A 72,089-nucleotide genomic window follows, 5' to 3' on the forward strand; every position below is an offset into this window, starting at 1 on the left:
GGAGGCCAAGTCATTGGGTGTATTTAAGGCAGAGATTGATAGGTATCTGAGTAGCTAGAGCATGAAGGGTTATGGTGAGAAGGCAGGGGAGTGGGACTAAATGGGAGATTGGATCAGCTCATGATAAAATGGCAGAGCAGACTCGATGGGCCGAATGGCTGACTTCTGCTCCTTTGTCTTATGGTCTTATGGTCTTATAATTGCCTGTTTTCTCTCTCTCTCCTTTCTTAAAAAGTGGGATAACATTAGCTACCCTCCAATCCGCAGGAACTGATCCTGAAGCTATAGAACATTGGAAAATGATTACCAATGCGTCCACAATTTCTAAAGCCACCTCCTTAAGTACCCTGGGATACAGACCATCAGACCCTGGGGATTTATCAACCTTCAGTCCCATCAGTTTACCCAACACCATTTTGTGCCTGATGCGAATTTCCATCAGTTCCTCTGTTACCCTAGGTCCTCTGGCCACTATTACATCTGGGAGATTGTTTGTGTTTTCCCTAGTGAAGACAGATCCAAAGTACCTGTTCAGCTCGTCTGCCATTTCCTTGTTCCCCATAATAATTTCACCCGTTTCTGTCTTCAAGGGCCCAACTTAGCTCTTAACTAATTTTTTCCTCTTCACATACCTAAAGAAGCTTTTACTATCCTCCTTTATATTCTTGGCTAGCTTACCTTCGTACCTCATCTTCCCCCCCCCCACCCCGCCCGTATTGCCTTTTTCGTTATCTTCTGTTGCTCCTTAAAGTCTCCCAATCCTCTGGCTTCCCGCTCATCCTTGCTATGTTATACCTCCTCTCTTTTATTCTTATACTGTCCTTGACTTCCCTTGTCATCCATGGTCGCCCCTTACTCCCTTAGAACCTTTCTTCTTCTTTGGAATGAACTGATCCTGCACCTTCTGTATTATTCCCAGAAATACCTGCCATTGTTATTCCACTGTCATCCCTGCTAGGGTCTCTTTCCAGTCAACTTTTGCTAGCTCCTCCCTCATATGTCCATAGTCCCCTTTGATCAACTGTAATACTGACACTGGTGGGGTGAGCGACCTATCAGTGCACAGCAGCAGCACTCAGGTCAGTGACATGGAGGCCAGCTCTTGAGGATCAGCAGAGAAGGGTCAAGTCAGGTAGAGTAAAAGTGATAGGAGACACAATAAGGGACAAACAGGAGAGTCTGTGGCTGCGCTGCAAAAAAGATGACAGAATGCTGTGTAACCTCCCAGGTGTTAGGATCAAGGATGTCCCAGAGCAGCTGTGCAATACTCTCAAGAAGGAGGGTGAGGAGCTAGGAGTGCACATTGGCAACAATGATATAAGTATCATATTAGATGTTGTAAAACAATGAATATATGTCAGGTCAAAAGACCACTTAACTTTTCTGAACTCATAACACGTGGAGACTGTATGTCTGCTAGTGAGCAATGCTCGTTGGTTAATAAACACTGTTAACGGCTGTACGTTTGTTGATGGGAGCTGGATTCTTTCTTCATCTCAGGGTTAGGGTTATGGGGAACATACCTTTGCTCATTGCGGCCATAAATTTCTACTTTAACTTCATCTGTCCGCAGGACTTGTTTCCAAAATGCATCAGGCTTGTTTAGATGTTCCTTTGCAAACATCTGACGCTGAATTTTGGCCGCAATGAGCAAAGGTACGTTTAGAGAAAAAAGAGCGCAGAATTTCATGAAAAGAACACCTCTCCAACTGTTAAGCATGGGGATGGATTGATCATGTCTTGGGCTTATATTGCAGCCAGTGGCACGGGGAACATTTCACTGGTAGAGGGAAGAATGAATTCAATTAAACACCAGCAAATTCTGGAAGCAAACATCACACCATCTGTAAAAAAGCTGACAATGAAAAGAGGATGGCTTCTACAACAGGATAATGATCCTAAACACACCTCAAAATCCACAATGGACTACCTCAAGAGGCGCAAGCTGAAGGTTTATCCATGGCCCTCATAGTCCCCTTACCTAAACATCATCGAGAATCTGTGGATAGACCTCAAAAGAGCAGTGCATGCAAGATGGCCCAAGAATTTCACAGAACTAGAAGCCTTTTGCAAGGAAGAATGGATGAAAATCCCCCAAACAAGAATTGAAAGACTCTTAGCTGGCTACAAAAAGTGTTTACAAGCTGTGATATTTGCCAAAGGGAGTGTTACTAAGTACTGACCATTCAGGGTGCCCAAACTTTTGCTTCGGGCCCTTTTCCTTTTTGTTATTTTGAAACTGTAAAAGATGAAAATAAAAAAGTCATCTTGCTTAAACTATTAAAGAAATGTGTCATCTTTAACTTTATGCCTTTTGGAAATCAGTTCTTCTTTTACTGCTTAGCTATTCACAGTAACAGAAATTTTGACCAGGGGTGCCCGAACTTTTGTATGCCACTGTATTTGTCTGTGGCAGCAGAGGAACAAATTGCAGCGTGATGTGAAAAATATATTTTAATTAAAATGATAACAGATCAAAACATGAACCTTCACTCTTGTGATGTGAGAGAGGAAGTTGGATTCATGATTCTGAATAAACTCATGCAGAAAATTCTCATCTTCGGTCTTTAATCTCACACCTGGATATTACTTTCTTCAGTGCCCTTGAAATACAGAGAAATCAGATTTTGTAATTATGTCCAATGTAGGCCAACTAGGTGCCTAAGTGTTTTAATTACCTTTTAAGCAGAGACAAATTGTATTTTGAACATCACTTGAGATTTTGCCTTTTCTTACATTTCCCACAGTTAATTTACACTTCATCATTTCTGAGCTGTGAAACCAGAGCTGATACCAATAATACTCCCACTGGCTGTCTTTATCCCTCTAACCTTTCTTTTAAACAGAGTAAAATTTATTTTCTGGTAGCTTATTCAGTGCAATAATATTTGTCAGATTACACTCTGGAAAATCCAGCTGACATTTATGCTGTGCTATTTCATGATGAAGAGCCATTTGTAAAAAAGGCAAATAATTAGCATCATGAAAAATTTGCACAAAATGGAACAGCTTTCTCACATGTTCATACATTTAGTAAAAGAAAGTAAACTCAAGGATATAAAGAAAATGAGAATCTATTATCAATTGCCTGTGTCCCTTTCACCCAATATTTATTTACTAATGAAGAAAATAGAACTAGAATGTATATTAAGGTCCTTCTATTAAACTGGTCTTTGGTATCTGCAAGATTTACTGAAATGCATAAGAATTTCCTTTGGATATGGTACTGAATGAACGAGTAGACCAGATCCTGTAGTTCATATTGGTCTCCTTCAGTTTCCTCTGTTTTCTTTCTTGTTGTTGATTAGCAGGTTGGGGGTTGGGGTTTGATGTTGCTGTTTTCCAGATAAACGATACGTAAGCTTTTGTGCGAGGAAGGGGCTGGGGATTTGAAGGTTGGTGTTCTTGTTGGTGTTTTTCTCCGTGTGGGTGATTTGTTGTTTTTGTGTGTGCAAAACAGGAGGTTGGGGGTTTGATGTTATTGTTGCTTTTTTTCCGTATGGGTGACATGTTAGTTTTTTTTGTGAAGGAGAGGGTTGAGGGTTTGGGGTTTGTGAGTTTTTGTTTCATTTTCTTTTATATGTGTGCGTGGGAGGGATAGTTTGATGTCTTTTCTTTCAATAACGTCCATGGTTTTTCTGTTTTGTGGCTATCTGCAGAAGACAAATCTCAGAGTTGTATTCTGCATACATACTTTGATTAAAAAATGAACCTTTGAACCATTGCACGAGGAAATCTGCAGGTGCTGGAATTTCAAGCAACACATACAAAATGCTGGTGAACGCAGCAGGCCAGGCAGTGTCTATAGGAAGAGGTACAGTCGACGTTTCGCGCCGAGACCATTCGTCAGGACTAACTGAAAGAAAAGATAGTAAGAGATTTGAAAGTGGGAGGAGGATGGGGAGATTCGAAATGATAGGAAGAGACAGGAGGGGGAGGGATGGTGCTAAGAGCTGGAAAGTTGATTGGCAAAAGGGATATGAGAGGATCATGGGACGGGAGGCCTAGGGAGAAAGAAAGGGGGAGGGGGAAGCCCAGAGGATGGGCAAGGAGTACAGTGAGAGGGACAGAGAGAGAAAAAGGAGAGAAAAAAAATTAATAATAAATAAATAAATAAATAATGGGTTGGGTACAAAGGGGAGGTCTTTTACTAGCTCTTCCTTCAGTTAGTCCTGACGAAGGGTCTCGGCCCGAAACGTCGACTGTACCTCTGCCTATAGATGCTGCCTGGCCTGCTTTGAACCATTTGTTAGGGAGTAATTTGCAGAGGCTGGCATCTCTATGTTCCTCTGATGTGAAATTGACTAACTGGATTCTTTATTGCACTTCATTTGTTCAGTTAAATACTCTGCACCTCCATTACCATATGAAAAAAAAACAACGTTTATGCCTGTGACCTAGGTACAGTTGAATGATCGGCCTAAGTTCAGAGAAAGGGCTGTAAGGTGAAAACAGTAATGGCCTCTCTTTCCACAGATGGTGCCTGACCTGTTGAATTTTCCCAGCAATTTATATTTTTATTTCAGAGTTCTAGCGTCTGCAGTGTGTTTTTGATTTTCATTTATGATAGATTAGATAGATCAGAAACATGTAACACTTTACAGTGTTGTGATTGATTATAAATGACATTCCACATCTTTGATAGATTGTTTAATGGTACATTGATCACATGAAACTCAAGCACGGTAACGGGCAGGGTTAATCAGACCTAACTATTCCTGCTGATATGGAAATAAACGAACAAGCACAACAAAGAGGTTTATACCTGATTTATTATCATAAAATAGAAAGCACAAATAAACGACACAAAGTACTACATAGCAAGTCGTAAAGATTTCTGCAAGTCACAAAGATTTCTGGGCTCACCACTTGATTGTTTCTGTCTGTCAGCAGAACAGCGAATTTGGACTCGTGAAACCCACCCCTAAATTCTAGGCATGGATCACATCCAAGTCCCGGTTGAAGTCCAAAGAAAACTTTAAAAGCAGCCCCATAAATCCAAAAGCTTTATAGGCACAGAATAACCATAAGATAGACAAACTCTTAGATCTCGTCCATCAACACAGTCTGGTTTCTTTCATTTGAACAACACATGCCCATTAACACAGTCTCATAAATCAGTTTGGACATTTTAAGGATCACTCTTTGCTATCTCATTCCTTAATTTCCCAGTGTCCAGATACATAACATTCCTTGGGCTTACAAAGTACATTAATGTTTACACATAAGCAATAAACCTGAGTTAAGAAAGAATCTAGCTATCAATCCCACTTGACAGACGTTCCATAGACCCCACATGCTAAGATTTCTGCAAGAGTTAAGTCTATCGTTCGGCCTGACAGAAATTACTCTACAAATTCCATATGCTACAAGCACGTCACAGAAGTCTTAGGGTTTGTCACTTCTACAGTACTCTTCCAGATCGCTTGCAATTTAAAATAAGGTTGACCAAAATAATTATAACTTTGTCCACTAAACTGAAAGTCTGATTGTGAGGAAACATGTTAAAATAAAATGCACTATCCAAAAATAGGAGATAGAAGATATCCAATTAAAGACCAAATCACTTAAAGTGAGAAAAGTGGAAGCTGGAATAGTGGATAGTCTAGGTGCCATTACTTTCAAAAGTATAATATGCCCTTAATTAGAATGATTCTCATTCTCAACATCACTTGGATACCAGACCTTTTTAAAATGTTTTCTGCAGTTAAGACTTACTGATGCTAGAAAAACAGCTTCTAACATCTCGTTTCATCAATTCTTCTCACCCCATTGGCCTAGACCTTTGCCACAGTGTTTGCTAATCTACCTAAACATCCCTGCATTGGATCAGTGCCAGCCGAGGTTCACTGAATCGCATTCATGCTTCTACTTTTATGTCTGGCTCCAAACATTTAAGCAAGAAATTTAGGTTGCTAATTCAGTATAGTGCTGAGGGAGAGCTGTTCCTAGTTACAGTATCAAGGTGCAGCCACCAGTACCTTCTCAGGTAGATGTACAGCCTGTGGTCACTATATTAGGTACACCGGCTCGCTGATGCAAATAACCATTCAGCCAATCATGAGGCAGCAACTCAATGCATAAAAGCATGCAGCATGGCCAAGAGGTTCAGTTGTTGTTCAGACCAAACGTCAGAATAAGGAAGAGGACTTTGACCGTGGAATGATTGTTGGTGCCAGGTGGGGTGGTTTGAGTATCTCAAAAACTGCTGACCTCCTGGCACTTTCACACTCAAGTGTCTCTAGAGTTTACAGCAGGATGATGCGAGAAACAAAAGACCATCCAGTGAGGAGCAGATCTGTGGACAAACATGCTTTGTTAATAAGAGAGGTCAAAAGAAAATGGCCAGACTAGTTTAAACTGACAGGAAGGCGACAGTAACTCAAATAATTATGCGTTACAACAGTGGTGTGCAGAAGAGCATCACTGAACGCACAAAATGCCAAATCTTGTGGTGAATGGGCTACAGCCTCAGAAGACCATGCACAGGGACATAGATGCCTCTTTATTAGGTATAGAAGGTACCTAATAAATTGTCTACTTAGTTTATATGGCGATACCACTATTCACAGAAAAGGATCCTTGTCACTATTTATTATTCAATTAACTCTGGAACAGATTATGTGGTCATTTATTTCATTGTGCCTGCTATCTACAAGTTGTCTGCCCTGCATCATAAATTACAGCGCATTTCAAAAGAACTTTATGTCAGTCAGGCTTATTAGGATACCTTGATACTGTGGAAGACTTCTTTACAAATACAAATGCCACTCTAATTTGTGTGCTGCACAACTTTGTTTGTCAAATCTACAAATGTTAACACGACCTAAGAAAACATTGAGAGATGTAATGCATAAAAAAAGTGATTCAACCATGGCTAAGCTGCAGAAGATCGTGAACACGGCGCAGCACATCACACAAACCAATCTTCCGTCCGTGGACTCACTTTACACCGCACGCTGTCGGAGCAGTGCTGCCAGGATAATCAAGGCCATGACCCAGCCAGCCAACAGACTTTTCGTCCCTCTTCCCTCCGGGAGAAGGTTCAGGACCTTGAAGACTCGTGCAGCCAGATTTGGGAACAGCTTCTTTCCAACTGTGATAAGACTGCTGAACAGATCCTGACCCGGATCTGGGCCATACTCTCCAAATATCCGGACCTGCCTCTCGGTTTTTTTGCACTACCTTACTTCCCATTTTTCTATTTTCTATTTATGATTTATAGTTTAAGTTTTCAATATTTACTAATTTAACTATTTTTAATATTTAATATCTGTAATCCAGGGAGTGTGAAGCGCAGAATCAGATATCGCTGTGATGATTGTCCGTTCTAGTACCAATTGTTTGGCGACAATAAAGTATAAAGTAGTAAAGTAATACTGTGCTATAGTAGAAGAAAATCAACTTACTAGTATTATGTTGCTAGAAATAGGAGTGAGCATGAGGATTGGCTGAGTTTTAGAAAGCAGCACAAAATTACAACAGATAGAGATTATGAGACTGTTACCAAAATGTAAGAGCTTCTATAATAACAGAAAAAGAAATATAATATCAAAAAAATTACTCCTTTAGAGAGAGTGACAGGACAAACTTTGCAGAAATGATAATAAATATAGTTAAAATGATGGTGTGCAGGTGTGAGGTCTAATGATAGGGAGGACCGGAAACTTATTCATATCACTGAAAGCATGAGAAAAAAAAATATAACAAGGCATTTCCCCTGCACTAGAGTTTATCCCCAGGGTGCCTGCTCCTAAGGCTGCAGAGAAACTGGCTACATCAAAGTCAAAGTCAAAGGTCACAAGGACGAGTATGCACAGCCCCAAGGAAAAACTTATTTGCAGCAGCTTCACAGGAACATGGCACTGAAGACACAACATTCACCAGAAAGGCATAGAATAAACATAAATTATACAAAATTATACCAGAAAGAACACAAAGTCCATTGTAGTGTGAAGTGGTCAAGGTTGTTGTACTATTGCTTTACAGAGCTGGTAAATAGGATTGATGTAGTGACAATTTTCAAAATATTCCTGTATTTTGGAAATGTTCCAGCAGATTGAAAGACAATAACTAGAAAACCATATTTAAAGAAGCAAGGGGAAAAGAACTGTAGTGGGAAAAAAAGCCCAGTTAACCCTTTGTTGACTTTGGCAAGTACTTCAATCCATTATTAAGAATAAGACAATGTATCTCTCGGAAAATCATTACAAAATTGGTAGAATTAGCATATTTTAATGAAAATAAATTCATGTTTGACAAGTATGGCAGTGCCTTTTATGTAACTAGTTGAGTGTATAATGGATGCTGTAAACCTAGATTTTCAAAACGCATTCATTATTACCTTGCCTAAAGTTTTTACATAAAATAAAGAGTTTCAGGCTTGGAGTAACAACATTATTGTGGATAGATTGTTTTAAGAAAGTAAGAGAAAATGGTTCATTTTCAGCTTGGCATACTATTAGTAATGTGGTGGCGCAGGGATTATTACTGGAACTTGAAATGTTCACAATTTTAAATGACATATTAAAAGATAAAATAATTTGCATTCTAGTTTGCTGATGATTCAAGGATAGAAGTAAATGTGAAGGGTACAGAATGAATCTGTGAAAGGATGTAATCAAATTATGCAAGTGATCGAGGTAGTAACAAATGGAAATTATGTGGGGAAATGTAAGGTTGAGGAATTTTCATACGAATTGAAAAATAGATTTCCTTTTTCAATGATACAAAGATTTGAGATTGGAAGTCCATTTATTATCAAAGTATGAATGCAACATACAACCCTGAAATTCATTTTCCCCACAGACAGCCGTGAAACAAAGAAGCATGTAACCAACCTGTTCAAAGAAAAACATCAACCCCCAACTCCCATGCACAAAAAATATTGCACAAATGGCAACTAATAAACTGGCAAAGACACCGAATATAAAGCACAAAAATCAAAAGGCATATTTCAGTACAGCTCAGTGCTCATTATCTGCAGCGCTCCCCCCACCCCTCCAGGCACCCTCCTCCAGCCTCCGCACTCACTTAGATGATTTCAATCTTCCCCTGTATTTTAATCGGCGAGGTCAGTGAGAGATGGAGTTGATCATGAGCTTGTGCCCTGTCTCCTAGCCTCCTGGCCTCCGTGCTTGCAGCCTCATGGGACACTCTCAGAGTCAGCAAATCACCAGATCACCCGATCGGCCTGAAAGCACATGGCCGGAATGTAGATAACAGGCTCCAACAATAGCAGAACCACAGCTGAAATAAAAAGAAGTTGTAAAAGAAGTGAAAGGAGTTAATTAAAAAGTAAATAAGATATTGCAGGTATTGGACATTTAAAATATATGCAAGAAATGCTAAAAATACTTGACAGGTCAGGCAGCATTCATGGAGAGAAGTAAATAAAGTTAATATTTCAGGTTAGTGACTTATCAGCAGACCACTGACCTGAAGCATTAACTCTGTTTCTCCGTTCACAGATGCTACCGGACCTGCTGATCATACCTAGTTCATAGAATTTTGTGTGCTTTAGTGCCTTGTGTTTTTATTGTGCTGACAGAAAGTAAACTTGTAGATATTGGGAAGATGTTGGCCTTTCTTGTCAGGGTTTAAGCTGCAAGAGTGAAGAAGTCTTGCTGAGACCTTGTTTGGAACATTGTTTGCTTATTTACTCTGAAATCAGTGCAGCATAGATTCAGAGAATGCATTCCCAGAAAAAGAGATTGAATAAAAGTGACACATACTCACTGGAGTTTAGAAGAGTGAGCAGCATTCTTATTGAGATCTGCAAGGTTCGGCAGAGGAGCGGAGGAGTAAATTCAGGAGGGATTTTCTTTTTTTACAAAATTAGAAAGAAGATGTAAAGTGTTCTGATGAAGGGTTGTACATTTAACACTGGGAGTGAGGAAAAAAATTCCTTAATTCAGCAAGTTATAAATGTTTAGAACCCTTGACTTCAGTGAGTTGTTGATGCTCAGTTATTCAAGGTTGACATCAACATCAATAGGTTTTCAAGACATTATATGAAAAATAGATGGTAAATAGGAGAGGCACACAATCAGCTATGCTGCTGAGAGGGAGAGCAAGCTTATACATATTCTGCCACCTTCCCCCCCTCCTCCCCCAACATTCTTATATTCATTCATCTTTCAGACTGACACATCTATTTTCATCAGGAAACATTCATTTCTATATTTAACCTTTACTTCTAAATTGAGAAGGGCTAGAATTTCCCAAATCATTATTTTACCTTTGCAGCTCCTTCCCATCTACGAGCATGACCATCCCATTGTGTCCCTGTCTCTCAATCATGCAACCACTTTGCCAAAATTCTGGGTCTCCAATTAAACTTGGAAAAAAAAAGCCCTTTTTTTCCCCCAAACTAGGGTTCAGTGAAAAAATTAAAATTTAAATCATTAAACATTTCTAACGTTTCAAGCTGCTGTTTTTATTTTGCTGCTGAATATTTTCTGCTATTAAATCATTTTTACTTCTTATATTATAAAAGAATGCTTGGATAATTGGCTTTCCACCTTGGAAATGCATATAATGTGCACTGAAAAAACAATGAATAAATCATGATTGGACACTCATGATCCTACTACCTTATTCAAAGAACTGATTGTTCTCATCATGTGGAGTGACAGTTATTAAACACGGACAAAAATAGAGCACTTATTGCTTTATTTGAGAAGAGTGAAAACTATGATCTATTATCTGTAACCCTCCCATCCAAAATCTTGAGTTAATAACAAGCTTGTTGGAATGAACACATGATCAATTTTCTCTTATTCATTATAATTACAGGCACCGTAGCTTCCTGAGCTATCTGATGTTAGAGGTTATAACAGTGATTTGACTTGGCACTTGTGCTTATGAAATTTTCTGTCAGTTTAATGATAGACTAGTAGTTCACTTTATTTTAATTCATTAATGTGTTCAGTTTTTTTCCATTTGGTGAGTAATTTTGCTGAGATTTTAAATAGTGAAGTAGGAAAGGAATTATTACCCCAGCAGAAGTCTTGTGTTGTTCCATAAACAACCTGAATAGCACTTTTTCCTTGCAGCTGAATATTTGGTCTTATTACAGGATCAGCAGTCACAATAATGCAAGGATTATAGAAATGCAGGGTAAAAATCATTCACACATCAGGTCAGCATATTTCTTTACACCACACTACATTTTTTTTTACTTATTGCTGGTTTCATGAAAATGTTTGAGTAAAATTGCCTTCTAGCATTCTGTTATCACATTTTCACACAAAGGAATAAAAAATCCAAAGATACGGCAATGTGCCGATACATCCTATTTTGAATTGTAAAGTCACTGACCTTCTTGTGATAGCTTTAGTACTAGAGGCAGTTTGAAAAAAAAATGACCTGCTACAAAGTCATTGAACTGACAGCCACAGAAGTCTTGAAATTAAAAGTATTTTACATTTGTATCAAAGAGCCAGGACAAAACTAAATGGGAATCAAGAAGAAATTGATCCTCAGGCTTGCACAAAGGGTGATATTTGCAGTTGTGGAAGGTCAGTCATCTCAGGCTGAGGACGGTGCTGCAGGAATTTCTCACAGCAGTGCTCTCAGCTCAGCAATCTGCAAATGCATCATATTATGATGTCTACTGGTGACTGTACAATGTACCCTACCACTCACCACTCCTCTGAAAATAAAGCAGTGTACGCGTGAGCGTGTCAACAGCTACGCAATTTCTTAGATTCCGGCTGATAAATGACACAAAATATTCACACCACACAAGTGTCGGGCAATGATTATCTCCAATAGGAGATCGTGACCACACAACCTTGGCATTCAAAGGCATCACTATTGCCAAGGAACTATCATCAATATCATTGCCATTGTCTTGAAACCGAGCTGAACCAGCCACCTCAGTACTGTGTCCATAAAAAAAAGGTTAGAGGCCACTCTTGTGAGTGACTCACCTCCTTGCACCTCAAAGACTCTGGACTAGAGACATGGCATTCATAAGCTTTAAGAAATAGCTCAAACAAAATTAAGAAAGCTTGATGCCACAGGGACAAAACAGTTCACTTGATTGGTATCCCGTCAGCTGCCTACACACTCTTTGCTCCACTATGCAGGTTGCATGATCTACAAAGTGAAATGCAGTTACTCATTTAGGCCAATGTAACAACACCTTACAGACCTACAGTCTTTATCACCATGGACAAGGGAACGGGTGCCCTGGGTACCCCTCTAATGCTGTCTTCAAAATATATTGTCAGTCCTTCCTTGTCGCAGGTTGTTAATCCTGTTCAACAGTTGTATCTTCACCAGAAGGACGGCAAAAGTTCAAGGAGATAGCTCAATAGTACCTCCATCGAGGCAACTAAGGGCCAAAGCATTGGTTTTGGCTGCACCATCCCACAAATAAGATTTGACCAAACATGGCATTAATGCACCCCAGTAAAACTGGAATCAATAAGCATCATAGGAAAAACACTCCAGTAATTGTAGTACAACATACACAAAATGCTGGAGGAACTCTGCCTGTCTATAGAAACATAGAAACATAGAAAATAGGTGCAGGAGTAGGCCATTCGGCCCTTCGAGCCTGCACCGCCATTTATTATGATCATGGCTGATCATCCAACTCAGAACCCCGCCCCAGCCTTCCCTCCATACCCCCTGATCCCCGTAGCCACAAGGGCCATATCTAACTCCCTCTTAAATATAGCCAACGTACTGGCCTCAACTGCTTCCTGTGGCAGAGAATTCCACAGATTCACCACTCTCTGAGTGAAGAAGTTTTTCCTAATCTCGGTCCTAAAAGGCTTCTCCTTTATCCTCAAACTGTGACCCCTTGTTCTGGACTTCCCCAACATCGGGAACAATCTTCCTGCATCTAGCCTGTCCAATCCCTTTAGGATTTTATACATTTCAATCAGATCCCCCCTCAATCTTCTAAATTCCAATGAGTACAAGCCCAGTTCATCCAGTCTTTCTTCATATGAAAGTCCTGCCATCCCAGGAATCAATCTGGTGAACCTTCTTTGTACTCCCTCTATGGCAAGGATGTCTTTCCTCAGATTAGGGGACCAAAACTGCACAAAATACTCCAGGTGTGGTCTCACCAAGGCCTTGTACAACTGCAGTAGTACCTCCCTGCTCCTGTACTCAAATCCTCTTGCTATAAATGCCAGCATACCATTCGCCTTTTTCACCGCCTGCTGTACCTGCATGCCCACTTTCAATGACTGGTGTATAATGACACCCAGGTCTCGTTGCACCTCCCCTTTTCCTAATCGGCCACCATTCAGATAATAATCTGTTTTCCTATTTTTGCTACCAAAGTGGATAACTTCACATTTATCCACATTAAATTGCATCTGCATGAATTTGCCCACTCACCCAACCTATCCAAGTCACTCTGCATCCTCTTAGCATCCTCCTCACAGCTAACACTGCCATCCAGCTTCGTGTCATCCGCAAACTTGGAGATGCTGCATTTAATTCCCTCATCCAAGTCATTAATATATATTGTAAACAACTGGGGTCACAGCACTGAGCCTTGCGGTACCCCACTAGTCACCGCCTGCCATTCTGAAAAGGTCCCGTTTATTCCCACTCTTTGCTTCCTGTCTGCTAACCAATTCTCCATCCACATCAATACCTTACCCCCAATACCATGTGCTTTAAGTTTGCACACTAATCTCCTGTGTGGGACCTTGTCAAAAGCTTTTTGAAAATCCAAGTATACCACATCCACTAGTTCCCCCCATCCACTCTACTAGTTACATCCTCAAAAAATTCAATGAGATTCGTCAGACATGATTTTCCCTTCACAAATCCATGTTGACTTTGCCCGATAATTTCACCGCTTTCCAAATGTGCTGTTATCACATCTTTGATAACTGATTCCTCTATGGAGAGGAATAAACAGTCAACAGGACGGGGGGTAGGAGACAGAATAAGAAGGTGGGGGAGGGGAAGGAGTATAAATTGGCAGGTGAAACCAAGTGAGGGGGAAGATGGCTGAATGGGGAGGGGGTTAAGAAGTAAGGAGCTGGGAGATGATAAGTTAAAGAGGTAAAGGGCTGAAGATGAAGGAATCTATTAGTACAGTATAGTGGACCATGGGAAAAGGTCTTCCACAGAAATTACAAGAAGGTAACAAAATCAATATTCAAGTCATCAGTTTGGAGGCCACCCTGATGGAATTTGAGGTGTTGTTCCTTCAACCCAAGTGTGGCCTCATCACAGCAGTAGGGGAGGCCGTGGACTGAAGTGGCAGGATAGGAATGGGAAATTGAATTAGAATGGGTGGCTACCAGGAAATACCACAGGGTAAAGGTGCTCGACGAAGCAAGCAATTGTAACTATAGGTGTACTTTGCACTGGGGGTCAAAGTTACAGATTTATAAAGTTGTACAGCACAGAAACAGGCATTTTGGCCCACCTATCTGCCCTAATCCCATTTATCAGCACTTAGTCCATAGTCTTCTATGTGTCGATATTTGAAGCTGCATGATTTAGGGTTAACCTCTAAATCAACAAGCTGTTGTGAAACACTTAACAAGCAGATGCAATAAGCTGGTGTAGGCAGGTTCCTGGAATGCACTCTCATCTGGGGTCTGGTTGAGAATGGGACCATTGGGATTGTGCAGATTCTCTGGATTGTCTCATTTATGCTGACAACCCTGATGGCCTTTGGTGGAAATCACCCATGTCTTCACCTGTGTCCACACAATTTTAAGGCAGCTAGGGAAAGAAACTGTATAGGAGTCAAGATTTAAGGACCAGTAGGAAGTGTTGCAAGAGTGATCTCAGAGTGAATGTGGTATATTTGTATATAAATATGTAGATGAGTCACATCCACATACAATGTAATAACAATTATATGCGGGGCCTGTTGGTTATATACTTAGTCTTCACGTGGAGGAAGAACAACAAAGGTTGGCTTGACAGATTCCCGGAATAACAGGCTTCATGTAGGATGAGAAATTGTGTAATTGCATCTCTGTTCACTGGAGTGTACAAGAATGGAAGGAGATCTCAGGGAACCTTATAAATTTCTAACAGGACTTGGCAGACCAGATGCAGGAAGGTTCATCCAGATAGTTAGAGTCCTGTAGCAAAGGTCACACCTTCATGATACAGAGTACACCATTAAGAAACAAGATTAGGAAGGATGTCTTCACTCGGAGGATGGTGCAGTGGTGAGGAAGGAGGCCTGAAGGACTGAAGGGTCTATTCCTGCTCCAATTTTCCACAGCTCAGTTACAAAAATCACCTCTGGTAATAACAATCAGGGAAGCACAGCGACAATCTGTAATTACCCACAGGTACCTTTATTGCCTCAATGGAAGAACAGGTGAAGTTACACAACCAAATACCTGTGTGCACATGTAATAAGTTTCTTTGACCTTCCATGAACAGTCAGAGAATAGAAAAGATAATATCAGTTAAAAAGAAGTTTCTGCGGTTGGTCACGGTTTCCTCATAGGCCCATTTTGAATCTCCACGTCCATGGGGCACCTCACGTCTGTGATAGTTGGTCTCTGGAGAGTTATTGCTATCTTGTATCTGAAAACCTCTGCTTTTATATCCATTCCTCACAAGTTGAAACGTTACATTCCAGTGTTATTGGCTGTAGGTCATGTGTCTGACCTTTAACACATTTTTATTGGCTCAGCTCTAAGCCAGCATCCATTTATTGCCCTCTTCCCACTAAATGACAATCTGTCATCTATGGCTCTTCGTTCTCAATCAGCAATCAGCTTGAATCACCCCATCATTCACAAATCTGCATGTTATATCCAACCAAACAACACCTCACAAATACAAACGTTTGTAACTTCCTATTTGAAAAGGAAAATGATCCTTAGTCCAGCAGATTACCTGAGGCATCATTGTGTGCACTTTAAAACACTGATCAAGCCAAGCAACCAGCTCACAAAATGGAGGATGTAAAACAGTTCCACAAAATGGCAGCCTCCATTCCCAAGCACATGGCAAGAACAAAGACAATTGGTCTGTCTGATTCCACTGTCCTTGATTCACTTAAATTCACTGATTTGTAGACTGTAGTCCTTTCTGGCCAACAGCTCGAAGTAGTATAATAACATAAGGTATTTGTTTCTGGTCTTCAATAACATGCTACACATGTTCTAAAGATGGTTCTAAAGATGCCAACATCTCCTAGAGTTTACTTACTACACCCTCATTATTTCTGCAATAGATCACCTACCAAAACACCACAACCAGCAGTAAAGTTAGCAAAGACTGCAGAATGTTTGATTTTATGACTAAAAATGAACAATATTTCAGTGACTTGTCATGCATTTGGGCTGGAGAAAAAAGAAATACTTTGAAGGAGCTCTTGGAAACATCAGCCAATGATTGACAGTACAGAAGACCAAAAGTAAATGTCAGCCGTTACAAAAGAGAAGCGGGTGAAAAGAAAAACTATTGGAATCTCAAAACTCTACAGTTAGTGAAGAGAAAAGAGCAAGGACATCAATGTTTCCACAAGTATTAGTAAACCATGAATCAGTAAACCTGCATGTAATGTTGAGGCCTTGCTGGTTAATAGTATTGTAAGAAATGGACTCACACCAACAAGAAGAGAAACCCCAGGAGAGTTAAACACAGTAAGATTGAACACAATGCCAAGCAGACTTGAATGTAACAGTATCACTTTTTAGACAGGAAAATGGATAAATGGAGGCTAATATGTGTGGGTGAATGCACCAGCAGAGTATTTTGCCATAAAAGAGTGTAGGAAAGTGATTCTATTGACAGTGGTTGGTTCTAACAGTTATTACATGTCTACCGATCTGGTAGTCTCACAGAGCCAAAGAAGCTTCATTGACTGGGTAGCTACAGAAATTTGAGGATTATTCAACCCATAGTCAGTTAAAACAGCGGTTACAGTAGTTCCAAGTTTGGCACGAGAAATCAAAGGGCAAGAAGAAGAGTCTGTGAATAGATTGCTGCATTAAATGATTATCCAGACATTGCAACTTTGATGAATTCATAAACCATGCACTGCAGGGTGGATTTGTGGCTTAAATGATGAGTAGATTCAGTGCAAATTGTTAAGCACACATCTTCTCTTTGATCTGGCTTACAAAATTGCATTCTTAATAGAATGGTATCAAAATATGCCAATTAATTTCGTCCATCACTAGGCACAATATGACATACTTATAGTCAGCAGACAATTGCAGATATTCTATTCCCAAAACAAAGTCTGCTTCACGTCTATATACAGTAAGTGGTGTCCATCCTGCTATAAATGCAATGACCATTCACTACTAGTCTAATCCTTTAAGGAGGCTTAGTGTTATATATGTCAGAAGAATGGACATGTATTTATGGCATTGTAAAAACAAACACAAACTAATCAAAGCAACCCTATCAATCTTGTACCACTTGTGCATATCAATCTAATCTCTTCAAAAAGGGAAACCTTGTCAAACAACCTAATTCAGGGATAGAGGGAAGGAGTCTGTGTAACATTGCAGTCTCACTGAGGGAGTTGAAAACAGCAGGAAGCAATAGGATATCAAGGTAAAGATGAAGAATGAATCCGCAAAGATGAATACAGATATGGCAGTGGATTGCTCTATTCTGGGTAAAGACAACTGCCAAAAGAAAATTCAACCTTCCACTTTTGATGAATTGATTTTCTACCCCAGTAGGAATGGCAAAAACACAAAAATGTCATTCTCATTACATGAGCAATAGTTTATGCTGCGGAACATCTTATCCATTGTCAATTGCAAAATTTTTATTGATAACTCACCATTGCTCTAAAAAATAACAAGGGTGCCAGGAAGGAGCTCAAGAATGAAATTAGGAGAGCTAGAAGGGGCCATGAAAAGGCCTTGGTGAACAGGATTAAAGAAACCCCCAAGGCATTCCACAAGTATGTGAACAGCAAGAGGATGAGTTGTGTGAGAATAGGACCCATCAGGTGCGATAGTAGAAAGGAGGTAGCAGAGACACTTAATGAATACTTTGCTTCAATTTTCACCAAGGAAAAGGACCTTGGCAATTGTGGGGATGACTTACAGTGGACTGAAATACTGAGTGTATAGAGATTAAGAAAGAGGATAAACTGGATCTTGACGAGATATACCCCAGGCAACTGTGGGAAGCGAGGGAGATTGCTGAGCCTCTGGCAATGATCTTTGCGTTATCAATAGGGTCACGAGAAGTACCAGAGGATTGGAAGGTTGGAAATGTTGTTTCCTTGTTCAAGAAAAGGAGTAGAGTTAACCCAAAAAATTATAGACCAGTGAGCCTTACTTCAATGGTGGACAAGTTGTTGGGGAAGATCCTGAGAGGCAGGATTTATGGACATTTGGAACGGCATAATCTGATTAAGGATAGTCAGCATAGCTTTGTCAAGGGCAGGTCGTGCCTTACAAGCCTAATTGAATTCTTTGAGGATGTAACAAGACACGTAGATGAAGGAAGAACAGTGGATGTCGTGTATATGGATTTCAGTAAGGCATTTGATAAGGTTCCCCATGCAAGGTTTATTCAGAAATTAATGAGGCATGGGATCCAAGAAGGCCTTGCTTTGTGGATCCAGAATTGGCTTGCCCACAGAAGGCAAAGGGTGGTTGTGGATGCAACACACATCAAAGTTGCTGGTGAATGCAGCAGGCCAGGCAGCGTCTCTAGGAAGAGGTACAGTCGACGTTTCCGGCCGAGACCCTTCGTCAGGACTAACTAAAGGAAGAGCGAGTAAGAGATTTGAAAGCGGGAGGGGGAGGGGGAGATCCAAAACGATAGGAGAAGTCAGGAGGGGGAGGGATGGAGCCAAGAGCTGGACAGTTGATTGGCAAAAGGGATATGAGAGGATCATGGGATAGGAGGCCCAGGGAGAAGGAAAAGGGGGAGGGGGGGGAAAAACCCAGAGGATGGGCAAGGGGTATCCTGATGAAGGGTCTCCGCCTGAAATGTCAACTGTACCTCTTCCTGGAGATGCTGCCTGGCCTGCTGCTTCACCAGCAACTTTGATGTGTGTTGCTTGAATTTCCAGCATCTGCAGAATTCCTCGTGTTTGGGTGGTTGTGGATGGTTCATATTCTGCATGGAGGATGGGGACCAGCGATGTTCCACAGGGATCTGTTCTGGGACCCCTGTTCTTCACGATTTTTATAAGTGAGCTAGATGAGGAAGTAGATGGGTGGGTTAGTAAGTTTGCTGATGACACAGAAGTTGGGGGTGTTGTGGATAATCTAGAAGATTGTCAGAGGTTACAGCGGGATATCGATAGGATGCAGAACTGGGGTAAGAAGTGGCAGAACCCAGATAAATGTGAACAACAGGAATTCTGCAGATGCTGGAAATTCAAGCAACACACATCAAAGTTGCTGGTGAACGCAGCAGGCCAAGCAGCATCTGTAGGAAGAGGTACAGTCGACGTTTCAGGCCGAGACCCTTCGTCAGGACTAACTGAAGGAATAGTGAGTAAGGGATTTGAAAGTTGGAGGGGGAGGGGGAGATCCAAAATGATAGGAGAAGACAGGAGGGGGAGGGATAGAGCCAAGAGCTGGACAGGTGATAGGCAAAAGGGGATATGAGAGGATCATGGGACAGGAGGTCCGGGAAGAAAGACAAAGGGGGGGGACCCAGAGGATGGGCAAGAGGTATATTCAGAGGGACAGAGGGAGAAAAAGGAGAGTGAGAGAAAGAATGTGTGCATAAAAATAAGTAACAGATGGGGTACGAGGGGGAGGTGGGGCCTAGCGGAAGTTAGAGAAGTTGATGTTCATGCCATCAGGTTGGAGGCTACCCAGATGGAATATAAGGTGTTGTTCCTCCAACCTGAGTGTGGCTTCACCTTTACAGTAGAGGAGGCCGTGGATAGACATGTCAGAATGGGAATGGGATGTGGAATTAAAATGTGCGGCCACTGGGAGATCCTGCTTTCTCTGGCGGACAGAGCGTAGATGTTCAGCAAAGCGGTCTCCCAGTCTGCGTCAGGTCTCGCCAATATATAAAAGGCCACATCGGGAGCACCGGACGCAGTATATCACCCCAGTCGACTCACAGGTGAAGTGTTGCCTCACCTGGAAGGACTGTTTGTTTATCCACTGATGTCTACTATAAGCCTACTGACTCTCACAGCTATCTGGACTATTCCTCTTCTCACCCTGTCTCTTGCAAAAACGCCATCCCCTTCTCGCAATTCCTCCGTCTCCGCCACATCTGCTCTCAGGATGAGGCTTTTCATTCTAGGACGAGGGAGATGTCTTCCTTTTTTAAAGAAAGGGGCTCCCCTTCCTCCACTATCAACTCTGCTCTTAAACGCATCTCCCCCATTTCACGTACATCTGCTCTCACTCCATCCTCCCGCCATCCCACTAGGAATAGGGTTCCCCTGGTCCTCACCTACCACCCCACCAGCCTCCGGGTCCAACATATTATTCTCCGTAACTTCCGCCACCTCCAACGGGATCCCACCACTAAGCACATCTTTCCCTCCCCACCCCCTGCATTCCGCAGGGATCGCTCCCTACACAACTCCCTTGTCCATTCGTCCCCCCCCATCCCTCCCCACTGATCTCCCTCCTGGCACTTATCTGTGTAAGCGGAACAAGTGCTACACATGCCCTTACACTTTCTCCCTTACCACCAATCAGGGCCCCAAACAGTCCTTCCAGGTGAGGCAACACTTCACCTGTGAGTCGACTGGGGTGATATACTGCGTCCGGTGCTCCCGATGTGGCCTTTTATATATTGGCGAGACCCGACGCAGACTGGGAGACCGCTTTGCTGAACATCTACGCTCTGTCCACCAGAGAAAGCAGGATCTCCCAGTGGCCATACTTTTTAATTCCACATCCCATTCCCATTCTGACATGTCCATCCACGGCCTCCTCTACTGTAAAGATGAACCCACACTCAGGTTGGACGAACAACACCTTATATTCCGTCCGGGTAGCCTCCAACTTGATGGCATGAACATCGACCTCTCTAACTTCTGCTAAGGCCCCACCTCCCCCTCATACCCCATCTGTTACTTATTTTTATGCACACATTCTTTCTCTCACTCTCCTTTTTCTCCCTCTGTCCCTCTGAATATACCTCTTGCCCATCCTCTGGGTCCCCCCCACCTTGTCTTTCTTCCCGGACCTCCTGTCCCATGATCCTCTCTTATCCCCTTTTGCCTATCACCTGTCCAGCTCTTGGCTCCATCCCTCCCCCTCCTGTCTTCTCCTACCATTTTGGATCTCCCCCTCCCCCTCCAACTTTCAAATCCCTTACTCACTCTTCCTTCAGTTAGTCCTGACGAAGGGTCTCGGCCTGAAACGTCGACTGCACCTCTTCCTAGAGATGCTGCCTGGCCTGCTGCGTTCACCAGCAACTTTGATGTGTGTTGCCAGATAAATGTGAAGTGGTTCCTTTCAGTAGGTCAACTTTGAAGACCGAATATAATATTAATGGTAAGACGCTTGGTAGTGGAAGGATCAGTGAAATCTTGGGATCTGTGTCCATGGGACACTCAAAGCTGCTGCATCAGTTGACAGTGTTGTTAAGGTGTATGATGTGATGGCCTTCATCAAACATGGGATTGAGCTCAAGAGCCACGAGGTAATGTTAAGCTCAGTTAGACCCCACTTGGTATACAGTGTTCAGTTCTGGTTGCCTCATTACAGAAAGGATGTGGTTGCTATAGAAAGAGTGCAGAGGAGATTTACAAGGGTGTTGCCTGGATTGGAGAGCGTGCCTTATGAACTCGGCCTTTTCTCCTTGGAGCAACGGAGGATGAGAGGTGACCTGATAGAAGTGTGTAAGATGATGAGAGGCATAGATCGTGTGGATAGCCAGAGGCTTTTTGCCAGGGCTGAAATGGCTAAAACGAGGGGGCATAGCTTTAAGGTGCTTGGAAGTAGGTACAGAGGGGATGTCCGTGGTAAGTTTTTCACACAGAGTGGTGGGTGCATGGAATACACTGCCAGTGATAATGGTAGAGGCAGATACAATAGGATCTTTTAAGAGCCTTTTAGATAGGTACATACAGCTGAGAGAAATGCAGTAGGGAAATTCTAGGCGGCTTCCAGAGTAGGTTACACAGTTGGCACAACATTGTGGGCCAAATGGCCTGTAATGTGCTGTAGATTCCTATGTTCTATGTTCTAATTCTTCTGACGATTTAGAATAAGGATTACTATATTGTGTATTTTTACAGATAAAATGTTGACTCTTAGTTGAGTGTGTGCACACTGAGAGTTCAATATACAGTGGCATGCAAAAGTTTGGGCACCCCTGGTCAAAATTTCTGTTACTGTGAATAGCTAAGCAGGTAAAAGATGAACTGATTTCCAAAAGGCATAAAGTTAAAGATGACACATTTCTTTAATATTTTAAGCTAGAAAAAATTTTTTATTTCCATCTTTTACAATATCAAAATAACAAAAAAAGGAAAAGGGCCTGAAGCAAAAGTTTGGGCACCCAGCATGGCAGTACTCAGTAACACCCCCTTTGGCAAGTATCACAGCTTGTAAATGCTTTTTGTAGGCAGCTAAGAGTCTTTCAATTCTTGTTTGGGGGATTTTCACCCATTTTCCTTGCAAAAGGCTTCTAGTTCTGTGAGATTCTTGGGCCGTCTTGCATGCACTGCTCTTTTGAGGTCTATTCACAGATTTTCAATGATGTTTAGGTCGGGGGACTGTGAGGGCCATGGCAAAACCTTCAGCTTGCACCTCTTGAGGTAGACCATTGTAGATTTTGAGGTGTGTTCTATTCAAAAGGTCCAAAGGAACATCTAAACAAGCCTGATGCATTTTGGAAACAAGTCCTGTGGACTGATGAAGTTAAAATAGAACTTTCTGGTCGCAATGAGCAAAAGTATGTTTGGAGAAAAAAGGGTGCAGAATTTCATGAAAAGAACACCTCTCCAACTGTTAAGCACGAGGGTGGATTGATTATGCTTTGGGCTTGTGTCGCACCCAGTGGCACGGGGAACATTTCACTGGTCGAGGGAAGAATGAATTCAATTAAATACCAGCAAATTCTGGAAGCAAACATCACACCATCTGTAAAAAAGCCGAAGATGAAAAGAGGATGGCTTCTACAATAGGATAATGATCCTAAACACACTTCAAAATCTACAATGGACTACTTCAAGAGGCATAAGCTGAAGGTTTTGCCATGGCTGTCATAGTCCCCTGACCTAAACATCATCGAGAATCTGTGGATAGACCTCAGAAGAGCAGTCCATGCAAGACGGCCCAAGAATCTCACATAACTAGAAGTCTTTTGCAAGGAAGAATGGATGAAAATTCTCCAAACAAGAACAGAAAGACTTTTAGCTGCCTACAAAAAAGCGTTTACAAGCTGTGATACTTGCCAAAGGGGGTGTTACTAAGTACTGCCATGCAGGGTGCCCAAACTTTTGCTTCAGACCCTTTTCATTTTTTGCTATTTTGAAACTGTAAAAGATGGAAATAAAGAAGTTTTCTTGCTTAGAATATTAAAGAAATGTGTCATCTTTAACTTTATGCCTTTTGGAAATCAGTTCACCTTTTACTCGCTTAGCTATTCACAGTAACAGAAATTTTGACCAGGGGTGCCGCTTTGAAGGGGTTTCCTAGATTTGTCAAGCTTAACCATGAATCATTGCTTCAAAAGTACTATTTAGAGTCACATTTCACCATAGTGTTCATTTCAAGAGAGCTATTAATGTGTCACAGGCTTTGAACATGCTGAGTTTGCTACAGGTTAGCCTGAAAGAGAAAGCGGAGTGACAGCAATCAGAATGAAAGCAAAATAGTGACTCACATCCTAACATCTGACTAGAAAGAAGCAAAGGGACAAAATGCTCAGGCACCTTGAGAAGGTGAGAGTTCTACAAATGCTGAACAAGTCCAGCTTGCTGATGAGGTGGTGTAAGTTTGCAATCCGATATCATAATTTGTTTTCATCAGAGGCAGAATTACGAATGTTTATGTAGACCCAAATGACTGCAGCAAAACACTTTCCAGACATACTGTGGAGATGTATGAGATAACAGATTCATTCCAGAAGTACATGGAGAACCAACCACTGAAGAGATAATGAAAATCAACTGTGACTGAGTCAGAATGTCACAGGGTCTTTGGAACAAGAAATAGTACCAACACCAGAGACACAAAACACGGTGAAGAAGGCTCAGGCATCAGAGAATAACTGTTGGTAGATTGAATTTTAATTGCTGAATATATGTAAAACAGTCTGATATACTTGTCTGTAAATATATAACCAGCTCAGCTGTGGGTATGTCAAAATGGCAAAATCATATGTGGTAGGTTTTAGCGATTTAAATTGTTAACGTGTTCTGAAGGTCCCAGATCTCATTTAATGTCACTTTACGATAATTGTGCACAGAGCACTTCTCTTTACACGAAAGTGTTCAAGATCAGTAAATGCATTTGTTAATCATGTCCCTGCCCAGGGCACCATCAGATTTATTCACCACAGCACCGGGAATAATACACTTACCAATAATCATTACCCATTGGGACATCCGATGTGGTCAGAGAGAGTACAGAAGCAGACCCTTTCTACTGATTCCACACTGACCATTAAGCATTGATCATTACACTGACCGTTTACGTTAATAGAGTTATAGAAAAGTACAGCACAGAAACAGGCTCTTTGGCCCATCTAGTCTGACTCAAACCATTAATTCTGCATGATTTTTTAAATTACCCCCACAAGATGCAGAGTGCCCTTCTGGCCACACCCTCCACAACTGGCTTATCACCTTGGATACCGTTAGGGGACTTGGGGGGTGGTCTTGGTTGACCTAGCAGAGGATAGTCACAGTGATCGGGGCTCTGGCACCGAGTCTGGCTCTGTGACTCAGAAGGGAAGAGGGAGAAGAGGTATGCTGTGGTAATAGGGGTTTCATTAGTTACGGGAGCAGATAGGAGGTTCTGTAGGTGACAGCGAGATTCCCAGATGTTATGTTGCCTCCCGGGTGCCGGGGCCTGAGACAGCTCAGATCGAATCCTCTGTGTTCTTAAGTGGGAGGATGAACAGCCAGAGGTTGTGATCCATATAGGTACCAAGGACATGGGGAGGATGAGTGACAAGGTCCCACACAGAAGATTAGGGAGTTAGGTGCTAAGTTCAAGGGCAGGATCTCCAGGGCTGTGATCTCAGAATTGCTACTTGTGCCACATGCTAGTGAGGTGAGCAATAGGAAGATTATACAGTTTAATATATGGCTAAGGAGTTGGTATAGGAGGGAGGGCATGAGATTTTTGGAATACTGGGATCTCTTCCAGGGAAGGTGGGACCTGTACGAAAGGGATAGTTTTCACCTGAACTGGAGGGGGACTAACATCCTAGTGGGAAAGTTTGTTAATGCTGCGCAGTGGGGTTTAAACTAGAGCTGCATGGGGGATGGATACCAGAGTGCCAGAACAGTTAGTGGAGAGGTTGTGGAGGTAGATGTTGGTCAGACCTCAGACAAAGTTAGTAATCAGAAGGTTGAGCATAGTACAGCTACTGTCGCGAGCTGCATACACTTCTGTTACAACATTCTCCCAACCATGCCAGCTTCTGCTCTAACACTCCGGAGTGTGGATAGCTAGCACAGCCCCTCTAAGGGTTCAGGATGGTCCCGCTAATTGGCAATCAGGTTTTGGATGCCAAGAATTGAGTATTTAAAGAGCACCTAAACCGAGGTCCAGCATTTGTTTTGTGCTCAGTTCTCAATCCAGTTCGATACCGTGTCTCGATTCTTGCTTTGGATCCTGCAGCATTTGGGTCCAAGCCAGCCTCGCTAAGGACTCTCGTCATAGTACAATTGAACCCACAAGAGACCCAGCGGGATATCAGAGCCTCTTACGCGCTGTGGCCAGGCGCAGCAAGAGGATTTCAAGACAGAACTGCAGATACATGACCTCAAGGCCACCGTGTACCAGCTATCAGAAAGAGAATGCCAGAATCGCTCGGGTGAGACTGTCAGTCTCTCTGCGGAGCCAGTACATCTGCCGACCCCAGACAGATTCGACAGTGACCCGGGCTCTTACCATGGCTTCCTCACTCAGTGCTCATTGGTGTTCAAACTCCCCTTGGTGTGCAGAAACGTGGTCTTCATGGTCTCTTTCCTGACAGGACAGGGAGAGCCCTCACCTGGGCCACCACACATTGGGAGCGAAGGTCAGAGATTTGCGCTTATCCAGAGGAATTCATTACCACCATAAGAAAGGTAGTTTATCATCCTGCTGGCACGCATAGAGCCTCGTACATTCTGCTGAAGCTACATCAGGGAAGTCGGTCAGTGGCCAACTGTGCTATTGAGTTCCGAACTTTGGCACAACAGAATGCTTGGAACAGCGAAGCCGTCCCACTCTGTACCACCACAGACTCCAGGATGAGCTAAAGAATGCCCTTGCCTTGGGAGAGCCAACAGGGGGCTTAGAGATCGTCATCGACCAGTCTATCCACCTTGACAATCGTCTGGTAGGGCATAAGAGGGACTACATTATGAGGCCGAAGATGGCTAGCCCGAGCCTGGACTCAATTCATTGCAATTCCACACCTCCCGATCTCGGACCATGGCCAGCCCATCCCATCTCCTGCTCAGGACTCTTTCGAACCCATGCAGATCGGTTACACGAGGCTCGCCACCGGTGAGAGGTCCCAGCGCTGGAAGCAAGGCTGCTGCTATTACCGCTGGGAAGCAGGTCACCTGCGACAGAACGCCCGAAGCTGCAGCCGCCTGGAGAACTGCTCAGATCATCCAGAAGTGGGAGGATTGGGGCAGAGGCAGCCGCTGCCCCCAGGCCCATAGATTCCGGTTTCTTGCTGAGGGCAGAGTTCACCTGGGGTTAAGAACTTGAGGCAGGTGAAGGCTTCTAGGAACTCCGGGGCAGCGGGTAATCTTCTGGACTCAGAACCACCCGATGGCTTGACATACCACTGCGAGAGTTGAGGCAGTCCGTGCCACAACTGTCTTCGATGGCTGCCCACTAGATTCCGGCAGATCCAACAACAGACTGAGGACTTGCAGATGAGGATTGGGGATTATGTGGAAGACACCAGTTTCTACATCATTGACTCTCCATTCATGCCCCTGATCCTCGAGTGCACTTGGCTATCCCTGCATCACCCACCCATGGACTAGAGGGAGGGAGAATCATTGCTTGGTCCAGTTATTGTAAAGGGGTACATTTGCGGTGTGTTGATCTGACCACCAAACTCTTCTAAGACCAACAACCAGCAAGGAGACAGACTTCAGTGCGAGGTAACCCAAAGCTTAAGGGATTCAGCTGCCCGGTTCCGACTAAAGGGAAGACTCTTAAATGCAGCCCCTTGTAGCCTGTTCCCAGGGGCGCAAGGACTGTCTGTAACACCTTATTGCTGTGCCCTGAGGATATGATGGAGTCTGGTGAACCTAGGGAGGAGACTCAGAAGTCGGTTGAACCACCCCTGCCACCCAGGAAGACTCAGGAGACGTCCTTGAAGGAGGGTTCAGGACAACTTGCAACACCCAGGCTGCTTGAAATTCCTTCCATATACAAGGACTTGGAAGAGGCCTTCAGCAAGGGAAAGGCCTCAAATCTTCCATCACACCAACCCCATAATGGTGTTATATATCTTCTGTCTGCTACTTGTCCTCTGAATGGTTGGTTATATGCACTCTCAGGTCCAGAGAGAAGTGCAAAGGAGAAATATATAAAGAAAGCTCTTGCTATGGGATTCATTCTGCCCTCCAACTGACCAGCTTGCGCAAACTTCTTATTCATATAAAAGCAGAATGGGAGCCTACGGCTATGTACTGATAATAGAAGATTAAACCTCATATCCCCTTCCATTCATGAATGCTGCCTTTGATATTCTCCAAGGGACAAGAGTATTCACTAAGCTAGCCCTACAGAGTGTGTACAATCTTGTCCATATAAGGGAAGGCAATGATTCAATACACCGACAGGGCTCTACGAGTACTTAACTATGCCATTTGACTTTGAGAATGCTCCAGCGGTTTGTCAGCTCTTTACAAACAACATGCTCCAGGACACTCTCCATAAGAATGCCTTCATCTACCTGGATGATATCGTAATCTTCTCAAAGTCTATAAAGGAGCACATCGTTCACATCAAGGACACTTTAAAGAGGCTTCTAGTCCATGGACTTCATGTCAAGTTGGAGAAGTCTGAATTTCATGTGATGATTGGTTCATTTTTGGGGTTCATCACTCTCAGGAAGGACCCTACGAAGACACAGGCAGTCAGAGATTGACCACAGCCATCCAGCATCAAATAAGTCCAAAGGTTCTTAGGGTTTACAAACATCTACCAGAAGTTCGTCAGGAACTTCAGCTCAGTGGCAGCTCTGCGGATGGCCCGTACTAAGAAATTCACAGGCTTTTTTGTCTGGATCACTGAAGCAGAGGCTGCTTTTGCAGAGCTTAAACAGCGGTTCACATCAGCTCCCATCTTGGTTTCTCCGAACCCAGAGCTTCCCTTCATTGTGGAGGAGGAGACCTCAGACACTGGAGTGGTGCAGTGTTGTCTCAATGAACACTTTCAGACAGGAAACTGTACCCATGTGCATTCTTCCCCAGGTGGCTATCCCCAGCAGAGAGGAACTATGACATCAGGAATCAGGAGCTTATTGTGGTTAAGTTAGCTTTTGGGAAATGGTGTCACTGGGTAGAGGGGGGGCCTATAACCCTTTTATTGTTTGGACTGACCATAAGAACCTGGTTTACATTCAGGAGGCCAGGCAGTCTTTGTTTCTTAACCACTCTAATTTCATCCTGAACTATCGACAGGGGTCAAAGAACCCTTGAATCCAGTCGCCCTGTCCTGTCAGTTTGACAAACCGGAATGAGAGGAGCAGCCTACCACCATTTTGCCCCAAGCCAAGGTGTTGGGGAAATCGACGGTCTTGTTCGCAAGAACCAAGTGCAAAGGGACATCCCTGAGAACGGTCCTCCGGGTCGGCTGTTTGTCCCAAGTTCTGTTCTGTCCCACGTATTCCAACGGGGACATTCTTCGAGAATGACTGCTTACCCAGGGATTGACAGGACCCTCAAGCTTATCAAGAGAAGGTGTTTGTGGCCCAGAATGACAAAAGAAGTTCAGCAGTATGTGCAGGCATGCGAGGTGTGCGCCCCGAACAAGTGGCCCCATACCTCAAGGGCTCCTCCTCCCCTAACTGTTCCGGAAAAAACACGGACACCTGTCTCCAAGGACTTTGTCACGGGTCTTCCGCCATCCAAGGAGTCAATCAGTTTTTGAAAGCCTGCAAGTTCATTGCCTTGGAGAAGCTACCATATGTGTTGGAGACTGCTGAAACTGTCCTGGACCGGGTCTTCAGGGTTCGTGGACTCCTGGTCAACATTGTCTCAGATCGTGGTCTACAATTCACATCACATTTCTGGAAGGTGTTCTGTAAGCTGATAGGGGCAATAGCAAGTCTTTCTTCTGGGTTTTACCCACAGTCCAACGGCCAGACAGCATGGACCAACCAGGATTTTGAACATACCCTAAGATGCCTGGCCTCAGAAAGACCTGATGAGTGGTGTGACCATTTGGTTGCTCACAACACCTTACAGCAACAGCACACCGGATGTCACTGTTTGAGTGCCAGTTTGGTTATTCTCCACCTCTCTTTCAGGAACAGGAGGCCAATGTTGGGTCCCTGTGGCCGAAGAGCTCATTCAATGCTGCAAGGAGAAATGAATGAGGGAGAGATTTTGTTGGCCACTACCCAGAAGGCAGAAACCAAGGCGAACTGAAAGAAAAGACAGAGACCCTCTTTGCAGCCTGGGTAACAGGTCTGGCTGTCCACTCATGATTTGCCTCTCTAAGTGGAGTCTAGAAAGTTGTCGCCCAACTTCACTAGACCCATCCCAGTGGCTTATACCTGCAGCTTCCCAGGACCGTAAAGATTAATCCCACCTACCACATCTCTAAAATAAAACCTGTCTGCACCAACCCCTTGGCCCCACCACTATCTGCCCTGCTGCCACCCAGGATTATTGAGAGGGAACAGGTCTTCACGGTGGAAAGGCTTTTGGACTCACATACTGTTTGGTGTGTTTGGCGATACCTCACGGACTGGGAAGGACTCAAACTAAAGGAGAGGTGCTAGGTGCCTGAAAGAGCCATCTTGGATCCGGCACTCATCCTCGGCACTCATCTTCAAACAGCCAGAGCCATCAGGAGTCAGCCGTAGGGGAGGGGTTCCTGTTATGACACGCACACCAACCATGCTAGCCTCCGGGATTTAAACGCTCTAACTCTCCAGAGTATGGATAGCTGGCACGGCCTCTTTAAGGGTTGAGGACGATCCCACTAATTGACAATTATGTTTTGGGTGTCAAGAATTGAGAATTTAAAGAGCACCTGAACTGAGGTTTGGTGCTCAATCTTTAACCCTACTAATGATATCGTCCAACATTTGTTTTGTGCTCAGTTCTTGATCTGTTTCGATACCATGTCTCGATCCTTCGGTTGCTCCAGCATTTGGGTCCAAATCATCCTGCCACAATTTCAATGCAAGAAGTATCATAGGAAAGGTGGATGGTAGTGCAAAAGATGAGATAGCTGGTTTACAAGTAGAGACAATGTGTAGTGAGGAAAGGCTGTTGATAGGGCAAAATTACAGTCAGCAGGATGAGCAGCAACATAAAAGGTAGACAAAGTCAAAAAAGGAGAGTACAGGACTATTATATTTGAATGCATATAGTATACGGAATAAAGTAGATAAACTTGTAGCACAGTTACAGATTGGCAGGTATGATGTTCTAGCCATCACTGAATCATGGTTGAAAGAAGATTATAGCTGGGAGATTAATGGCCAAAGATATACATTGTATTGAAAGGACCAGCAGTGAGGCAGAGGGGGTGACTTTGCTCTGTTGGTAAAAATAAAATCAGCTCTTTAGAAAGAGGTGACATAGGGTTGGAAGGTGTTGAATCATTCTGGATAGAGCGATGAACCGGCAAGGGTAAGAAGACTCTCATGGGAGACGTATACAGACCCCGAAACAGTAGTAAGAATATGGTATACAAATTACAATGGGAGACAGAAAAGTATGCCAAAATGGCAATGTTACAATAGTCAAGGGAGATTTCAATATGCAGGTAGATTGGAAAAATTAGGTTGGTGCTGGATTCCAGGAGGGGAAGTTTCTAAAATGCCTATGAGATGGCTTTATAAGAGCAGCTCATGGTTGAGTCCACTAGAGGATCAGCTATAGTGGATTGAGTGCTGTGTAATAAACCAGAATTGATTAGAGAGCTTAAGGTAAAAGAACCCTTAGGAGCAAGTGATCATAATATGATCGAATTCACCCTGAAATTTGAGAAGGAACTAAAGTCAGATGTATCAGTATTACAGTGGAGTAAAGGGAATTACAGAGGCATGAGAGAGGAGTTGGCCAGAATTCATTGGAAAAGAACACTGGCAGGGCTGACAGCAAAGCAGCAGTGGCAGGAATTTTGGGAAGCAATTCGGTAGGCACAGGTTATATACATCCTAAGGCAAGATGACACAACGTGGTTAACAAGAGAAGTCAAAGCCAACATAAAAGCCAAAGAGGGGCCATATAATAGTGTTAAAAAAATTGTGGAAAGTTAGAGGATTGAGAAGTTGTTAAAAACCAACAGAAGACAAGAAAAATTATTAAAGTAAATATGAAAGTAAGCTAGTCAATAATATTAAAGAAGATGCCAGAAGTCCCTTGAGATACAGTACATAAAATGTAAAAGAAGGACGAGAGTGGGTATCAGACCACTGGAGAACAATGCTGAAGACGCAGTAATAGAGGACAAGGGAACGGTAGACAAACTGAATAAGTACATTGCATCAGTCTCCACTGAGGAAGACACCAGCAGTTTAGTGTAAGTTCCAGGTATCAGAGGTTATGAGGTGTGTGAAGCTACCATTACTAGAAAGAAGGTTCTTGGGAAACTGGAAGGTCTGAAGGGAGATGTCACCTGGACCAGATGGTATCCATCCCGGGGTTCTGAAAGAGGTGGCTGAAGAGATTGTGGAGGCATTAGTAATGATCTTTCAAGATTCTGGAATGGTTCCAGAAGACTGAAAACTGCTAATGTCACTCCCTCTTCAAGAAGGGAGAAAGACAAAAGAAAGGAAACTACAGGCCAGTCAGTTTGACATCAGTTGTTAGGAAATGGCCTATTTCTGCTCCCATATCTTATTGTCATATGTTCTTATGCCATTTCTTTAGCATTTTTGTCAGGTTTTTTTTCACAAGGCTGAGTTGCTAGCTCGACGCTCAACCCAGCACGAATGGAAAGCGTGCAAGGAGCCGGCTGGATTCAAACTCGGTACTACTCGCCTTGAAGTCCAGTGCAGATGCCACTACACCACCAGCCAGAGTGCAATTACAAGCAGTAGCAACAACGTGACAGAGAGCAAACGTAACTGCATTTCATTCCCTTCACAGAGCAAATGGTGCATACCATATTGGATTTGGCCAATACTGAGTTCACAGCCAGCAGGAGGACTTGGTCATAGAAGATAATACCTACCTACAAAATAGAATAAAATCCTCTCCATAAAAAGGTTCAATCCAGTTCTACTAATTACAACAGGCTTTTCTCAATCTCCAGCAAAGCGTTGGAAGGAATTCGTAATGATGCTATTAAGTGGCAACACTTAAAAGAAATTGATATGGGGAAAATCAAATCTGAAGGCACCTAATTTGCTTTATTTTCCTTGTACATAACAATCTTAGAGTAAAGAATCACACCAAGTTTCTGAATAAAGTAAGCTAACCAGATGCAAATTACTGGAGCCCGCAGACATGCCTAAATGATCGACAGGAACAATCAGTTGCTCCATTAATTCTGTCCCATTCAGTCATGTTGTAACTGGGCAATGCGATACTTAGTGTTTCCCACTGATGAGCACTGATAACGTAAAGAGAAGATAAAACAACTGAGAAAGAATAGTTCTTGGAAAATTTGGGCAAAAATGAAATCTGGGAAATTTATCACTGATTTATGAAAATGATCAGAGATGAGCTGCAGGAGCTAAACAGTGGCCAATATCCCAGCTAACTTCTATAAATACTGATATTAGCCTTTTGTTCTAATACTATTCAAGCATGCAGTGAATATGCATTCACTAACATACTCCAAAATTATGATTCTTCCCTGAAAGAAAGAACTTTAGAATGCATTCTACCGAGCTTAGCCAACTGGAATAACATGTACTAAAGGGCACGACACTGCTTTTATCATTGTTTAAACTATTTCACTCAAATAATCATGATAACAAACTTGTCTTTATAGCAGAGATCCAAATGACTGAAATTCCTATAACAGAAAATAATTAAAGATTAAAAATTAATTCGATGTTTTATTCCCCTCTACACCTACTTAATGATCAAACATTCTAGGTTCCAGCGCTTACCTTTATCTCCAAGTGCAAACTTGAGCAGACTACTGCCGACATCTTCATTCTGTCATCAATATAGATTGCAGAGAGCAATGGCCCAGCAAAGATCCTTATGGGACTTCATTATTAATTGGTCTCCATGTGAAGCTATTGCTTTCACTGACAACTTGGCATCAGTGAGCGTTCAGAAGTGCAAATCCAGCCGGGAACCTGCCTTACAATCCCATAGGACTTTAATTTACATAGTATAGCCATTTATAATTGTCACTGCATCAAAAATTTTATATAAACCCAAATTTATATTACATGCAAGACTACATTTATCTATCAACACCCTAGAAGAATACAACCAAGTGGAAAGGCATGATTTTTTTCTAAAGCTGTTTAAGACTTTCGTAACTCCTCTGTCATGAACAGTCATTGAGCTTTCCTAATGATTCCTTCTAACAACATTGCAATAACCGATGTCAGATTTATGGATGTACAAAGTTAGAGATCTGGTTTGTGCCCTTTCTGAAGAGTAACACAACATAAGCTCCTCCAGTTCATAAAAACTATAGCTTTAACATATAGAGAGATTTGTAACTACTCGGTAATTTTACCACCCCTGAGCCTTTTTGAGTAAATGTCAATGGAAGAAGCAGTTTGATCTGTTTCAGGACTCTGAATCCACTTTGATATTTATAATTTTACCATCAATTGTATGTGGACTTAGCTAATAACCATGAATGACCAACTGACGGAATGAAGTAACATTGGGAAAAATTGAACCAGATTTACTTCTTTCAAACACATACTGGGAAAAGCAAAAGCAGTCTATATATATATATATGTTGGTATTTGTCAGGAGGATAACAACAAGGTACCTACACAATAATGGAGTTCATATGAGAAGTGCATGGTTGCAGAGATCTACAAACCATCTAGGAATAGTTCAAACTTGTTCATTTTGATTTTCTAATGAGGGGGGACTCTCCAGCCTAATACATTGCAGGTTTTAGCTAGCTGAGCCCAGAGTGTCAATTCATACACAGAAGCCCAAATAAAGAACTGTCTCTTCGGTTGATCAGCAAGCATTTTGATTTGGTATGCTGTCTCCATCAGCATGCCCCAGATGTTTTCTTCTGATAGAAGACCTGCTTCTCGCAGTTTGCTTCCAACCGTAAACAGCCAGCCACATCCTTGGATAGCTTAAGAGACAGAAAGTCCTGATTCTCAGACTCACCAGCTCTACCAGATGTTGGCAGTCCCAACCACACTGCTACACTGCCGTGAGCGTGTGGTCTGTTACCCAGTTGTACATGCAACAACCAGAACTGACTGGACCTTTATGAATGTCCACCCAGAGGGAAATAAAGCATTGTTCACAAGCAATGAGGGTATTCACTGAGGAATCTCTGGTCTGTAGTTGACATTATCCCACTTTGACCTAGCTTCACTGTCTCACCTCCAAGCATTTGGTGTGTGCAAGTAAAACCTTCCCTGGAGAACTCAGATATGGAGTGAGCAATGTGGTGATAGATCTTCTTGCATGCAACAGAGACCCTGTACAAAATCAACAGGACTTTTAGTATTTTTTTTAAAAAGGCAAATGTTAAATTGTGGCCAATGCAAGAAACTGCTCTCTAAATCATTCAAACACTCGACAACTAGTAGATTCACAGATTAGTTGATGCAGGTTGGTAGAGCCAGGATTGTCAAATCATTAGGTTAGGGTTAAATCAGAGTTGTAAGGGATTGCTGAGCAGTGTGGCTCGGAGGGCCTATTCTGCATTGTATCTTTAAGTAAATAATAAATAAACATATAATTATTGACAGCCACAGTGGCCTTGGAAGGGAGTGAAGAAGGCAAGTTGTGTGGGATTGCAGAACTACCAGACATCCAAGTAGAGATTATTGGAATGTGCCAGCAGTTATAGATATTATTGCTGACCCAGCTTCAAGATATCCTGCCCATTAGTGTTTAAACTTCCCCTTCATTGCACACATACATTGAGGGGATTACTTTGGATCTCAGTAGTTTCAGCTGGAGTCTCCAATATGCCATTGGTTTTCTGCAATATGACTTTCTTGTAGTGAGGTAACACCTCTAGTGTGTGGTATCTACTTAATTTTGTATACAAAACTCCAGGTCAAGCTATTGAGAAATCCGTACCTAATAGGGGCACATGCAATATCATTAACTACTCTTGTGCCAGTATACACACCAGTGTTCTGGTGGTTGCTAGTGTGCATCAGTGTAAAAAATAAATAAATTGTGCAATTTATTGGCACATGTTCAAATTGTTAGACCAGCCAGGTCAATTAGATGTAGAGTTTAAAGGGTTAGCTGGATACTTGGAACTAGAAATCAGGATTTGTGCAGCAGTTACTAAGGACATAAACAGACTAGTCAATTGCCAACAATGGCCAGGATTGCGTAGTTTAGCCGTAGGATTGAATTTGTCACAGTAGATTAGTATTCTTCCAGGTTTCGCCCACAAGATGTGAAACTTCAGTTTGATCCTTGTTGCTTAACACTACCCCACCCCCACCCCACTCCTGTCCACTATCCACCTTGTAGGTACCTTAGAGTCACAGAGATGTACAACACATAAACCAGCCCTTCAGACCAACTTCTGTGTACTGAGCAAATTGTCTAACTGGGCTAGGCCCATTTTGGGAAAGTGAATCATTGCTACACATACAAAAAGAGGAAATTATACTGTAAATCAATTAAAATACAATTAAAACCTAACTAAAAATTTCAGCTTCTCTATTGACTATTTTTATTTGTTGGTTGAATACTTCTGCAAAATTATTTTGCTTAGCAGTGAAATGGAGCTAAAATAATGGTCCCAAGGTAAAATTACAGTATCTGAAGCAACTCTAAACTGGTGGTGTAAATTCAAGTTTCTTCTCATCCCCTCCAAACCCACCAACTCTGTTAATTATGTCATTATTTCCTTAATCATAGTATTGACAAAGGTAGGAGCAATGTTGATTTTCTTGAAAGAATTGTTAAAGAGGATGTCACAACGTGCACTGGCAATATCAGAACCGAAATGCGGTGGAAAGACAGACTGATGTAGAGATGGTGACGAAAGCTTATTCATAATAATTCCAAAAGAACATTGGTGTTCTGCCGAGAGACACTATCAGAAGTATGATTCTCAAAACTAGGACCCTGCGATTAATGCTAATCAGGCATCTGCTTAAATAATACAAGTAACACGCAATCCCTAAGCCTATCAAAATAATCTTAATATGCTTAAACAGAAGGTACCAGGAGATTGCATTACAACAAGCAAATCACTCGAGAAACACAAGGAACTTTTATTGATTAACAACTGTCATTAATCAGCAATTAACCAATTCAGATGCTCTCAAAACCTCAGAGCCCAATGTTCTCTGGCACCCCACTCTGGCTGGAAGCAATCAATACCAAGGAGTCTTGGAAGACACAATTTTTATGTTAATATAAATAGAAATAATCCCTTGTAAAATAATACTATAATCACAAATCTTTGTCACTGCATGATTATTAAAAAGCAATAATATATTTTTTAATGTTGAAATCTTACTGGAGCACTGTGGAACACTTCTATCTGATTGCCAATAGTTCAACCTGACTATGGTGGTAAATAAAAATAACTGATTATATGCCTTAGTCATATTGTCAAAATGTCTCTGTCAACCTTAGCCAATTCATCATTTGTGCAAGGGCAGTGATTGCTATTATGTAGACATATTCCTCAATTCCTCTAAAGTATCAACACTTTAAAAATGTCAGAAGAAGACAAATTACCTACGATATTTTTCCTAAGTGTTATTGGCTGAGGGGAGAAAGACATTCCTGCTGAAGCAACTTTTTCGCCCAACTGAAAAGGCAGATTTCTCTGAAGGATGGTCTATCCATCAGAATAATCTACTCAGAACAAAAGTATCAGTCTAATCTCTGAGTTCCAGTATCAGATGCAAACTGACATCATTTTGACCTACAGGCTGGTGTATAAGTTAACCAAACTGATACTCATCCACCCACAAGCTCAACGGGTGACCTACACCTTGTTGCTAGAAATACTCAAGATTGTCTGTCAGTTTACAGCTATGCATCTCATCTCAGAGCTATACAGGGGAATGAATACCACAAAGGATAGTTGAATAAAGTGACCACCAGCAGAAAAAATATTAAATGGATACATTATTGTTCAAGAAAGGAATGCATACCAAGGACGTGTACTGTATGTTAGTTGAATGATGACAACCTTTCAACAACTCAGTTAGGAAACAAGAAAATTTTGAAGAAGCAAGAAGTGAGTTTAATATAATCACATCTGATTGCTATCATCATAAACAGCTGCAAAAATAGAGAAACACATACAAAATGCTGGAGGAACTCAGCAGGTCAGGCAGCATCTCTGGAAATAAATGAACAGTCGATATTTCAGGACCAGACCTTTCTTCAAGATTGGAAAGGAAGGGAGGAAGCTAGAATGGTCCTCTTTCTTCTCCAATCATATTTCTTCTTCCCCAGCCCTTTATTTTTTCCGTCTATTACCTCCCAGCTTCTTACTTCATCCCCCCCATCCCCCACCCACCTGGCTTCATCTATCACCACTGTTCCCTCTAAACTGGGCGGGTATGAGGCTACAGAGTAACTGAAATAATTCCTTGCACAAAGCCTTTGTAACCACACAGCTGCAATTTTCTTTAATAATTCATATAATGTTGAAATAATGCTAATGTAATTTCAAAAGCTATATTAACATAATTGTGAAACACCCTGTAATTAATTATGTTAATGAATATAATCCATAAAATTTCTAAATAATAAGCATACCACAACCTTTACTTTGAAACATTTTAGCTTTTCAACATATTTACATTGTCAGAGTTTCAAGTTGTAACAATAAACACTGTTATAAGTTGTAAAATAAACACAGAATGGAAGTCGATAGCTCATTGTTAATAAACCGGCAGCCCACTGAACGCCAACACTGCCTAGTCAGAACATTTTACTTTTGCTATTGTGTCTGTCTGTTGTTTTGACTGCCTGACATTATTTACTTGTGTTATTAGTTGTGGTTTCTGTTTCTAGATGCAAAAAATATTCTATATTCTGACTTATTAGTAAGTAACCAAAAGTCTATGATTTTTTTCAGATTTTATTCTAAATATTCATAATATGCATATTACAAAAAAAAAGTTATTTAAAGTTCCTCACAGTTTTCAGACTGTGTAAAAATTTCTGTTCAGAACTATGGTTGGTCCACTCAGCTGTAAAAAAAAATTAGAGGGAATGATACTTTTCACCTTCCAGCTTGTAGTCCTCCCCCTCTGCATTCCATTTAAGAAGTTCAGTCTTTAACTTCTTAAAAACTTAGTTTTCTGAAATTAGCTAAACACACTGTCCTTCTTTCCTTCGTGCCAATAAATTCATCTTTACTTTTCCACTCTCCCATACTTACTTAGCCTTCTTGTTAATAGGTCTTTCTGTTCTGCTCTTGCACAAAACAAGAGCTAGGGAAATCTAGTGAAAACACACATTTTTCTGGGTCATTAACCTGAAAAAGAAAGCTCTCCTGGTCTGTTGTTTCAACCGACCCTCAAAGGTTTATTCAGTTAATTGAACCAAAGTCAGTTTAACTGGTGCAGCAGATTACAGAAATTTAAGTGCATTTTAAATTTAGCCCAGCTTGGGATGTTTATACCATGAGCAAACTGATTCTACACTATTATCTGTAACCTCAGGGTGAACTCAACATTGACAAGAGGCTCCAAAATTTTAGCTGCATCATTTGGTTCTCTGCAAGGGAACCAGTAGGTCAACCTTGAAAGCTTTTCCATATTTCAATTTACTAAGAATCTAATTACCGTATACCTCAAAACAGAAGGTGGGTTCATGTTTTTCTTGGAAGATATTTTTTTCAGCAACTTTAAGTCAAATTGATGCTCTGATTAATGGACTTTCTGTTGTGATTAATTTATTTTCAGCTCTCATTATCAATTACGCACTCAAATGCACCAAAAATTATTTTGAAAGCAAATGTGTAGGTTCTTACAGTTATTTAAAGGCAGAAAGTCAACCGTTCAAAATTTCATGCCTCAAACTTTTCTCGTTTATTTCAATTTTTACTGAACTTCAGGTTAATACTCTTGACGTCCCACTTGAGAGTCCTCAGCACTAACTGTGGCCCTTTTTCTTTAACAACTATGTTTTCTTCATCATATTCTTCAAAGAAATCAAAAAAAATTGCTTACCTTACACTTACCAAGATCTGTAGCGAAGCTGCGGACATACATTGGGTTGACACTTGTGCCTTCCGGTAAACACAAGTTTTAGTGAAGTAGCAACGCATTGTGTATTTCCCTAACCCTTGCATTTTTCATGACAAAGCAGTTGCCTTGATCAGCTTAGACATATTCCTCCTCAACACTAGTGTACAGTGGTTACAGTGTCCTACATTAGGATATACAGCTATAAGTCACCTAGGTTTCTTTGTCACATTCCCTTAACTTGCACTACCTACTGCTTGGAAGTTCAACAGCAGCAGATCTCCATGTCATACACCACAGCTGGCATGGGTATACATTACAGTTCCTTTAATGTCACTGGACCAGACATCTGGATCTCTGTACATATTTCTCCTCCTCATGAACTTCAAACATTCAAAATATCTACTCTCCACCACCTTATTAAAATCTCCTTGCAGTGATTCTCAACCTGGGGTCCATGGATCCCTTGCTTAATGGTATTAGTCCAATGCATAAAAAAGACCATAAGTCCATAAGGCATAGGAATAGGATTAGGCCATCTGGCCCATTGCGTCTGCTTCGCCATTCAATCATGACTGATCCTTTTTTGTTTGTCTCCCAGTTCCCGGCCTTCTCCCCGTAACCTTTGATGCCATATCCAATCAAGAACCTACCAATCTCTGCTTTAAATACACCCAATGACCAGACCTCCACAGCTGCCTGTGGCAACAAATTCCACAACTTCACCACCCTTTGGCTAAAGAAATTTCGCCGCATCTCTGTTTTGAAAGGGCGCCCCTCTATCCTGAGGCTGTGCCCTCTTGTCCTAGACTCTCCCAACATGGGAAACATCCTTTCCACGATCCCATCAAAAGATTGGGGCTGCTACTCTGAAGATTTGTTTTGCATCGCGGCTTTGCATCCATTTACAGGGAAGGAATGGTTAAAAAAGTCAGACATTTAAAGTCAAAATGATCTTCCTGTCAAAGCTTTCAATCCTTACATTTTAGGTTATATAAGTAAGCATCACATTAAATTTAAATCAAATCATAAGATAAAATCATACCCAACATAAAAATAAACTAACACAGAACAAAACTGATAAAAAAGCTCAATGGCTAAAAAAGTGTGATGCTACTAATTGATGAAAAGAGTGGGCCTGAAGCAGAGTGTTGTGTATGTTTTGTTTCAAAGCATTTGTTACAGCCAGAATATGAAGCATTTCCAAGAGATCAATCAATATTTTATCATTTCGGCGTGCATTTCCATGCTATAGGTTAATGCTATTGGCAATCTCCCATTTGCCTCTATCTCCCTGACAGTATGCCAGCCAAAGTCACCCTTCAGGTCACATTTAGGTGGTGCTGCATAGCATGAAGTGAAACCAGGACTGATGTGGCTCCTGGCACTACGGAATGCTGAAGCAGGACTTTGGAGGACAGAAATAATCAGCCATGAGTAGGGGTAGGCGGTGGATCTAATTATCCTCACAGAACACTGCCACTTTCATCTATAGGCCATTGTAAGATGAATTGCTGCCCAATTGCTGAAAAAATATGTAGTTAAGATGTCATCTACTGGCAAATTATTTTCATATTTTCATGTTAATTACAAGGAACTTACTCATCACTTATCAGGCAAAATATTTGTTACTGGCCTCAGTAGTCCCACATCTTCACCAGGCAGGCGGGAATAATTTAAATAACAAATAGTCCCATTTTCTGCAGGAGACCATTCTGAACCAGCATGGTGTAGCAAATTTATTTCAGTGGCGAACAGAGGGTAATGAGGGGATATTATTGCATCCATTGCTGGTGTGTTAAATCCTAGGGATGCTTTCATAATGCTTTGGCAAATTACCGGAATAAAGTTCTGCATGTCTTTGCATTTTAATCCACCTTGTCCTCATGAGTGACATTAGTATTTTTCAAACTTGCTGCGGACAGTACAGCAGAGACATTTCAGTCAGGGCTGGATATCCTTGAGTTAGTTTCTTGATTTGTTTCCAGCCTCAACTTTGAAGAATTTGGTAGAACAGCCTTGCAAACAGGTCCATTTAGCAAGCTAACAGTTAACAAAATAGTCTTTCTCCTTTCCACAAATTTCCACTTGCACTGAACTAACGAAATGTTTCAGGACCATCTAACGTCCAACAAATCTTCTTTTATATTTGTATTCTCCAGGAAGATATAAATCAGTTTTAAACATAATAATGGTCTCTATTTGTTGAGCTGTAAGTCTGATTGGGTTATATAACTCTCACATAGCTGGTCTTGTCATCAATATTTATTTCACAATAATATTTCAGTCATTCAATTCAGGGCATCTTAAATCTCAGTCATACACTTTACATTATCTTCTCTGGTGGAATCCAGAATAATCAGGATTGCATATTGCATGCTGCAACCGAAATGCAAGTTAATATCATGCTGTGAAAGACTTTGCCATCTACGAAGAACATAAACATTTGTCCCAGGTTTGGCAAAAGGGGAAAGAAAATTCCAGTTTCAATTCTGTACCTCATTATCAATAATTGTCTATAGAGAGCTCCTTGCTATTCAGAGAAATTAGGCCAATTTCAAATAAACACATGCTAAAACAGTGTTAATTGCTTTGACTTAAGGTCACCGGTCAATATTGTTAATATGTTCACATAGTGTAAGGTATTGTAAATACAAACATGATTCATGATTTTTTTTCAACATAAGTACATAATTGCTGCAAAAGCTTTGGAAGTTGCGTACAGATCCCCACCTGACCTGACACATGTGGTGTTGATTTCCCACAGGAACTATTACAAGAAATTTTTGGGTAGCTTATGTGAACAGTCATCAAGATTGTCAGGACTGACTTGAGAACAGGGACTGACCTTTGTCAATTCTGTATTGTAGATTCTGGACACCAAAAGAGCCATTAGTACATCCCATGGCTTCCCCAGAAGTACAGAAGGCCTTACTTGAGTAATTCTCACTATTTTCCCCTCACCCAAGAGTTTTTCCTTTTTTGTTAGGCTACACAGACAGGTAACTTTAGTCACAGTATAGCTGTAGTTGAAGGTGGTTTTATTATTCACTAATGCATTACAGTATGCAAGGAGCCCATATAAAAAAAACAGTACTTTTCACATTCCAACAAAAGGCAGATTCAAATATTGATTGAAATTCCTTCAACTTCTAACAAGTGCTTCTAAGTACTAAATGAAATGTACAATGACCAGCCTGATGACGAAAGCAAATTGCTTCACAACACAACAATAAGCAATCAACAACAGCTGTGAGCCCACAAGTAAGCAGTGAAATTTCGTAATTACAAATAAAGTAACAATACAAATCAGGAAAGACATAACACTTCCCACCTGGTATCTATAAAAGATACCACCAACTAAACACTTGGCTTTCACAAAAAAACAATAAACATATTAGAGTAAATGCTGCTAATCAATTGAATAACACAGTCAAGTACTAAAGAATAATAAGACAATCTGGTTTATTGTTGGTCAGTCTTCCTCATCAGTCTGAACTGACAATATCAATGTCTACTTAACAATGATGCAAATACAAGTTATCCCTTTGCTCTAATTTTTCGTCTTTTAGAAGTCACTTTCCTGCTCACATGCAAACTATTTCATTGTTCCTTATCCATGCTCCAAAATATCAGCAAAGTTGTCAGGCAAGTGTCCCATGGTGACATTATTGCATCCTCAACACCTTTCATGCATTGGTATATCACACTAATAAGAACTCTACTACCAAGGTTTCAGCATACATTATTTTCGCTGTTGAATGACAATTATATTCAATGATAGATTTTGCACTGTAACATTAACTCCATAGTGCATGAAATACATGAAGGGATGACTAATTTTTGGTCCAGGATTCCAAGAGATCTTCCTGATCAGGAATTTACAAATGTCGCCAACACTTACTGAGAAATATTTTGAATTGCAGAAAGAATGATATACCTGATTTGTTATCTTGGAGCCAGTGTTTAGCGAAGCAATAATTCCATCCCAACAACTTAGATTGGGTCTGTATCTTTGGATTCAGGATTCTTCATCTCATTTGATTGGTGTGTCAGTGCCCAAGGATTATCCAGCAGCACTTCAAAGCAAAGTCTTTCCAACACTTAAAAAGAACAACAGACGTAATTATCTGCCTGATTGAAAATTTCAAGTCTAGAGTACTCTCATAACATTGCATGCTCAAAGGACAGTATTGTGAGTGGTTTAATTAAGCTAATTAAATAACTAGTTAATCATACTGAGTGGGTAAAATATATGATAGACTTTTTGTTTACTTTGTGTTCAATCAATAATCTTCATTACATAAATGGAAGAAATTATTCAAATTAACAAGCTTCTCAAAACCAAATGAATCTCACATTTCAAAGTTCATTCTTAAACCAGCATCACAAACAAATAATACATTAAAAGGACTTTAATCAAATTTTATTTTGTGCCTGTTGTTTTTTGCACCACTTGTCCACAGCTGAAACTAAATTTATAAATATGTAAAATACTAAGTGACCATAAGTCCACTTATTTCATCTTGGAAGAAATTGTACTTTTCTCCCATGAAAGCATTCTGAGGACACATTCTCAGGGTTCAGGTGGGAAGCCAGTGATAGGGTTGTTTATCAGGGCTCATCTGATGATTATATATTTTCTTTCAGCATGTTCCATTTCAGTTGCCAGCTTTTAGTGGCGTGCATGATGCTACTTTTTCCCACGACATGTCTCTTCTGACAAAATTTTGTTTCCCTCTGTTTTTTAATCAATAAAAATAATTATTAAACAGGCACTTTGTTAAATCCAAATTAATTTCCAGGAGATCCTGAGCCTCAAGCCACCAGGTATTTTAATAATGTGTTGGCTGTTATTATTCTGAATTCACATACTAAAGATCAACGAAGATCCTAGGAACATTTCCTTCCCCTTTGTGACTGTTTTGTCCTGAATGCAGGTGATGTTTCTTCAGATGCCACTTCCAACTCCTCAGAAGTTACTTGGTTTTTCCTTTACATGACATATTTCTTCTCACGTTGATTTATACCAATATCGCTTTTCTCATTTAATCATACCTGATTTCCACCCTACCACTGACATTGCCATTTGTCATTAGCACTCACCCAACCTCCTTTCTCTGTCTCTGTACTTTAGGAGTTAGAAATGCACACTTTAGAAACATAGAAACATAGAAAACCTACAGCACAATACAAAGTTGTGCCGAACATGTCCTGACAACTGAACTATACCCTCTATTTTTCTAAGCTCCATGTACCTATCCAAAAGCCTCTTAAAAGACCCTATCGTATCCGCCTCCACCACCATTGCCGGCAGCCCATTCCACGCACTCACCACTCTCTGAGTAAAAAACTTACCCCTCACATCTCCTCTGTGCCTACTCCCCAGATCCTTAAGCCTGTGTCCTCTTGGGGCAACCATTTCAGCCCTGGGAAAAAGCCTCTGACTATCCACATGATCAGTGCCACTTATCATCTTATACACCTCTATCAGGTCACCTCTCATCCTCCATCACTCCAAGGAGAAAAGGCCGAGTTCACTCAACCTATTCTCATAAGGCATGCTCCCTAATCCAGACAACATCTTTGTAAATCTCCTTTGCGCCCTTTCTATGGCTTCCACATCCTTCCTGTAGTGAGGCCACCAGAACTGAGCACAGTACTCCAAGTGGAGTCTGACCAGGGTCCTATATAGCTGCAACATTACCTCTCGGCTCCTAAATCCAATTCCACGATTAATGAAGACCAATACACCGTACGCCTTCTTAACCACAGAGTCAAACTGCGCAGCTGCTTTGTGCGTCCTATGGACTCGGACTCCCAAGATCCCTCTGATCCTCCACACTGCCAAGAGTCTTTCCATTAATACTATATTCTGCCATCATATTTGACCTACCAAAATGAACCACTTCACACTTATTTGGGTTGAACTCTATCTGCCACCTCTCAGCCCAGTTTTGCATCCTATCAATGTCCCACTGTAATCTCTGACAGCCCTCCACACTATCCACAACACCCCCAACCTTTGTGTCATCAGCAAATTTACTAACCCATCCCTCCACTTCCTCATCCAGGTCATTTATAAAAATCACAAAGAGTAAGGGTCCCAGAACAGATCCCTAAGGCACACCACTGGTCACCCGTCTATGACACATCTACAACCACTCTTTGCCTTCTATGGGCAAGCCAGTTCTGGATCCACAAAGCAATGTCCCCTTGGATCCCATGCCTCCTTACTTTCTCAATAAGCCTTGCATGGGGTACCTCATCAAATGCCTTGCTGAAACCCATGTATACTACATCTACGGCTCTTTCTTCATCAATGTGTTTAGTCGCATCCTCAAAAAATTCAATCAGGCTCATAAGGCACGACCTGCCCTTGACAAAGCCACGCTGACTATTCAAGTCAAGTCAAGTCAAGTCATTTTATTGTCATATCGACGATAACTGCTGGTACAGTACACAGTAAAAATGAGACTATGTTTTTCAGGACCATGGTGCTAAATGAAACAATACAAAAACTACACTGAACTACATAAAACAACACAAAAACTACACAAGGCAACAGACCTACCTGGAACTGCATAAAGTACACAGAACAGTGCAGGCATTACAATAAATAATAAACAAGACAATAGGCACAGAGGAGGGCAGTAGGTTGGTAGTCCGATGGCTTGGGGGTAAAACTGTTACATAAATAAACAGCTGAATCATATTATGCCTAATCATATTATTCCTAATCATATTATACCTCTCCAAATGTTCATAAATCCTGCCTCTGGGGATCTTCTCAATCAATTTGCCAAACACTGAAGTAAAACTCATTGGTCTATAATTTACTGGGCTATCTCTACTCCTTTTTTTGAATAAAGGAGCAACATCCATAACCCTTTAATCCTTTGGAACCTCTCCCATCCCCATTGATGATTCAAAGATCATCGCCAGAGGCTCAGCAATCTCTTCCCTCGCTTCCCACAGTAACCTGGGGTACACTTCATCCGATCATGCCGACTTATCCAACTTGATGCTTTCCAAAAGCTCCAGCACATCCTTTCTCTTAATATCTATGTGCTCAAGCTTTTCGGTCTGCTGCAAGTCAGCACTACAATCACCAAGATCGTTTTCCATAGTGAATACTGAAGCAAAGTATTCGTTAAGTACCTCTGCTATTTCCTCTGGTTCCATACACATGTAAGGGGTTTCTTCTTTTATGTTACTGCATAGGCTAATCAAAATGGCTTCTTTGTTATGTTAACTGCTGAGAAAGTTCTCTCTCTAGCAGCTTGTTTGGGTTATAAAGAGAATTGTATTCATTTGCTAACCAATTGGGATAGATGTTATTCTTTCTTGTGTGTCTGTAAGCTATTGTTTTCACTGGTGTTGAGGGAGAAGGTGCAATGGGGACAGAGAGAGGAGACACAATGTTGTAAGCTGGCCGATGGGATGGACCTCGAGCGGGAGTCTGAGGCCCAGGGTCTTCGGCGAGGAGAGGAGACGAAGACAGTCTTGTGTGGAGCGTCTGGTTGACCACCATGGTCGGTCGCAGGCAGCGGGTCAAGGTGATAGGAGGGTATCGATTGGTGGAAAGAAGACTCTGTTACTTGAGCTCCAACTGTTGTGCACGAAGTGGTTGAACCTTGATAAGTTTGGCGCCTTTTACTTTCCTTTTATATTTTATCTCTATTGATTACATAGTTCTAGTAAGATCTATAAAGTGTAATCAGTTAATTGCATATGGTGTATTGTCTGTTATTTGGTGAGATGGGGTACATTACACAGCATCCACACAAATTTGATTACCCAGTTTGGTGGGGCTGAAGGCTGCTCCCCCTAGACGAAAGTGAGTTGAGCGAACCTGAGGCTTACCAGGGGGGCTGCACACACTTTCCCAGTGTCACACTTGATAGGTCCTATTCTTTCACGTCTTATCCTCTTGCTCTTCACATACTTGTTGAATGCCTTGGGGTTTTCCTTAATCCTACCCACCAAGGCCTTCTCATGGCCCCTTCTGGCTCTCCTAACTTCCTTTTTAAGCTCCTTCCTGTTAGCCTTATAATCTTCTAGATCTCTAACATTATCTAGCTCTCTGAACCTTTTGTAAGCTTTTGTTTCCTTCTTGACTAGATTTATTACAGCCTTTGTACACCACAGTTCCTCTACCCTACCATAACTTCCCTGTGTCATTGGAATGTACCTATGCAGAGCTCCACACAAATATCCCCTGAACATTTGCCACATTTCTTCCGTACTTTTCCCTGAGAAGGCAGGCTATACAAATGGATTGGCTCAGGGTACAATGTTTGGGTGTCAGCTATTTACAGTCAATGGCAAATGAGAGGACTGGAAGTAATGTCTTCACATTCGATGAAGAAATGAACCTAGGTGGAAAAATAAGCAATATGGAGTATACAAAGAGGTTGCAAAACAATAAAGTATGCTGATGAGATTAGGTAAAAAGGCAGAGAAATGTATAATTAACCATACTGATAGGAAGAGTAAAAAAGAGTATTTTCTTAATACTGAGAGATTAGTCTATGGACATGTTTTTTTACTTAAGAATTGTCTGCTAGTATAATTTAGGTACAAAGGCAAATAGCATGTTAGCTCCTAGTACAAGGGGATTGGAGTACAAAAGTACAGAGGGAAATGGAATTAAATTAAATTGTCTGGTGGTCGTTGGTGTAACAGCAACTGCACCGGACTTCGAAGTGAGTGATCCTGGGTTCAATTCCAGCCAGCTCCTTGCACACTTAGCACCAGTGCTAGGTTGAGCACCGAGCTAGCAACTCGGCCTCGTTAAAAACAGACAAGTGCTAAATAAATTGCACGGTTGCCACCCGATGTGCCACAAGGTGCAGAGAGGAACAGCAATCACTATAACTGAATGTGGGAAGGCTGCAAAGTCCAAATGTTTAACTTTACTTTAGTCTTGTACACTTCTTGTCTATTGCATCTCTTATACTCTGACAATGGACAGCCACTGAAACATAAACCTTGTCCTCTCCCCACACAAGCTGCTTGACTTGCTGAGTGTTTCCAGCAATTCCTATGTTGCTTTCAGATTTCTAGCATCTGCAGCATTTTGTTCTCATTTGTTGTAAAGTTCTAGCTTGTTTTAGTGGTTTTAATTACAACAAAAAATAATTGTGTGTGTGTGTGTGTGTGTGTGTGCTGCTTAGTGGAGATTAATCTGTAGCATGATCTAAGCATTTTTGTCACTGCTTTGATGTCTTACTGATGAACTATCTGTCATTATCTGACTGGCTCTTCACTTCTGACCACAAGACACTTCTTGCTTTTATTCTTCCCATCTTCCCAGCATGCTAGTTTCAGAATATTGCCATTCCTAGAGCAATATTATTACTGTAAAATAATGAAATTATTGTGAAAGAAACTCACACTAATAAGACCATAATTGATTACCACACAGACGGAGTCTCAACCTAGTCTGCTTCAGAAGTTCTTTGTCAGAGCAATCCAAACTTAACCTTACTTCTTTGTCCTTATTTTTCACAGTTCTGCTTGCTTCAAGTATCGAATATTCCATTTGATGATACCATTCTCAGTCTCAGGTTCAAACATCCCACTTGATAAAATATTCTATACTCTGAAAAACATTCTCACTCAGATTTCCTGAAAGATTTACAGTCCTCCTTGATAACTTAATTTTGCCTGAAATCAGGATGATTTCAAAACACTGGTCCTGCAAGGAAGTTCAAAATCCTTACAACACAATCAAAAGTAAATCCAGCACCGACTATTGACTTCTCCGCTTCCTTTCCAATCCTGATGGAGGGTCTCGGACGAAAACATTGACTGTTTACTCTTTTTCATAGATGCGTCCTGGCCTGCTGAGTTCATTTTGAGTGCGTTTTGTGTCTGTTGCTTTGGATTTCCAGCATATGCAGATTTTCTCATGTCCCTTTCGACCCAGAGTCTGTGCTGACCATCAAGCACCCATTCCAACTCTAGTACTAATTTCTTCTCCTCACTTTCTCGTCAACTCTCCCCTACTCCTCCCCCACCCTTCAGATTCTACTGTTATACAATATCGAACAAGCAGCATGTCTTTTGGAGGAAATTGGACCATCCAGAAGGTCACAATCCACAAGGTCAGGAGAACAGGTAGACTCCATGTAGACTGATCATAAGACCATAAGATATAGGATGAAGGGTTTCAGCCCAAAACGTCAACTGTACTCTTTTCCATAGATGCTGCCTGGTCTGATGAGTTCCTCCAACATTTAGTTGTGCCACTTGGATTTCCAGCATCTGCAGATTTTCTCTTGTTTGTGATTCCCTGTCACCATCATGGGGAGATGGGTGGGAAAGCTGTGAATGTTATAAAGAGAGATGAAGGAAAAGTTGTTTTTTCAGGAGATTATAGGAATGAAGCAGCTTGCAAAGCCAGCAAATGAGCATACCCATGGGGGGGGGGGGTGCAGGGTGGGGATTTGACGATACTAGTCACAAACATCAAGCAAGCCTACAGCTATCAGGAGAGGGCAAGGACTGAGTATTCTGCCCCCTTCATAGCACCACTTTTGATAAAGCAGAAGTCAACAATATTGGATGCTGCCTAGCATTCTGGATGAAAATCATTGCACTATCAACATGGACAAAATGAATTAAGGTAGAAGGTTAAGGAAGTGCTGAAGGGCGGCATTGAGCAGAAGAGATGAGTAAAACTTATTATGCATAACCTTGAATGCAATTCCATTTCACAAGTCAATAAAGTAGATGATCATCAAATGAATAATTTATTAAAATAATTGATTGGAGCAGTAGTTGGCTTAAACTTTTTCACCAGTGCAATTACATATAGGATTGTGCATCCATGATAGCTCAAATTTACATTTAGTTTATCTTATTTATGTCATTATACAAATTCATTCAAAATGTTTACAAATACTCAGCTAATGACAGAAACATTTTACAGTAAAGTGAAGGCCACAACGAAAAGCCTTTGCTCTAAAAGTGTAACAAGGTTGATTAATACAAAGAATACAGCATTCATAGTAAATATGTTGCACAAGTCCTTGGAAAATGACCTTGTAGTGGATCAGATACCTGTGCCAGAAAGTAATATGAATTCAATATTCCACACAGAGAAAGCCAAACATCAGAACATTTTTAAAAAAATAGACACAAGAATAGGTTACTTGGTCCCTCCTACCTCCTCAGAGATAATGGCTTATCTGTTCTCACAGAGCCACTATCCCACACAAACCATACATCCCCTGAGTCTCTGACTATCCAAATGCAGTATCTGTGGATCTCTGTCTTGAGTATACTTAGCGACTGAGCCGCTGCAGCTTTCTTGCTAGAGAATTCTAAAATTTCAGCACTTACTGGGTGAGCACGTTTATCCGCACCTCTGCCCTAACTACTCAACCTCTAATTTTCAAATGATGACCACTAGTTCTAGATAACTTTGAGATAGCCTAAAGGTAGATAAATCTCCCGGACCAGATGGAATGCACCCTTGTGTTCTGAAGGAAGTAGCTGTGGAGATTGCGGAGGCATTAGCGATGATCTTTCAAAAGTCGATAGATTCTGGCATGGTTCCGGAGGACCGGAAGATTGCAAATGTCGCTCCGCTATTTAAGAAGGGGGCAAGGAAGCAAAAGTGAAATTATAGACCTGTTAGCTTGACATCGGTGGTTGGGAAGTTGTTGGAGTCGATTGTCAAGGATGAGGTTACAGAGTACCTGGAGGCATATGACAAGATAGGCAGAACTCAGCATGGATTCCTTAAAGGAAAATCCTGCCTGACAAACCTATTACAATTTTTTGAGGAAATTACCAGTAGGCTAGACAAGGGAGATGCAGTGGACGTCGTATATTTGGATTTTCAGAAGGCCTTTGACAAGGTGCCACACATGAGGCTACTTAACAAGATAAGAGCCCATGGAATTAAGGGAAAGTTACATACGTGGATAGAGCATTGGCTGATTGGCAGGAAACAGAGAGTGGGAATAAAGGGATCCTATTCTGGTTGGCTGCCGATTACCAGTGGTGTTTCACAGGGGTCCATGTTGGGGCTGCTTCTTTTTACATTGTACATCAACAATTTGGATTATGGAACAGATGGCTTTGTGGCTAAGTTTGCTGACGATACGAAAATAAGTGGAGGGGCCGGTAGTACTGAGGAAACAGAGAGTCTGCAGAGAGACTTGGATAGATTGGAAGAATGGGCAAGGAAGTGGCAAATGAAATACAATGTTGGAAAGTGTATGGTTATGCATTTTGGCAGAAGAAATAAACGGGCAGACTATTATTTAAATGGGGAAAGAATTCAAAGTTCTGAGATGCAGCGGGACTTGGGAGTCCTCATATAGGATACCCTTAAAGTTAACCTCCAGGTTGAGTCGGTGGTGAAGAAGGCGAATGCAATGTTGGCATTCATTTCTAGAGGAATAGAATATAGGAGCAGGGATGTGATGTTGAGGCTCTATAAGGCGCTGGTGAGACCTCACTTGGAGTACTGTGGGCAGTTTTGGTCTCCTTATTTAAGAAAGGATGTGCTGACATTGGAGAGGGTACAGAGAAGATTCACTAAAATGATTCCGGGAATGAGAGGGTTAACATATGAGGAACGTTTGTCTGCTCTTGGACTGTATTCCTTGGAGTTTAGATGAATGAGGGAAGACCTCATAGAAACATTTTGAATGTTGAAAGGCATGGACAGAGTGGATGTGGCAAAGTTGTTTCCCATGTTGGGGGAGTCTAGTACAAGAGGGCGTGACTTAAGGATTGAAGGGCACCCATTCAGAACAGAAATGCAAAGAAATTTTTTTAGTCAGAGGGTGGTGAATCTATGGAATTTGTTGCCGCGGGCAGCAGTGGAGGCCGCGTCATTGGGTGTATTTAAGGTAGAGATTGATAGGTATCTGAGTAGCCAGGGCATCAAAGGTTATGGTGAGAAGGCGGGGGAGTGGGACTAAATGGGAGAATGGATCAGCTCATGATAAAATAGCGGAGCAGACTCGATGGGCCGAATGGCCGGCTTCTGCTCCTTTGTCTTGTGGTCTTATGGTCATATGGACTTATAACTTTAGATTGCTGTATTCTCGTTGGTCAAAGGCGAGGTCCCAGAGGATTGGAGAAATGCCAACATTACTTTTTAAGATGTATATTACAGAAAAGTCCAGAAATTACATGCCATTGAGCCTTACTTCACCAACAAGGAAGAAAATTAGTAGAGAAGAGCTTTTAAGAATAGAGAGGCCTGCATCCGGCATTTTCATGCCTTACAAGGCGCAGATTGGAAGTCTGTGCGGGGCACTACTCCTCGCATGGACTAGAGCAATGTGTGATTAAGTGCCTTGCTCGAGGGCACAAACATGCTGCCACAGCTGAGGCTCGAACTAGCGACCTTGAGGTAACTAGACGAACGCTTTAACCACTTGGCCACGAGCCCAACACAAAATGGAAGGACTTTAGGTTTAAGAAGCAAAGATCAGATAAGACTCTTGAGAGTTATAACGTAGCCAGGAAGGAGCTTAAGAATAGATTTAGGAGAGCTAGAGGGGGACATGAGAAGACCTTGGTGAGTAGGATTAGGGAAAAACCCAAGGCACTCTACATGTACATGAAGAACATTGAAGTGAGAGAAGGACTGATCCGGGATAAAAGAGGAGACATGTCCCTGGAGTTGGAGGAGATAGGGGAGATTCCTAATGAATACTTCATTTCAGTATTCACCAGTGAGAGAGACCTTGATAAATGTGAGGTCAGTGTAGAACAGATGAATATGCTGCAGCATGTTGAGGTTAATAAAAGGGCAGAGTTGCAATTTTTGAAAAACATAAAAGTAGATAACTCAATGAGCCCGGAAGGGATACATCCCCGGATAGTGCAGGAAGTGAGGGTAGAGATTGCTGTGCTATCTCTACTATTCTGTAGACAAGGCTTCTCTGGATCCTGTTCCTCCCGATTTCCTGAGTGAGCCTAACATGGGGGATATTGTCAAACGCTGTATAGAAACCACATCCACTACTCTACCTTCATCAATTTGTTTTGTCACTTTCTCAAAAAGGTCAATCATGCTCGTAAGGCATGACCCGCCCCTCACAAAGCCATTCTGACTATGCCTAATCCAACGATTCTTCTCCAAATGTTCATTCTTTCTGTCTCTAAGAAACCTTACCAATAATCCAACCACTACTGATGAAAGGCTCATTGGTAAAATTCTCAGGATTATTCCCATAAACCTTTCTGGTACCGTTCTCACGGCCAGTGAGGGCACAAAGATCATCACTATGGGATCCAGGTAAACTTTGCTGCATGGATTTGGAACTGGCTTGCATACAGTAGGCAGAGGGTGGTAGCAGATTGAGCATATTCTGCCTGGAGTTCTGTCCAAGTGTTGATCTGATGGGATATGCACTTAGTGATTTTTATAATTCAGTTCAATTCAATCAAGTTTAATTGTCGTTCAACCATACATGCACATGCATACTCATGAATACAGCCAAACGAGACAGCGTTACTCCAGGGTCAAGAAGCAAAGCACAATACCATCAGTCACATACAACACAAAGCACACACAAGACAGCAAGCACAAATGGTATCACAATCACATGATAAAAGTGTCCAAAATTCGCGCCATCAAACACTGGGGGCGAGGGGTGGGGGGCAGCACTGACTCCAGCCTGGATCCCGCGGCACACCAACCACCCCTGGTGGACCACACCAGCCATGAAGTCCTCCCCCAACACTGCAGCTTGAGTTCCAGTTCTCACACATGCAAGACAACAAGCACATATAGAATATCAGTAAGATACAACCATGCAGAACATATATGTATACAGTCCAATGTCATGGTCCGGATCAGGGTCCCTTTAAATTTAGCTTGTTTATGTTATGATCCGGACCATTGATTCCCTGTTTTCCCGTGTCCCTTGACTTTGGCGATTAGAGGCAATTAACACTCGGCTGAACCGGTAGTTTATAGTCTCCGGCTTTCAGCTGTTCAGTGAGGGAGCGTCTGCAAAGTCACGGCGTGCCGATGTCATCAGGCTGGAGCAAGCCTTGTCTCCGCCCGAAGCGAGTGCCGGTAATTCGCCTTTCCTCACCGGAGCAACCCTGTCCAGTTACCTCGCCGAAGCGAGCCTGCAAAGTTTCCTCACTGAGGTGGGTCCGTCAGTTAACCCTCCGGAGGGAATCAAGAGCCGCTGTCTACTGTTCCCAGGCCGAGTCGAGAGCTCGCCACTACCCGGAGGCTCCAAGCACCACGTCCACGTCCTGGCTCCGGCGGCATCCAAGCACCAAGTCCACGTCCTGGCTCCGGCGGTGTTCAAGTATCACGTCCACGTCCTGGCTCCGGCGGCATCCAAGCACCACGTCCACGTTCTGGCTCTGGCGGTGTTTAAGTATCATGTCCACGTCCCGGCTCCGGCAGCGTTTAAGTATCACGTCCACGTCCTGGCTCCGGCGGCATTCAAGTATCACGTCCATGTCCTGGTCCCAGCAGCATCCAAGCACCACGTCCACGTCCTGGCTCTGGCAGCATCCAAGTACCACGTCCAAGTCCTGGCTCCGGCGGCGTTCAAGTACCATGTCAAGTCCTGGACCTGGTGGCTTCCCAGTTCTGAGTCTAGTCCTTACCCTGGTGGACTGTGATTCCTGTCCTACCCCCTTGTCTGAATCCCTTTTCTGCCCCTCTCGCCTCTAGCCCTCGTCTGCAGCCCCTGCCTGCACTTCGGTCTAGTTCCATCACCGGAGCTAGATAGGTACTGTCTGGTGTTCATTTGTGTTGGTCTTGTCTTGTCTTGTCTTGTCCTCGCCTCCGTGGGGTAAGTCAGGCCGTCTTGTCATTGCCCTGCGGGGAGTCGTGTCTTGTTGTGTCTTGTCCTCTCCCCCATGGGGTAGGTCAGGCTGTCTTGCCGTTGCCCCACGGAGGGTCATGAGTCCTGGCCCTATGTCCTGTACCCAAGGAGGGATCCCGGCTCTCTGTTCTGTGTGTGAGTCCCAGCCCTATGTCCTGTACCCAAGGAGGGGTCCCGACTCTGTGTTCTGTATATGTGTCCATGGTTCCATGTACCTGCTCTCCCGAGACCGAGGCTCTGTGTTCCCATGTTCCTCCTCTCCCTAGCCCATGTCATGTCCTTGCCTGGTTCTGAGGTCCGAGCCCGAGGCAAGACCCAGATACTGGGTCCTTGCCCAGTCTCTGGCTCAGAGTCCATACTCTTCATGAGGAGCCGATTCCGAGTCCTAGCCCAGACCCTTGGTCCCAGCCTAGTTGTAGTCCTCGGTCCTTGTCCAGTTCGCTACTCCTACTCCTGCCTTGCTCTCCTGGTTTTTAACAATAAACTAAATTTAAGTAATCTCACAAGATGTGTCTTGCATTTGGGTCCACCCTTGCTCCCAATGCCCTGCCATTGTGACATCCAAACCCTTCAGACCATTGAAATCTTCAGTCAACCACAATAGAGCCTGTCTTCTGCTGAGCAAACACTAGGGAGGCACTACTGACTCCAGCTGGATGCTGCACTACAGTGCTCCTGGTAGAGAACATCAACTTGGACGCCTTTCTCCCGGCAGCTGTAAAACAGGCGATCCCACGGCTTGAGGCCCTGAGCCCTTGAGTGCCGCCAAGTCTGCAGTTGACCACAACAGAGCCTGGCTTAGGTGAGGAAGTGGAAGTTTGCAGATGGCACGAAGGTTAGTGGTGTTGTGGATAGTGTAGATTTAGAATTCAAGATTGTTTAATGCCATTTCCTGTACACAAGTGTAAGGACAACAAAACTGATACCCAGCCACATACACTGGGGATTGTTATCAGACTGGTGTTCCTGAATTTTTTGTGCGTAGGTAGTCTTTTCCTTAATGGGACATTGACAGGATGCACAGCTGGGCTGAGAAGTGAGAGACGGAGCTCAGTCCGGAAATATATGAAGTGATACACTTTGGAAGGCCGAACGATCACAGAGTACAAAGTTAGTGCCAGGACTCTTAGCAGTGTGGAGAATCAGAGAGATCTGGGAGTACACATCTATAGGCGCCTCAGAGTTGAAGATGCAAATCCATAGATTCCTTAAAGTTGCAGTGCAAGTTAACAGGTCGGTTCAGAAGTTATATGGGGTGTTGACCTTGGTTTGTTGGGAATTGAGTTCAAGAGATGTGAGGCAATGTTGCAGCTCTATAAAACTCTAGCTAGACATCATGGGCCAAAGGTGCTGTACTGTGCAGTACTGGTCTTTGTTCTATGATATGGCCACTGTGTGGGCAGAAATGATTAACTTAGTTGGGCATTCAATTACTAATTAAATTAGTTTAGCATAACATCATGGGCTGAAGGGCCTTCTGCTGTGTGGTATTAATCTATGTTGTATGTTCTGTATCTATCACCTCCCCATGATTCTTCTGCCATCCACCTGCACTGAGTAAAAAGTACAGTGGCCAATAAACCTATCTTTGGGATACGTGAGGAATCTGAAGCTCCTGAAGGAAATCCAGACGGACAAAAGCAGAATGAGCAAATTCCACATGTTTGCACTGGAGGTCAAGTGTGATCTTGGAGCAGAGAGATAGCAGCAATTGCAGATGCACCATTGTGCTGCTGAGTAATGTGACGGGACCTGGTATTTTTTCATCATCACTGTGATGAAGTCCTTGAACTCCCCACCCTAACGGCACAGTCAGAACAGTGACCCCACGTATGGTAAAAATTGCTGGCTAGGCTAATGACACTCACAGCCCAGGCCCCAGGCTTTCCAGAAGAACCCTCTAAATGATGCACTGCTTTGAAGATAGGAGGTTTTCTGATAATGTACTCAATGTACTCAAGGAGGTGCAGATGGCGGCATGACGCAGTGCGCGCGGCCTCTCCGGTGAATGATATCTGTAATCTGTCAAGTAGGGTACCGTGCACAATTCTGATTTGATGGAAACAGACGTGAGAGTACGGAGGAACATCTGGAGAAAATTCTGAAATGCCCGCTTTGCTGCCACTGCTACTGTGTGGTAACTGGAATCTCCGGAGCAGAAGGCCCCGAATCCTCGGCTTTGCTTGTTTCGGCAGCTGGGGCTAGGTCGAAGGCACTCGGCAGAGGATGGCATTCAGGAGGCTGTATTGGAGGGGCTAGTCAGAGGCTCAAAGTTTTCGGATGGACGGACTCAGTGTCGGCTGTGGTCAGGTGCTTCCCATGCATTGGCAAGTTGTCGGTGCCCGGAGGTTTATGGCAGGGAGTTTCTCCCTTTTGCCACCTGCTATCGGGGACTCAGGGGTCGATCGGGACTTGAAACTTTTTTTTACCGTGCCCATGGTCTGTTCTTTATCAAATTATGGTATTGTTTTGCACTGCTGTAACTATATGTTATAATTATGTGGTTCTGTCAGTGTTAGTCTTTGGTTTGTCCTGTTTTTTTGTGATATCACTCTGGAGGAACATTGTATCATTTCTTAAAGCATGTATGCATTTCTAAATGACAATAAAAGAGGACTGAGTGTTCTTATAATCTAATCTAAACATTGTGCCTGCTTTTTGAAGAAGTGTGACTTATTGCCAAGTTGACAAAGATAGATTTGTAAAGTATTTTTTTTAAAAATCTGTCTTCAGTAAGCTGATCAACTGAGCTTCCACAGCCCTTTTAGTATAGAACAAATTTTAAAAATTAATAGTCATATACCAAGCATGAATATAAAATAAATTCCCATCCAGCATTAAAAATCATCAAAGAAAATTAAAATTCCAATAAATGTGGTAATAATGTTATTGGACTGTTAAAAATCCAAACGGTTTGGTGAAGATCTTTCAAGGAAGGAGATTTGCCTTCTCACTGACATATGACGGGAAATGTATTTTGTGGCAGCAGTACAGTGCAAAGATATACAAATCAATAAATTATGAAAATAAATAAATAGTTAAGAAAAGGTATATTGTCAGCTGGTGGTGGTAGCAGCATCAGCACCAGAATTCAAGGTGAATGGCCCTGTGTCTGAATCTGGCTGGCTCCTTTCACGCTTCCATCCATGCTGGGTTGAGCATCGAGCTAGCAACTTGGTCTTGTAAACTCAGACAAATGCTCAGGAAACAGCAAAAATCTGCCACTGATGGGCCACAAGGAACAAAAAGGAACAACAACAAAAAAAATGAAATAACAAAGTAGTGTTCACATGTCATGAACTATTCAGAAACCTGATGACAGAGGGGCAGAAACTGTTCTTAAATCATTGAGTGTGGATCTTCAGCCTCCTGTGCATCTTCCCTGATGTTAGTAACGAGAACATGTCCCAGATAGTAACACAAAAGAGAATGCAGATGCTGGAAATCTGGAGTAGTATGAGATGATGATTCACGGTGATGGGTCTCAGCCGAAAATGTCACCTGTTTTATTTCCCTGCATGGATACTTCCTGACTTGCCGAGTTCCTCTAGCATTTTGTGTGTGGCATTCCAAATGGTGAGGGTTCTTAATGATTTTCATGAAAATGTCCTCGAGGGAGGAAAAGATTGTGCACACGATGGAGCTAATTAACGTATCAACTAATTGGCAGTCTGCAGCCCAGTTGACAATTTGTGTACTAGTGAATCTCTGGAGGAATCCTTTGTGATTGTATTGGGTTTGACATCTGCGAAGCTCTAAACTCAAAGACCTTAAGCCCTATCCGATATAAGTAGATATGGACGGGCACCTTCACATAGGCTTCAAAAGCTTTTTCTCTTCCCTTCTTATCCTCCATGGCGAGTTTAGCTGCCAATACCAAATATTTAAATGGTGAGATACTTCCAGCTAACAAAGTAGTTTAAACATAGTTCATTTATTTTTAGTGATACATGTTTTAATCCAGACAAAACTCCTAAAACACATTTAAAACTGACAGTTTTGGAAAAAGATGTCCAAATAACAAACAATTTCTGAAACACAAAGGATTTCCAAAAAACACACATATAATTTCTATAAGCTAAAAAGACATACCAAAAAGTCACAGGTGAACAAGTAATCTATCATATAATTCAAAGGCAGAGGAATGGATTCTAATCCTCCATATTTCTGTCATTCTTCTTGGTGTCCGTGACCATCCCTAATAAGCCTGACAACTCTACAATTACAGTTTTTCTGCCACTTGAGGGACTTCACACATATATGATATTTTTCAGATACCTTTTTACACAAAGTCTAATAGCTTCTGGAGACAGAGTTCTCAGGTTCCCACAATTAATCTCATGTAGCTGACTCTTTGAGCAGACAAACCTTCCAAATATTAGCAAATCAGCTATTCAATGTGCTGACAGTATCAATCTGATCCGCAAGTTTCCTTGAATTAAATAACTTAGCCACATTGTCTGGTTTAAAACAAGTCCAATTAAATAATTCTATTGTCTTACACCGTGACTCTTGAGAACTGACCCAAGAGGAGTGAACCAGCGATCTGCTCTATAGACAATGCGTTTGTTTGCAAAGCTGTCCTTTTAACTTAAGACAGATTATTGCTTACCATTTACATTAAGAACTGAAGACTGGCTCCCATTTACAACAACAAGCCGAACAAAGAATATTGGTTAGAAGTGTATCTCACTCAGAAACAATCCTTTGATCTCTAGACATTTCAACTGCTATATTAGTAAGCTGAGCTTGGCAAAAAAAGTAGTCCCCCTAGCCCTGGACAGTGAATATCCATCACAGCTTTATCTACCACTCGAAGAGTTAAACCTGATGCAATGACAACAGTAGAAGCACTCTTTTCATGCCACAGGAATAAAAAGGATAATTCTTGCAGCTGTGCTTCTCATCTGTTGTTTTTAATCTGCACCTGCTCCTTTAATTCATGGATGCCTGTCCTATTTTCATGTTCAACTCTTCAAGGCTTGCAATAAATATTAAACAGAGCCTTCATTTTAATCATCCACATGGTAATAGCAGGATCCGTAGAATTCTGGCAGACTTATTATGAGGAGCATTCAGTAGAAATTTAGGAAAGTTCCCAATTTGTCCAATTAAAGTTTTAATCCCCATTGCAATTCCAAGACCTCTATCATAAGAACAGAGTTGTCACCTGCAGTAATTATCTAAAGAATATGAACTTTGTTCATGTTATGCCATACTATTGAGTCTACAAATACATATACCTTCCACACTTCGTTGTTCTAGAAGCTGCTGGCTCAGTGTCACCAATGTTTTTACAAAGCTTTATGCACAATCTCAACACCAGAGAATCGACTTCCCTACATAAACTTCAGAGATCCCACGGCTTTTAAGGAGCTGGCTCAACATAAGTAAATCCCCAAGCACCCGGTGCAAGGAAGTTGCTGCACATCTTTAAAAGGAGGAGGTGCTAACATTCACTTCTCAGGGCATTCTTACTGTCTGTCTTCATGCCAAAGCTACAACCCCTGTCCTCCGTGATATGGATTCAAGATGTTCGAGGATATGTACTTTCTTTCTGTGATCGAACATACAAACTGCCAGACTAGAATTTTGCAAAAGCTTCAGCCTTGATCACTTCCCTTTACAATAAACCTTAACATTTTTAAATGATTATTTTTTTATTTGGCAGCAATGTCAAGGACATGTGCACATGTGACATCAGAAACTTCACAATGAATTGACTTGCAGGAATGTTCTGTTCATATCTTATGGAAGCTAAGATAAAGATAAATATTAGCTTTATTCATCACACATACATCAAAACATAGTGAAATGCATCATTTTGTGTCAACAACCAGTGGAATCTGAGAATTGTACTGGGGACAGCTCACATGCTTCCAACACCAGCATAGCATACCCACAAATCACTAACTAGATATTACTAGCCAACCTGAAAAAAATCTCAAGATGTCACTGATTAGCTCTTCTCATTTTTTCTATCATCATACCAGTAGCTAATTCAGTCAACTTTCAAAGGTTCATGTATTATCAATGCATACAGCTCTGAAATTCTTCTCTGAGTAGCCATGAAACCAATGAAGAAAAGAAAGGAAAGACAGGACAATCATCAACCCCCAAGCCCCTTTTCACTGCACAAAAAATGAGCAAAAATGGAACAGGCACATCAACCCCCAAATCCCTCATTCCGCACAAAAAAGAACAAACAAAATGGAACAGGCACATTGGTCCCCAAATCACCCCCCACACACACACACACACACACACACACACACAAGAAGGATCAGGTAAAAAACTCAGAATACAAAAAACTACAAGACCAAGAAAAGTCTATAGTTCAAGTCCATATCCAAAACGCAGAAAACTTGGGCAACATTCTCTAGGCACAGTGGCACCGGTAGTGTAGCAGTCAAAAGGCAGGCAGGCGTGCTCATCTTCCGCATTCGCTTTGATGGTTCTATCTCCCTCGTCACTATAATCAATGAAAAATAGAAGCTTTAATCAGCAAAATGGAGGCAAACATCGATCCATGCACCATCCTCAGCCTGCCCGCCTTGAGGTTCACATACGCTGCCGGTCTCCCGGAGTCCTTTCGGAGACTGCAGACCACTGAAGCAACCAAATGGGCTCCAAATTTCTGCATTTGCCTCGATGTTCCACTCTCCTTTGTCACCTTAATGGAAGCTTTAATCGACGAAATAGAGTTGAATATTGGCCTGCCTGCGCACACTGCCTCCACTTCCCAGAATCCTCTCGGAGACTGCAGAGCACTGGAACACCCAAACGAATCCCCAAACAGCAAATCATAGACTCCAACAGTTCCAGAATCACATCCAAGGTGGAAAACAAACGTAACGGAGGTGAAAGAAGTGAAAGCAACACACATAAAAGTTGCTGGTGAACGCAGCAGGCCAGGCAGCATCTCTAGGAAGAGGTACAGTCGACGTTTCGGGCCGCGACCCTTCGTCAGGTCTAACTGAAAGAAGAGTTAGTAAGAGATTTGAAAGTGGGAGGGGGAGGAGGAGATCCAAAATGATAGGAGAAGACAGGAGGGGTAGGGATGGAGCCAAGAGTTGGACAGGTGATTGGCAAAAGGGATACTTTATACTTTATACTTATACTTTATACTTTATTGTTGCCCAACAATTGATACTAGAATGTACAATCATCACAGCGATATTTGATTCTGCGCTTCCCACTCCCTGGATTACAAATATTAAATATTAAAAATGTAAAAATTAGTAAATATTAAAAATTTAAATTAAAAATCATAATAGAAAATAGAAAAATGGAAAGTGAGGTAGTCCAAAAAAACCAAGAGGCAGGTCCAGATATTTGGAGCGTACGGCCCAGATCCGGGTCAGGATCTGTTCAGCAGTCTTATCACAGTTGCAAAGAAACTGTTCCCAAGCTGCGGCTTTTAGGTCCGGGGATACCAGTCGCTACACAGAATCCAGGCGTGAACTCCGGAAAGCTATCAAGGGCGCCAAGAGGCAATATCGAGCCAAGTTGGAAGCCTAGGCTAACCAGAGGGATTCCAGTAGACTATGGCAGGGTCTAAATGAGATCACTGGGCACATAGAAAAGGCTGGGAATATCAATGACTGTGGCACTTCTCTTCCTGACGAACTTAACGTTCTACGCAAGGTATTCAATTAACGTATTCAATTTGTGATATTGATCCTGAGGAACTTAAAGCTTTTGACCTGTTCCACTTGCGCACCACTGATGTATGAGAGGATCATGGGACAGAAGGCCGAGGGAGAAAGAAAAGGGGGAGGGAGAGAAGCCCAGAGAATGGGCAATGGGGTATTGTGAGAGGGACAGAGGGAGATAAAGGAGAGAGAGAAAAAGAATGTGCATATATAAATGAATAATAGATGGGGTACGAGGGGGAGGTGGGGCATTAGCGGAAGTTTGAGAAGTCAATGTTCATGCCATCAGGTTGGAGGCTACCCAGACGGAATATAAGGTGTGGTTTCTCCAGCCTGAGTGTGGCTTCATCTTGACAGTAGAGGAGGCCGTGGATAGACACATCAGAATGGGAATGGGACGTGGAATTAAAATGTGTGGCCACTGGGAGATCCTGCTTTCTCTGGCGGACAGAGCATAGGTGTTTAGCGAAATGGTCTCCCAGTCTGCGTCAGGTCTCGCCGATATATAGAAGGCCACATGAGGAGCACTGGACGCAGTATATCACCCCAGCCGACTCACAGGTGAAGTGTCGCCTCACCTGGAAGGACAGTCTGGGGACCTGAATGGTGGTAAAGGAGAAAGTGTAAGGGCATGTGTAGCACTTGTTCCGCTTACAAGGATAAGTGCCAGGAGGGAGATCGGTGGGGAGGAATGGGGGGACGAATAGACGAGGGAGTCGCATAGGGAGCGATCCCTGCGGAAAGCGGGGGGGGGGGGGGTGGTGAGGGAAAGATGTGCTTAGTGGTGGGATCCCGTTGGAGGTGGCGGAATTATATGTTGGACCCGGAGGCTGGTGGGGTGGTGGGTGAGGACAAGGGGAACCCTATTCCTAATGGGGTGGCGGGAGGATGGGGTGAGAGCAGATGTGCGTGAAATGGAAGGTATGTGTTTGAGAGCAGAGTTGATAGTGGAGGAAGGGAAGCCCCTTTCTTTAAAAAAAGAGGACATCTCCTTCATCCTGGAATGAAAAGTTTCATCCTGAGAGCAGATGCGGCAGAGATGGAGGAATTGTGAGAAGGGGATGGCATTTTTGCAAGAGACAGGGCGAGAAGAGGAATAGTTCAGATAGCTGTGAGAGTCCGTAGGCTTATAGTAGACATCAGTAGATAAGCTGTCTCCAGAGACAGAGACAGAAGGATATATGTTTCATGATCTATCCCAAAGATGTCAACCAAAAGAGTGTTGTACGCATGAGTCATCTTGACCGGATGTTTTTAGGCAAGTTATGAACTTAGCACAGCTTCAGCTTACTTTTCTTTTAATCCCATTTCATTATTCAGTGGCATAGCGAAAAATGTCGCAAGTAGGAGCAGACTCAGGCTATTAGGTCTTGTTCAAAATCATCATAAATAATCTTCTACCTCTATATCATTTCCCTGCCCTATTCCCATTTCCCTTGATTCCCTCAGTAGCCAGAAACCTATCAATCATTTTTCTGAACATCTTATATACTGTATTCCTTTCAACTCCGCGGAATTCCTTACCTTTTGACTAACTTGGAATACACTGAATCTTCAACTTCACAGAGGCAGTTTAACCTGCAGAGGATTCTGTCCAGTCAGCTGTGGCTCATCAGCAAATGTCATTCTTTTCAGCCAAAGTGCCAGCGGTTCAAATCCCACCTGATCACAAAGACCGGGGTGACCTTTAAGAACTGATAGAGATACTCTCTTTCAGAAAAAATATTAAATTAATACCCTGCTTATTCTTCAAAGTGGTTCTAAAGATCTAATAGCATTACTCTGATGAAGAGCTGGGAGAGTTCTTCCTTTATTGTGCCTAATATTTATCCCTTAATTAACATGTCTAAATCTGATTATCTGGTAATTATCACATTGCTGTCAATGGGGACTTACCATGTCTATGTTGGCTCCTGTGTTTTCCAGGTTATAACAGTAGCTACACTTCAGAAGAATTTTATGAATTGTAGTTAATTTACTTGCCATGAAAGCAAAGTAATAAGTATTATATAAATCCAAATAATTTCTTTTTTGTTGATCATTCACCAGTCTCTTTTAAATGCGTGGTAACATTCAGCTCACATCAATTCAGCTCAATTCTAAGAACCAACAAATGTAACTTTCAATTTTACTAACCAGTGTTCATGATGCATGAATTAAATTCCAATGGACGTATTTCACTAAATTACATCCTACCTAAAAAGAAGAGGCGTAACAGCGCAGGAAAACATTATCAGACTCACCTGTGAGGAAGACAATTAGCAGATAAACAGAACCACATCAAGAACACAGATGGAAATAAAACTCTATTTTAAGCATGAACAGACACTGAAGGGAAAGAGTGATGGCAAATATTCATTAATGTATAATTGAATTAATACTGGAAATGGCTGCATTTGAACTAATTGTACTAGAAGAGAGCAAACTAATTATATAAATGTAAGGAACAGACATCCGTGAGATGAGCCTTTCAGCCAAATTGATCACACAAGCCTCTGTTAATCAGTTTTTAACTTCTCTATTGGCATAACCTTCAATTTCTTTCAACTTATCTTTTAAGTGTATCTATGCAATTCAACTCCATCATTTCTTATAATAGCAGGTTCCACAATCTGACTTCTCTTTGCATAAATTCCTTGATGAACTAATGGACAGCTCATATTTTGCACCACAATGTATTCTCCAGACTTTCTCTACACTTCACTCTCAAATTATTTCAGAATCAAAAGATTTCTTCCAAGTTTTCCTGATGGGTATAATCTCTCATTTTTAATACCGTCATTCTAAATATGCTTTGGTCTTCTAGAAACATAGAAAACCTACAGCACAATACAGGCCCTTTGGCCCACAAAGTTGTGCCGAATATGCTCCTACCTTAGAAGTTACTAGGGTTACCCAGAGCCCTCAATTTTTCTAAGCTCCATGTACCTATCCAAAAGTCTCTTAAAAGACCCTATCGTATCCGCTTCCATCACAGTTACCGGCAGCTCATTCCATGCACTCACCACTTTCTGCGTAAAAAACTTACCCCTGACATCTCCTCTGTACCTATTCCCAAACACCTTAAACCTGTGCCCTATTGTGGCAGCCATTTCAGCCCTGGGAAAAAGCCTCTGACTATCCACACGATCAATGCCTCTCATCATCTTATACACCTCTGTCAGGTCACCTCTCATCCTTCGTCATCCAAGGAGAAAAGGCCAAGTTCACTCAACATGTTTTCATAAGGCATGCTCCCCAATCCAGGCAGCATTCTTGTAAATCTCCTCTGCACCCTTTCTACGGTTTCCACATCCTTCCTGTAGTGAGACAACCAGAACTGAGCACAGTACTCCAAGTGGGGTCTGACTAGGGTCCTATATAGCTGTAACATTGCCTCTCAGCTCCTAAATTCAATTCCACGATTGATGAAGGCCAATACACCGTATGCCTTCTTAACCACAGAGTCAACCTGTGCAGTTGCTTTGAGCATCCTATGGATTCGGACCCCAAGATCCCTCTGATTCTCCACATTGTCAAGAGTCTTAACATTAATATTATTTTCTGCCATCATATTTGACCTACAAAAATGAACCACTTCACACTTATCTGGGTTGAACTCCATCTACCACTTCTCAGCCCAGTTTTGCGTCCTATCAATGTCCCGTTGCGACCTCTGATAGCCCTCCACACTATCCACAACACCTCCAAACTTTGTGTCATCAGCAAACTTACTAACCCATCCCTCCATTTCCTCATCCAGGTCACTTATAAAAATCACGAAGAGTAAGGGTCCCAGAACAGATCCCTGAGGCGCTCCACTGGTGACTGACCTCCATGCAGAATATGACGCGTCTACAACCACTCTTTGCCTTCTGTGGGCAAGCCAGTTGTGGATCCACAAAGAGATTTCCCCTTGGATCCTATGCCCCTTTACTTTCTCAATAAGCCTAGCATGGGTTACCCTATCAAATGCCTTGCTGAAATCCATATACACTACATCTACTGCTCTTCCTTCATCAATGTGTTTAGTCACATCCTCAAAAAATTCATTCAGGCTCGTAAGGCACGACCTGCCCTTGACAAAGCCATGCTGACTATTCCTAATCATATTATACCTCTCCAAATGTTCATAAATCCTGCCTCTCAGGATCTTCTCCATCAACTTACCAACCACTGAAGTAAGACTCACTGGTTTATAATTTCCTGGGCTATCTCTACTCCCTTTCTTCAATAAGGGAACAACATCCGCAACCCTCTAATCCTCCGGAACCTCTCCCATCCCCATTAATGATGCAAGGATCATCACCAGAGGCTCAGCAATCTCCTCCCTTGCCTCCCACAGTAGCCTGGGGTACATCTCATCTGGTCCCGGCGACTTATCCAACTTGATGCTTTACAAAAGATCCAGCACATCCTCTTTCTTAATATCTACATGCTCAAGCTTTTCAGTCCATTGTAAGTCATCCCTACAATCACCAAGATCCTTTTCCATAGTGAATACTAAAGTAAAGTATTCATTAAGTACCTCAGCTATTTCCTCCAGTTCCAGACACACTTCCCCACTGTCACACTTGAGATGTCCTGTTCTCTCATGTCTTATCCTCTTGCTCTTCATATACATGTCGAATGCCTTGGGTTTTCCTTAATCCTGCCCGCCAAGGCCTTCTCATGGCCCCTTCTGGCTCTCTTAATTTTCTTCTTTATCTCCTTCCTGTTAGCCTTATAATCTTCTGTATCTCTAACTCTCTGAGCCTTTCGTAAGCTTTTCTTTTCTTCTTAATTAGATTTACTATAGCCTTTGTACACCACAGTTCCTGTACCCTACCATAACTGCCCTGTTTCATTCTCTATAAATCATTTCTATAATACGGAGACCAGAATTATGTCAAGATTCCATACAAGTTTAATATAACTCCACTGATTTTTGTTTTAGTTCTATGCATGTAACATAAGTGCCCTATTTCCATTTTCATGGTCTTTTTTTTAACCAGCATCGTTTTCTTTACAATGCAATCATCTCTAACAACTCTGAGCTCCCCTTGAATGACACACCACACTGACTTAGAAACATGTCATTGCTCCTTCAAAGTTGCTGGGTGTAAATCCAAGAATTCGTTACCCTCTAACTCCGTGAGTGTATTGTTACCTCAAAGACTGCAAGGTTTCAAGAAGTCAGTTTACCATCAATTCTCAAGTATAAATAGGATTGGGTAACAAATGCTGGTTTTGACAGCAAGGCCATCATATTATAAAATAATATTTGAAAAGTCACCTGGGGTCCAAGCAACACACACAAAATGCTGGAGGAACTCAGCATCTATGGAAAAAAGTGCAGTCGACATTTCGGGCCAAGATCCTTTGGCAAGATTGGAGAAAAAAAGATGAGGAGTAGATTTAAAAGGTGAGGGGGGAAGAGAAACACAAGGTGATAGGTGAAACCAGGAAGGTGAGGGATGAAGTAAAGAGCTGGGAAACTGATTGGTGAAAGAGATACAGGCTAGAGTCCGATAGGGGAGAATAGGAGGCCATGGAAGAAAGGAAAGAGGGAGGAGCACCAGAGGGAGGTGATGGGCAGCTAAGGATTTAAGGTGAGAGAGGGAAAAGGGAATGGGGAATGGTGAAATTGGGGCAGGGGAAAGGCAGTTACTGGAAGTTCCAGAAGTTGTATTTCATTACCATTTCTCTCAGATCTCTGCTGTCTCTAAGTTTTCAGATCACTGAAAGGGCAGAAATGTCTATCAGATATTTGAAAGGTTAAAGTTACTGGCTGAGAAATCTATTCACATGGGGCCATGGTTCTTTTGTCATTCTCTCTACGCATTTTGTTGAAATGGTTGGACATTTGAGGTTTTATTTACAATAAACTTCTAAACATGAACGTCAAATAAAGTTAACTAATCCAATATGACATGAATTTGTATTATCTTTTGATGGCAGCTTTCCAACCAGAGTCGCTGGATCCACTCCTATTACGTAGCACTCTTCTCACAGCTCAGTCCCTCTCCCCAAACACACAGCACCTGCAGACCGGCTGGCAGCAGGCTGCTAATTCACAGCTGTAGTCATCTGATGGACAAATATGAACAGTGCTGAATCTCATTGTATAGTCAGGAGGCTACACTCTCTCTGATAAATCTGTAGTAACCTGCAGAATTCTGAATGGCTGTGGGTCACATTCAAAAGTCTTGTAGGAGAATCAGGAATGACATTGATATCCCGACAGTGAAAAGCATTTTGATAAATCCAGAATGTCACCAGCACTCTTCCTGGAGCAGATAGACAGTGGACTGGTAACCCACTGTGGCTCACTTCACACAACAGCCAATACTGCCTCCAGCAGAAGCCATCAGCCACTGGATGAGTCCAAAGCAATCTGCTCCACAATGGGCTGTCATTGGAATGGCTTGAGAAAAGTTTAGGCTGGCCTGTGGCAATGCTTTAAGTTCCTACTCCGAGAGTAGCTACACTGCAGGTGACCCCTTCCACCAAGGGGAATGCGCTCCTTGCCTTTACATTAAGTATTGGAATCAAATATGTTGACATTCACTACATGCTATCAGGCGGGGCAATCAATGCCCCTGATATCTTAATATGGATCCACATGGTCTCCCTACTTGTGCTCTTCCATTAGTCTTTTTCTAAATTCACTAAAGCTGAACTAACGTGTAATGCAAGTCTACTAGCTTCTTGGAGAGAGGAACTGCCCTACCCTGCTGCCAGACTTGCAATCTGCTAGCAGCTGCCGTATCTCAGAGTCTTATTCTGTACACATACAGTACTTAGATAATAAATGTACTTTAAATCTTTTTCATCTTTCTACTTGAAACATGCACCTCTAATCTACTATATTCAACACTTCAACCTCCAGGTGTTAATATAAATAAATTGATTAATGCAATATGATGTTCAATTCAGGATCATTACGTGTATTTACATGTTTTAAAAGTACACTCAGTCCCCACTTTATTAGGTGCACCTGCACACCTGCTCGTTCATGCAAGTATCTAATCAACCAGTCATGTGACAGCAACTCAGTGCATTAAAGCATACAGATATGATTAAGATGTCCAGGTGTCGTTCAGGCCAAACACCAGAATGGTAAAGAAAAGTGATCTAAATGACTTTGACAGTGAAATGTTTGTTGGTGCCAGGCAAGTGATTTAAGTAGCTCAGAAATCGCTGATCTCCTGTGGTTTTCATGCATAACAGTCTCTAGAGTTCGATAGGTTTCAATAGGTACATTTAATGTCAGAGAAATGTATACAATATACATCCTGAAATCCTTTTTCTTCACAGACATCCATGAAAACAGAGGAGTGCCCCAAGGAATGAATGACAGTTAAACATTAGAACCCCAATGCGACCCCCAGCTCCCCCTCCCATGAACAAGCAGCAGCAAGGCAATGACCACCCCCACTCGCACCAGCAAAAAAGCATCAAAAACCTCCAACAAGCACTCAAGAATGCAACAAGCATCAATAAAGACACAAACTTGCAGTACCCCAAAGACTACTCATTCATCCAGTAATTCGACATACCACAGGCTCTCTCTCTCCCTAATAAAGGAAAAAGAGGTGTCCCCGTTTCACAGCGAGAGGGGATACATAACAAAAAATTCACTGATTGATGTTTAAAGTCTGTTGCGTCGCTTTTTCTGAGCTCTGCACCCAGAGAGTTGGCCCCAGAAAGGCGCGGCTCTCTGGACACACAACCCGTGGCAGTTTACAGAGAATGGTGTGAAAAACAAAAAAAAACATCCAGTGAGCGGCAGTTCCGTGGGTGAAAATGCCTTGTTAGTGAGAGAGTTCAGAGGGGAATGACCGGACAGTTTCAAGCTGACAGGAAGGAAGAGGACAGTAACTCAGTAACCATGCGCTAAAACAGTGATGCACAGAAGAGCATCTCTGAATGCACAACACGTTGAACCTTGAAATGGTTGGGCTACAGTAGCAGAAGATCACAAACATACCTAATGAAGTGGTCACTGAGTGTAATCTCCAAGTATAGTAATAATAATAATAATAATGAGAAATGAGCAGGCTTGGCTCTGTCTGTACCTCAGGTTTTACCAGGTTGAGCTGAGAAAAAAGTAAGTACAACAATAATATTCATAGAGAACTTCTGGTTTGGAGGCTTGCATGCCTGAATGACCCAGAGGGCTATGTTGGCTGGAGTCAGGAGTTGATGCTTTGGCTCTTCATAGGGTCACGCACACCAAACAAGTCAAATTGTATAGAGGCCAGACTAGGAATGATCTACTGACCCTCCAGGTTCCAGGGCTAGCAACACTGATCTGTAAAACAAAATTGTTAGGGAAACAGCAATGAAGAATCTTTCTACATCTGAGTGTGACGGTATCCCTGAGTCTCCACTCAGGACTTGCATGACTGACAGTCGTGAAAATTGAGAGGAAGCTACTGACACAATGGAGGAAGCCATGAACAGTGCCAGAGATGGAGGACCTTCATTGCTTCTCTAAAGGATAGCAGTGTAATGGGAAAGAGAGAGAACACCTGTAATACGAGCGCTGTAGTTCAAAGTGCTTCACAAAGGGATAAAGTGCCTACATGAAAATGAAAGACAAAACAAATGCAAGGTTAAATAAATCGGTCTTGAGCTGGGGTTTGAAGTGTCAGCTGCGTCTGCATCCCTTTTAGCTTCAGGTATTGTGTTCCACAGTTTAGGAGCATTGTTCACAAACAATGACCTGCCAATTATCTTTTGATCAAACAGACCAGAGAAAGAAAACCCGAGTGCTCGAGCAAGATTATAGAATGAAAGTGATTCTGTGATGAACTTCGGTCTTAGATCATTGAGAGCTTTAAAATCAAGTAAGAGAATTTTTAAATCAATTATAAAAATATAAGCCAATACAGAGTAGTTAGCATGGGAGTGATATGCTGGATGGTTTAGGTTAAAAGTCTAGCAGCAATGTTCTGAGTGAGATGAAGTACTGTATATCAATAGATTGCTTTGGAAAACCAGTGAAAATGCATTGCAGTAGTCTTGT

The 72,089-nt window shown here is 42.1% G+C and overlaps 1 long non-coding RNA gene across 1 annotated transcript; it reads right to left on the reverse strand.

The window, feature by feature from the left end:
* Positions 1-6,218: 6,218 nt before the first annotated feature.
* On the reverse strand, positions 6,219-38,936 carry LOC140206369 (uncharacterized). The gene is made up of 3 exons (XR_011888130.1): positions 38,802-38,936; positions 9,034-9,249; positions 6,219-6,298 (listed from the first exon to the last, which is right to left on the reverse strand). It is a non-coding gene; the product is annotated as an uncharacterized lncRNA (long non-coding RNA).
* Between the last annotated feature and the right edge of the window lie 33,153 nt (positions 38,937-72,089).

The sequence above is a fragment of the Mobula birostris genome, chromosome 12 (assembly GCF_030028105.1).
Source record: "Mobula birostris isolate sMobBir1 chromosome 12, sMobBir1.hap1, whole genome shotgun sequence".
In the NCBI taxonomy this organism is placed as follows: Eukaryota; Metazoa; Chordata; class Chondrichthyes; order Myliobatiformes; family Myliobatidae; genus Mobula; species Mobula birostris.